Here is a 60,948-nt window from a genome sequence, read left to right as displayed (position 1 = left end):
CCTGAAGAACCTTGTTTTAAGATGAGAGTCATTTATACTTGGCAGCCATTTTCTTCCAATGAAAAAATAAAGTCAATGTGCCATTATCTTGACACTTATAAAAATGTTGACATTTTTATAAGTTATCTTGACATTTATAAAAATGCTTTTTATAAAAAAAGCATTTAGGCCATTGATTCTCACAGTTGGCTGAATATTGGAATCATCTAGATTAAAAAAATACTAATCCCTATACAACATCCCCAAAATTCAGATTTAATTAGTATAAGTTAGGCCCTGGGCATATAGGCTGTTTTAAAACTCCTCGGGTGAGTCTAATGTGCACCAGTTTGAAAACCACTAGCTTAGAGACCTGTTCCATCATCATAGAAGTCACTCTTTAGCTGAATGATTCTATATGCCCTGATTTCAGTGGGTAGTGTTGTTATTTTAAGCATCTGATAGGTGTATCTCCCTTGATTAAAAAATAAATACCTTATGGAAGAGATTATATGTTTTATTTATCATTGTCTTCGCATGTCTGGAACAACGAAAGGCACATAGCAGTTGCTAAATAAATATATTTTGAATGAATATATGATTGCCTTATACTTCTTTTATATCCCCATCTTCTAATAGATTATGAAAACTAGAATTCAAAATATATATATTGAACAAATGAATGACTGAAGCAGTTGGGGATAATATTTAAGGCAAAACTAAATCTGATAAAATATACACATATTTTAAAAACACATACATATATATAAATAGATCAAAAGTGGAAAAAGAATATATAAAAGAGTGCAACATTTGGCAGCTGAGAATTATTTCATTGAGTTTTCAAATATTCTTCACATTCTTATACTTAGAAACAAAGAAGTAATCCCAAACAACTAATTCATTAGCTAATATCTCAGAACTTGCACATTTGCAGATAAATTTTCTTTTAAAAACAGAATTATAGTTTAATCCCTAACACAGCTCAGTTTTCAAAATTCAAGTAAATAAAATTTTAGCACACATCATGATAGCCTTACTGGATAGCTGTGTTAAAAACAAAAAGTATTTGGTATCATCTATTGTTATGTGCTCTCAATTGAGATCTAGTTAGTTTCCTAAGAGTCTCACATTGATAAACAACTATTTTGGCACTTCCTTACATAATGTGTTTATTTAGAAATACCTTATTAATGACAGACTTCTTTTTGAGTAGCTACATTCTCAGATATGGCTTCGTTTATCAAAGTTCCGCAAGTATTACATAATTTTTAATTCAGTTAGTATCTTAGACTACGGAACTTTGGTTTTCTTAAAATCAGCATTGGTTGCTTGATTGTAGGTTTGTCACCAAAAAGTGCTGCTTCACTCTCCATGGTTGGAAATCTTTTCTGATATATCAAAGGATATTCCTTCTGAAACTTAAGAATGAGGTGAGAAATTAGAAGGTATTTAACATTATTTCCCAAGCTGAAGCAGTGTTCAACATTTTATAAGAATTCAGTGTCTTTCTCAAAGAAGTATTATAGAGATTAGTATCCTTTCATTTTATCCTTGCCTTTCCCTCTCTCTTCTCATGTGAATACTATAAGATCTCTTGGATCTCATTAACATTAACATTTTAGGATTCTTTCTCTTCCGATGTTAATTCTCCCCCTAAATTCCAGATCTTCTTTCCCACTGATAAAACCTATGAAGGGCATAGGCATCTAGTATTCATATTTCTTTCAGTGTCTCAGACTTGGAATTAGACGTGCCAAAATCATGTGACTACTGGGCTTTCAGAGCTAAAAATTCTAAAACATAGTGATAAGTCACTCAAAGATACATATCCATACCTTATAATTGCTTTCCCAGGCTAATCCAAACTATAATTATACAAAATACTAGTGAAAAAGGAGAGTATATATTATTATTGTTGGTATTATTTTAAAATTCAGGATAAAGAGCAAAATCAGGTAGGTACTCACATGTTTTAGGTTAATGCACATATACAAGACATCATAATATATAGTCTGTATACCTCAAACTTAAAATCTAAAATATTAAAATAAGAAAGTAGATTCTAAATGTTATTAACAACCAGGAACAGCACATTAGAAAATATTTACATGATTGAGAACTTGCTCATTCTCTTACCTGTTTTAGTTTTTTTCTCTTCTCCTTTAGAGGTAAACTCCTGTTTTTAATAATATTTTCTAGAAGTTCTGCAATTGCAGCTTGAGAGGTAGAAACTTTTTGCTCATCAAACTCCTGAGCACTAATCTGCTTACAGTATGAGTAAGTTGGCAAAGGAGCAAATAGACCATCTCCAGGATTTTCAATCTGTAGTGAACAAAATGATATAACTGTTAATTCTGGTCATGTTCTTATATGATAAAGTATTCTTTTGATGGGATCTAGCACCTATTAATTTACCACCAATCAAACATTCAGCACATTAAAAAAACTATGTATTATGCAGTACAGATGTGTAAGTCAGTAGGTTCTAAACCCCAGCTCCATAATCTACTTGGTTTGTAACATTCAACAATGTATTTAACTTTTCTTGGTCTGTTTCTTCATCATTAAAATGGAAATTACATAAGAAAATGTATAGAAAGGGCTCAGCACACAATAAGCATTAAATAAAGACAGGTATTATAATTATTACCGTTAACTATGGATTTTATTCTTTTAACTATAAAATAACAATCTAAGTGTTATTCTAATTCATCTTAAGACTTTAATGTTCTGATAGTGCAGGTAGTAGATGATCAGCATATTTACTGAAATGAAATATTTTTAGTTTTCATGTATTTTTTTTTTTGAGGCCTAGGGTCATAGGCAGAGCTTCTAACATCTTCTGATAAGAGAAAGAAATTCTAGGAGATAGTTATAATTATAAGCCAGGGCAATATTAGAATGGTATGTATGGGAAAAATATAAACATGTGTTGGGCAGCCAAAGACAGAATACAGTAGATATCTGTTATTTTGGCTGCACAGTATTCCTTCTTTTAATAGTTCCTTCCCATTTTACCCCCTTCTAATAGTCTCCTTCTTTTAATAGTTCCTTCCCATTTTACCCCTCTACCTTCACCTTTTGTGAAGAATAAATTCTCCTTTAATTTGTGTAGAACCAATCAGAGTAAGGCCCTATCTCCGTCCTACTCACTCTTAACAACCTAAATGATGCATATTTAACCTCAACTAGGCTAAGAGTCTACATCTAGAGCTTTTAAACTGGAGATGGAGGAATGGCTCTTTTTCCTTCGAATTGCAAATGTAAGGCTCTAACTCATGAACTTCAATTAGCCACATTCCTCATCATGGGAAGGAGCCATTGTCAAACACAGGATCAACACAGAAATAAGAGATGGAGGGATGGAAAGAGTCATATAGCTATTTGAGTCCCAGATTCTGTCTACATTCCTGACTTTTAGAGGTTGTTTATGGGAGCTGATAAAGTCTCCCTTTTTGATTAAGCTACTTTGAGATGAGTTTGCCACTTGCAACTGACTATTGCAGAGAATTTTAAGACTCACAATACTTACATGTCCCTTTTTTAAGTAGTCAAGATGTTTTTCCACTGCAATCTGTAAGTAAGAGGGTACTTGAAGAATTTCCTGATGATGATCCATTAAGAAAGAAACTAATCTTCCAGCAAGAAGCTCATCAAGATCCACTTCTTCAGCACAGCATAACACACATCGAGAAAAGGTATGTATCATCTAGAAAAATATTAAAAGATGTGAATTTAAAAAGCTAAGGTTGCATACAAACTAGAATATCAGTAATTTCCAGGTAGCATTATGTCAAGTATTGGGAAAAAGTGATAAGCAGCCCTCAGTTTAAAAATGAGGACAATGATTTATACAGTTAGAAATGTAAGAATTTGATTATACATAAATCCTTTTTAAAGTTTTTCCATGGCTGAGCATGGTGGTTCATGCCTGTAATCTAAGCACTTTGGGAGGCTGAGGTGAGAGGCTCACTTGAGGCAAGGAGTTCGAAGCCAGCCTAGGCAACATAGTGAAACCCTATACCTACAAAGAAATAAAAAACTAGCCAGGCATGATGGTGCATGCCTGTGGTTCCAGCTACTTGGGAGAGTGAGGCAGAAGGATTTCTTGAGCCCAGGAATTCCAGGGTGCAATGAGCTGTAATCACACCACTGTACTCCAGCCTGGGTAACAGAGCATCATCCTGTGTAACCAGAAAAAAAAAAAAAAGTATATCCTCAATTTAATTCCCAAGAATTATAAAAGGCTTTGGTTTTTCTACAATTTTGTCACAATTTTATCAGTAAACACCATAGGTTCTATTAATACCACATATATATGTTGCTTAAGCTTAAAGATTGTCAGAGAACAATAACTAATTACATTAAATGAATCCCACAGAAAAACACAAACCAGGAGAATGTGTAACACATAGAACACTTCTATTCATAAGTGGTTGCAAAGCTGATGCCATTTAGCTTTTGAAATGCTGGAAAATAGTTTTTAAAAATGTTTATTCTGTCAGTCTTTAGACAGCAATTTAAAACACACATTTTTCAATTCCATCTTATGGGATCTTCAAATCCTGGGATAAAATTGATTACTCTCACTTATTACTCTCGTTACTCTCACTTATATCTATGCAACCCTCTAAGTGTAACACACACACACACCTCATTCTAAAATACTTAGAAATCAGAATTGTTTTAAATATTTCACACATAGTAGATGATCAGAATATTTATAGAACTGATAGATTTTTAGTTTTATTCCTACACATCAGTCGGGGTTTCCTGTCTCCTTCCATGGCTCAGACCTCAGCCTTTTGCTCTTTCTTCACATTCTTAGCCTTGTAGAGCTCATCTCCTCTCATAGCTTCAAGTACTGTCCCTATGTAAATGACCAAAACAATTTGCATTCTCCCCTGATCTTTCTTCACCTGGCTCATGTTTCCAACTTTCTGTTGGACAAATTTCAATTTCTCTTGGAGGTCCTATGACTTCAAATCTTAAAAGTGCAAAACCAAAATTATCACCTTCCCAGTCATGTCTCTGAAAACATCTTCCTCTGTAAACTTCCTATGCTTTTTAATAGTGCTATAATTACTCAAGAATAATTCTTCTTCTTTATATTAGGTCTGTCATTGTTAAAGAACTATCTTTAATAATGAGTGGAAGAAAGCGTAACTCCGGATTAAATTGAAGTTGCATTTTGAGTAAGTGGTGACTTAAAAAAAAAGAGAGAGATTAAAGATACTATTTCAAGAGTTCATTTCCAATCAATTGTCTGCATATAAATGCCCTTGTCCTCATTTTCACAAGGAGCCTAAGGCTGTTTGGCAATAGTGCTTCCCAACTTCTTGTCCACAATGACCTAGTTTTCCATTACTATATTCTCTGAAACACTGACTTACTGTATTAAGTTCCATTAGTTCTCTGCGTCCACAGTTAGTCTCCTTAAGCTTTCAACAGTACCTACATTTCCTCTTCCTTATCCACCAAACAGAATTGGCACAAGGCAACATAACGTGGTCTGACTTGTCAATCACTATGAAGTGATTCAGGATGAATGAGCAGGCAAAGTCCTTAGTCAAGATTAACACCAGCATGTGAAAGTATAACACAGTGTGCACAAAAGATTAATACACCAAAATTCTGCTGCTAGGAAAGGTTAAAGAGCCTTTCCAACCTAAGAATCTAGCACTTTAAGACTAAGACATCACTTGAGTAGTACTTTTACGTAGTTTGGTTTTGTTATTTTGGTTTATGAATCAGACTTATTCTTTCCATAAGAAATCAACTTACCAGTGATCTCATACCCATTGCATCATGAAGTTTGGGCATATCAACATTTTGACTCATTCGGGAAATCATACGCATTAAAAGTTGAAGCTTTCTACGATTTGGTGGGGGAAGTAACAAACAACATAACTGTAGAGCATCGATGGCAACCCTCTCTAAATGAGGTTGCAGCAAACCTAGAATACAAAAATACCCCCCCAAAAAATCATCAATGACACTAGTTGCTTTCATACTACCAGTATATACAGCTATATAAAGAAGGTAAAATAATATCTTAGTATTTCATTTCTTTTAACTATTTCTAGAAATTACATTCCTCTAAAGCATGGTAAGATTCTCATTATTTTCTTTACAACTTATTTCTAAGTATTAAAATTCTTCACTTATTACAAATAAAGTGACTCAGAATAAATGAAATTGCAAAAAAGAAAATAAGTGCTTTAGGTAAATAGAATAAATCTTGGTTATGTCACAGACAAAAGTCTTTTATAATAATTCCTCTTGGAGGAAAAAAAATTAAGCAACTTCAAGGAAGAAAAGCCAGGTAAGCAAAACACAGAGTTAGTAAACACTAAAAGTTAATATTGCATGCATTGAAAGCAACAGCCTTACTTTGTGTGCCAGTCAACATAGAAGAAGCTGGAAGTAAAGAATTTTCTGAAAGTTCTATTGTACTTTTGCAGAGTCTTTTATTGATTGTGGCACTAGACTCTCCGAGTTCACTTTCCATAGCTGTTTGCACACTTGTGCTGCCTTGTCCAACATTTGGTTTCATGATAATTTCAGCCACTGGTGTATTGATATAACTATTCCTTCTTGTACTACTTCTTAAAAGCAAACTCTGAGACCTACAAAGCTGTTTTGACTTGCATTTCCCATTACACAACTCCTCTTGGTCTTGAACAGTCAAAGTAGAGGTTCTCTTAAAACCAGCACTGAATGGCTTTTGAATATTTTCCTCTGAATGAAGATTCAACAGGAATTCCTGTTTGGGCTTAGACTCTAAAAACAGTTTATTATTTTGTCCTTCTATGTTCGGAAAAGATTGATGAAAGACACTGGATGCCTCTTTACTTGAATTCCCTGACACATCTACAATTCCTTCCAAAGAACAGCACCTTGGTTTGCTGTTAGAGGATAGATCATGCATACTACTTAACCCTATTAAATTATGACAACTTCCTCCCATTATGTCATTAGCACTCACTCTTCTGTTTCTTAAATTAACTAGCTGCATTTTCTTAGCACATCTTTCTTGAAATCCTGGAATGCTTATCTGTAGTCTCTCAGTAGAATCTGATTCTTCTTTGTTTTTTTCTCTATGAAGCAGACTGAGAAGAAGGCACTCAGTTGATTTGAAGGAATTCAAATTGTTTAAGTGAAGGAATTTTGAAGACTGTGGATCATCTTGGATTTTATGTATCCCACTGGATCTATCTGAAACTGTGATGTAGCCACAAACAACTACCAGGAAATGAAACAAAAATTAAGATGCAACTGTATGACAGTGGACAAAAATAAAACAAAAACAATAGTAAAGTTAAAAAATAAAGCATTACTATAGTATATATTGTTAGTATAGTATACACAGTAGTTGTTTAATTCAGAAGCCACTTAAATAGGACACATGCAACATTCGGTTACAAACGTGCAAGACAGATGAGTGGTTTTCCCACTTGTAATATGACTTTAAAAAATTATTTCAACAGCCTACTTAAATGGATTGAGCCAGAATACGTTTAAAAAATCTGTTCTTAGTCTGCAAGTACTAGAAACCTCATAAATATAAGATAATTGTGGTATAATAAAATACATATATTTGATCTTTGTCCTTGGTACCTGGTATGGAGCTCCTAAAATCCTTGAAATTTCCTGAATGATAGAAGTCTTTGGTTACTCATAACAAGCCTATTTCAGCATATCTGAGTTCATGCTAAGGTAACTGAGGGCTGGCCATGGTTCAAATTTTCATCACCAACTACAACCTTGTGGGAGGAGAAAGGGGCTAGAGATTGAGTTCAATTGACAACAGTGGCCAACGATTTGGTCAGTCATGCCTTGGTAATTAAACTTCAATTAAAACTCTAAAACAGGCAGGCTGAGGGAGTTTCTAGGTTGGTGAACACATGGATGTGCTGGGATCACGGCATGACCAGAAAGGGTAGAGAAACTCTGTGCAACCCCCACCCTCATACCTTGTTCTGTGTAACTCTTCCATTTGGCTATTCTTGAGATCTAGCTTTTATAATAAACTAATAGTCATAGTTAGAGTGCTTTTCTGAGTTCTGTGAATCATTGTAGTGAATTATTGAGTTTGGTAGGGGGTTGAGAGAAGTCCCGAATTGGTAGTTGGCTGGGTGGAAGTATGAGTAACCTGGGGACCTTATTTCACTGAGTTTTAAAATAATTTGCAAGTTGCCACCTTCATATTTACCTATGGTTTTAGATTTTCTAAATTATAAGAAATTTGAAAACTTTAACAAAATGAACTAAAATCAGTAAAATCCATACATACCCAGAATGTTTACAAATAATTCGTAATATTCAAAAGTAAGTAGAGGTTCAGGGAGATCTAGAAAATAATCTGCAATTGTTCTGAATACATCTCGTTCAAATCCAACATAAGTTGGATTATTCATATCATTGCTTCTTGGCCCTAAGAAGTAGAAGGCAAGAGAAAAGGTAAAGTATATTTTAATTTAAATACAATTTTTAAACATAGAAAGTATAAAATCTGTATTTCACGAAGGAGCTAGGTTTAACAACAAATTCTGCCACAGTTAAAAAATTTAAAGGGGATATCTCATTCTTCCTCATTATCTTTCCACTAGAAGCAGTCAATTGCTAGTATTTTGTTTTATTTTAACATTTTTATACCTGAAAAATCATACATAAAGGAAAATTTTAATATCATTTTAAAAGCATTAGGGAAGCTTAGTTTAATAAGATTTTATTGTAATTCATTTTGTAAAGGAAAGAATATTTGGACAACACAAATAATTCCTTCAAATTGTCTTTTTGTAAATTTACATTTTCATGAATATATTTTGTCTAACATGACGCATAGCCTTAATGAATTTAAATAATATCTTTACATTGTTGTTTCTTAAGCTTGACACAACTATTGAAATAATCATACCTACTCATTTGTGTTTTCCTCAAAAATAAGATCTGATCTCATTTTATAGATAAGAAAACTGAGGCTGGGAGTACCTTGCCCAAGATGAAAAAGACTCTGGTAGCAAAGTTTGAATTAGAAGTTAGAGCAGTGTAAAATAAGAGCAAGGCTCAGGACTTTTAAAGCTACAACATTTAAAGTGTGGTTCATGGATTACATCACAGAATCATCCAGTGTGCCTATTAAAAATACAAAGTCCTCTATGGAGACCATAATCCATGAAGGTGGGGCCAGAAATTTACTGACCTAGAAATGTTTGCTTCTGGTTCACTAATTGAGTGTTTTCCAAACACTAACCTGAGAACCTTCACTATAATAATCTTCTGGAGGCATATATATATATATTTTTTAAAGATTCCTGACCTACAGAATCTCTGGAGAGTCTCTTTAGTGACTGTGGTATGCATCTAGGTTTTAGAGCCATTATACTATCTTTCAAGTTAAAATGTTTCTCTTCCCAAGTCCAAATAATATTTCTTACTTCTGTTTCCAAACTTTTGTATGGACACACAAATGTGCACACACTGAAAAAGAATTAAAGAAAACAATTCACACATACACACACTCTTAACAACAGAGCAAAGTAGATATTTTTCTAAGGACATAAGAAATAGTATGTGGAATAAAAGATTTGATAATCATTAGAAAGTTCTCTAAGACAGAAGCTACATGTTTATAGGAATTAAAAATATTAAAAATATAGAATTTATAGAGAATCTAGGTTTGAGCTCTAGCTCCTTTGCACTAAAAGAAGATACTCTAAGCTTTGGTTTTCTCTGTTGGGAAAATTGGGATGGTATACTGAATACTAATTCCTACGTCTCACAGAATTACTCTGGGGGATCGACTAACAAAGTAAGTCTTAACTCTGCCTCTGGCTAAATACATTGTTGCTAATTTGGAATCCAGTAAGTTATATAATTGGTATCATTTAGGTATTACATAGACTGAAAAGAGAAGGAAGACAGAATCCCTAAAGACCAGATGTCAGACAAATCCCTGTCAGTATGCCTATCTGAATTCCTAACCATGAGCAAAGGAATGAAAGAGAAGAATAGCTAACTATACTTGGAAAGTAGAAAGACAAATTCAAGTCTTAAGTCCATAAGAAAGATTTTAATCTTAATTTGATAAAATGTTTCTGTAAATGTATTTATTGCTATTTATTCAATGCCATTTTATCATATTGACACCCAGTGGACAACAAAGGAATATAAAGTTACCCTGAACATTAATAAAACCCTATTAGCATTTAGAAAATGCTAACTTTGTATGAACTAGAAAATTATACTTGTAACTAAAACTATTAAAACATAATTTAGCTTTTGATGATTTAGCTTATATCTTTGTACATTTAAAAAATTAACTTTGAAAGCAATTAGGATTTTGTATTCATACTAGGGTTTTATGTTACAAAAATCAATGATCACTGATCACTATGAAAAAGCTCGATCAATTAAATGCTAAAAAAAATTTCTGGATTAGTGACTGATAAGGTTTGGATCTGTCCTCACCCAAATCTCATGCCAAATTGGTAATCCCCAGTGTTGGAGGTGGGGCCTGGTGGGAGGTGATTGAATCATGGGCGTGTATTTCCCCTTTGGTGCTGTTCTTGTGATACTGAGTGAGTTATCACAAGATCTGGTTGTTTAAAAGTGTGTACCACCTCCGCACACAACCTTCCTCCTGCTCCAGCCATGTAAGACATGCCTGCTTCCCCTCCACCTTCTCTGCCATGACTGTAAGTTGTAAGTTTCCTGAGGCCTCCTCGGCCATGTTTCCTATATAGCTTGTGGAACCATGAGCCAATTAAACCTCTTTGCTTTATAAATGACCCAGTCTTAAGTATTTCTTTATAGCAGCACGAGAACAAACTAATACAATGACAGATAATCTTCTTTTTCATAACATAAAGTCACATTAATATAGCTAGTATTCTATGCTTCTACACGATAGAAATCCCGAGGAGTTCAAGCCATTTGAACTCTGAGCCTCACTGAGGCAATTAGTGTGGATTTCACTTAAAAAATCCTTTGAGATCCTCTAGGCTATGACTTTATAATATATGTGAACTAAACCATAAATAATATGCTTGAATTAAAAAATTGCCACCTTTCTAAACAGAAAAAGTTAAGGGCTCCATAATGTAATAAATTCCACTAGATTTTCATTTATATATCAAGAGAAATGATATACTTTAATTTTATCAGGACTTTATTAAATTTCCTTGGTTCTTGTTAAATGCTATCAGTATAACACACACACACACACACACACATACACACACACACACATATATTTAACTTACAATTTGCTAGGCACTTCATGGCAGATAATACCCAGTGAGGGAGGTCATCTACACAAAAAGAAAAACATTACTAAGTAAACCACACATTTTTTATGACAGTATATTTTAAAATATCACACTTAGGTGCAATTATATATATGTATATACACATACACATACATGTTACATTTGTATATGTGTGTATTACCAGGATTAAAAAGTATTATATGTTTAATAAGACACAGGATCAAGTCAGTATTTTAAAATAGAAAAAGTCTGAAAAAATTATAGAGATTCTGAGTTTGATTCATATTACATACAACAATTAAATACTGCCAAATTGAGAATTATTTTGAGGGAGTGTTTAGATATAAACTCCACATTCATTTTTATCTACTATCACTATCTTTTCTTCATCCCTGTTTCTATTCTGCCTACTGCTATGCTATTTGAATATTACTGATTTGGGTGAGACCTATGATTGAAATGAATTGTATCTCATTGTTATGTTGCTTTTATAGTGAAGTTTGCTTAAAATCTTTCAAGTGCCACTAAATAAAATATGTTCCATAGAAATCTAGCATTTTTTTTACACAGAGTTACAAAGAATAGAAATCTTAAATGAGGGAATACACTGTTAACCATATTATTTTAGGTAATGGAAGAAGGGACTGGTCTACAGCCACATACATATGCCACATAGCAAACTCATCAGTTTTAACATTTACTTTTTGCTCCTACAATTAAAAACTCAAAGTTCTTGCCCATAGAAAGAAAACCAAAGTAATATATGTCAGTTAATTCCACAGCCAGAAACTTCTCATAAAAACATTAGCTACAATTTTGAGAGATTTATGGATACCTTTCTCATAATCTAAGTTTTCTAATACATCTATCTAGCTTGAATTATTTCCCTGATGTTTGTATCTAAATCTGAAATCAATCAACTATATAAATATATAAAACAAAAAAGCCGTCCCTTTAGAATCCTCATCTTGAAAGTCTGCGCTTATTTTGTTGTGTTATTACAGTTTTGTATATATGTTTGACTCCTGTTAATGTGTACATAACTACTCATGTAAGCCTCATGAGAGTATGGACCATTTCTATCTTACTTATCATTAATCCTTAGCACAATGTCTGACGTGTTGGAGGCCCTCAACAAAAATGTGCTTAATCAAAACGTTTCTTATATTTGTATACCTTTTGGATGCTTAACTTTGTCATTTTTTAAAATACCATGCATGAATTTATCTTAGCAGATAAAATATTTCTTATACTAGCATGAATAATACTCACTTAAAAATTATTCCACTGTTATTACTAAAGAACTTATGATAGCCCCTCTGATGCTCCATGAAAGTATTCTACTTTCAACATTTGGGTCTCTCTTTACACTACTATAGCTGCAACCTTGTTGGCAAGTTTTTAAAAGTCCAATTATTTTATTAATACCAACCTGATTTGTTTTGTAGTATAACTACTCCATGTTTACTTGTATTGGCCATGTTGTACATTATATATTGGGGAATTACTTGTTTTGGATTTATGACTTCTTCTAGGGATGGCACACCTAAAATGGTTTGCAGGCTAAATAGAAGAAAGAATATTAACTTTTTTTCTTCATAAATAGATAGATTATACATATGAATATGACTAGTAAACAAAGCCATCAGAATATTTTATTTTTCTTAACCAAATTTCTAAGACTTATATTTAATATCCCCTTTCAAATATATTTATCTCAATAATCTTAAAAGGATTCCAATATATATCCCAAACTACGGCCACAATGTTGATTCAAAGAAAAGGTGAATCATACCAAAACATTCAATTTCTACTCTACTAGAGCTATAACAAGAGTATTTATTTAAAAACACATACACAGGTTGCATTCTAACTTTCAGAATTAATCTGTTCTGATTCATTTGCATATTTTGATGAAAATGTCAAATTAATAATCAGAACACTTCAGGAACTTCATTAAAGCTTAATTTATCTTACTAGATCAGAATAACATATCTCCAAACTTCTTCAACATCTTCCTGGCTTAGTTCTCTATTATCAATTGCATTTTCTTGATCTTCATTGATTATTTCATGCTTTATTTTCTCGCCATTTTCCTGAAAAAAGGATTATTTTGGTTTAATCTGTTACGCTCAAATTTTTTAAATATTGAAAGCAACAATAATTCTATTACTATCAGTCCATTGTGGAGCTATAAAGTGTCTCCCAAAGAAATAATGTAACATGGTAATGGAGTTTTTAATTTTGCAGTTGTCCCTACCACCCTCAAATTAATTTAAACCAAAACACACTTAAACTATATAACTGCTGTTTTCAATTATGTTTCACTACCATTTTTATTATTCTTTCTATGGGTTACAAACAATTTTATATATACATATTTAGAATGTAATGTAGGTTAGGAGGTTTCAGTTCTGGCTTTAAATATTAAAGAATCATTTACTTTTAATGATTCTATTATTGAGTACATCATAATTATATTTAAACTAGTAATTAGTAAAAGAATGTGTTACCTGAGATAAATGTAATCCATGCCTTTTAGGAGTTCTACGAGATAAGTTTCGTAATTTAAAAATGCTATCTTTGTCTTTGGAAAAGTTCTCTACGTTGTTTTTTCTCAATTCTAGATGCCTTCGTGGTAGAGTTTTAAGTGGCGAAGTTGCAGGAAATCTGGTTTAAAAACAATAAGCAATTAAATAATGTGAGATTAGAAACAAACTTTTAGAGCCTATTTATTTTAAAATTCACACAAAGAGCCTGATTTATTAATACTACCAAGTAATAAAGATTCTAGACAAATAAATTTTCCCATTAAACCTTTAAAAAAATAGGTTCCTTTTTTCTTTAGTATATTGTATATATTTTAACTTTATTTCTGGATAATTCAGGGTTATTATTAGGGTCAATTCTGGTAGAGGGGTATTGCTTACACACAAAATCGCTCTAGAATGCTACATTTTCTAAATTTCTTTGATGAGTTATCTACTTTGTATATTCCCTCTTTTGTTTGTGTTTGTCCTAATTTCTGGAACTTAGTTTCTGTTGCTTCTTTTGATTCTAATGTTTTGGCCTCCTTTTATTTTAATATAAAATACTTCAAAGATATAATAAAACAATACCCATGTATGTAACTGGCAACCAATGCAATTGTTGACATTTTGCCAGACTTCTCCTTTAATTTTTTTAAACTTTTATTTTAAGTTCAGGGGTACATGTGCAGGTTTCTCACATAGGTAAATTTGTGTTGTGGAGGTTTGTTGTACAGATTATTTCATCACCCAAGTATTAAGTCTAGTACCCATTAGTCATTCTTCCTGAACCTCTCCCTCCTCACACCTTCCATTGTCCAATAGGCCCCAGTGTCTATTGTTCCCCTCTATGTGTCCATGTGTTCTCATCAGTTCGCTCCCACTTGTAAGTGAGAGCATGTGGTATTCAGTTTTCTGTTCCTTTGTTAGTTTGCCTCCACCTCCCTCTATGTTCCTGCAAAGTACATGATCTCAAGTCTTTTTTATGGCTGCATACTATTCCATGGTGTATATGTACACATTTTCTTTATCCAGTATACCACTGAGGGACATTCAGGTTGACTCTTTGTCTTTGCTATTGTGAATAGTGCTGCAATGAACAACATGTACATGTGTCTTCATGACAGAATGATTTATATTCCTTAGGGTATATACCTAGTAATGGGATTGTTAGGTTAAATGGTAGTTCTGGTTTTAGGATTTTAATGAATCACTATACTGTTGTCCACAACTCATATGGAACCAAAAAAAGAGCCCAAATAGCCAAGGCTATCCTAAGAAAAAAGAACAAAGCTGGAGGCATCATGCTACCAGAATTCAAACTATACTACAGGCCTGCAGTAACCAAAACAAAATGGTACTGGTATAAAAACCGACACATAGACTAATGAAACAGAATACAGAGCCCAGAAATAAGGCCATGCACCTACAACCATCTGATCTTCAGCAAAGCTGACAAAAACAAGCAATGGGGGAAATGATTTCCTATTTAACAAATAGTGCTGGGATAACTGGTAAGTTACATGCAGAAGATTGAAATGGGACCGCTTCCTTACACCATATACAAAAATTAACTCAACATGGATTAAAGAGTTAAGTGTAAAACCCAAAACTATAAAAAACCTGGAAGAAAACCTAGGCAATATCATTCTGGACATTAGAATGGGCAAAGATTTCATGATGAAGATGCTAAAAGCAATTGCAACAAAAGCAAAAATTGACAAATGGGATGTAGTTAGATGAAAGAGCTACACAGCAAAGAAAATTATCAATGGAGTCAGTCAACAAACAACCTACGGAATGGGAGAAAATTTTTGCGAACTATGAATCTGACAAAGGTCTAGTATCCAGCATTTACAAGGAACTTAAATTTAAAAGCAACTCCATTAAAAAGGGGGCAAAGGACATGAACTGACACTTTTCAAAAGAAGACATATATGCGGCCAACAAGCATATGAAAAAAGTTCAATATTACTGATTGGAGAAATGTAAATCAAAACCATAATGAGATACCATCTCACACCAGTCAGAATGGACACTATTAAAAAATAAAAAAATAACAGGTGCTGGCAAGGTTGCAGAGAAAATGGAATGTTTATACACTGTTGGTGGGAGTGTAAATAACTCCTTTTTTTAAAAAAATGAAATTCTTTGCTCATTCATATTTCCTTCTTCCTAAGGGAGAGTAAAATATACACTTACAGTTTCATAAAATAAACCTATAGTTGTATTTCTTTTCCATGCTTTTGTACTTTCAACAAATGTATATAAACAATATGTGGTTTGGTGTTTTTTCACTTTATCATATCTTTTACTATATATCAATTTTTTTTTCTTCTCCGAGTTTCACTCTGTCACCCAGGATGGAGTGCAGTGGTGTGATCACGGCTGACTACAGTCTCAACCTCCCGGGCTCGGCCTCCCAAGTAGATGAGACCACAGGCACATGCCACCACGCCTGGCTAATTAATTTTTTTTTTTTTTTTTTTGTAGAGACAGGGTCTCCCTATGTTATCCAGACTGGTCTTGAACTCCTGGGTTCAAGTGATCCTCCTGTCTTGGCCTCCAAAAGTGCTGGGATTACAGGTGTGAGCCACCCTGCCTGGCCCCATACATCAAATTTATTCAAAAAGTTTGTAGTGACCTCAAAAGTTTGAAGACCTCAGAAGTTTGACCTTGGTCTTCAAAATTCTCTTAGACTTTTACCAAATGAATTTTAGAATCTGCTTATCAAGTTCCACAAAGAAACTATATTGAAGTTTTGAATGAAAATGCACTGAATTTCTATTTCAATTTGGGAGGAATTGACTTGTATATACATGTACTAAGTATTTTCATTCATGAACAGGGTATCTTTCTCCATTTATTCTATTTAATACAATTTAATACTTTTCTCCAATAAGGTCTTACACATTTTTGGTAAACTTTATTTTTACATACTTTATAGTTTTGTTACCATTGTAAAAGACTAGGAGAGGCCGGGCACGGTGGCTCATGCCTGTAATCCCAGCACTTTGGAAGGTCAAGGTGGGTGGATCCCTTGAGCTCAGGAGTTTGAGACCAGCCTGGGCAACATAGTGAAACCCCGTGTCCACAAAAAATACAAAAATTAGCTGGGCGTGGTAGTGTGTGCCTGTAGTCCCCACTACTTTGGAGGCTGAGGTGGGAGGACAGCTTGAGCCCAGGAGGCAGAAAAGACTAGTGGCAGAGAGACTAGTTGAGGATTTATGTAGAAATCCAGGTAAAACAAAAGCAAAACAAATAAAGAGAAATCCAGGTAAGAATTATAGCCTAACAAAAAGAAGATTCATCTTGGAGAGAGATGTGTACAGATCAGAGAACTACTTAGGGAGCACAATAGACTAAATCATATTTAAAGGAGAAGAAAGGGAAAGAATCAAGGCAACTATAGTGAAGGCAATGCCATTTATTCAGATAGGAAACCTAAGACGACAAAATTTAGCTTAGAGGGTGATAGTCATTTTTCTATACGGTATATTTGAAGTGCCTTTCCAGGAGGCAGATGAAAACAAAACGGGCCGAAAGCTCAGGAAAGATATTTCAGGAGAGGCCTGAAAGTCTTAAAAAAAGTAGGTGAAGACATGGCATGACATTGCCTAGGGAGAAGGTCAAGTAAGGACAAGGGCAGGAACTTGAAGATGGGCAACTTAAAGGACGAGCAGCAGTAAAGGAGCCCACAAAGATAACTGGGGAGTAGTTAAGAGAGGAAAGATTTGTAGAGTGCTATACAAAATGGATTATTCATATGATTGTTATTGTAGTTTACTTGTATGACATAAATCATTTTTGGTACATAGGAAACAATAAATCCTTAGACATTTAATTTGAAAAGTACCTAATGTTGTAGAAAAAAAAAGCATGGACATTAGATTCCACAGGCCTAGTTTAATGGCTATATAACAAAGAACCATAGGTCATAAGAGAAAAAGCAATTATGCTGACCTGTGGGAGTCAGAAAAGCTCTACAGAAGAGGCTATAAAGGAGCTGAGATTAAAAGAAATGTATAAGTTTACTAGCCTGACAAATGTGTACAGTGTCTCACAGTGGAAAAACATTTCAGGCAGACAGAACAAGATTTGTTGAAGCATGGTCTCAGTTTCCCCATCTGTTAAAAGGGGTTAATACCTACCCTGCTTGGCTACTATAGCAATTAAGTGAGAACACATATGTAAATCATCAAACAGAGTTTCTGTTATATCTTAACTGCTTAATAAATATTCTCTTTAACCTGTGGTATATTTCTTCTGTTATCATTGTTATTTTTTGAGACAGAGTCTTGCTCTGTCCCCCAAGCTGGAGTGCAGTGGCACAATCTCAGCTCACTGCAACCTCCACCTCCCAGGCTCAAGCAGTTCTCGTGCCTCCGTCTCAGGTGTGTGCTACTACACCCAACTCCTTTTTTGTATTTTTAGTAGAGACGAGGTTTCACCATGTTAGCCAGGCTGCTCTCAAACTCCTAGCCTCAAGTTGATCTGCCCACCTCAGCCTCCCAAAGTGCTGGGATTACAGGCATGAGCCACTTTACCTGGCCCTGTTATTTGTCTGTTGTTATGTAAGATTTGCTATTATCCTATTACATGTATTCTTAAATTAAATTATATGTTTGAAGAGAAGGATCTGTGAACTTATAATCCAGAAACTATGCAACTAAAGGTCAGTAATATGTCCTTAAAATGTTATAAAGTGTTCAGAATATGCGGAAGTGATAATATCTCACTATTTCCCTTCCAATTCCCTACTTTATTATATATGCTATCTAACACTTAAAAACTTTAAATTTTGTAGCAATTAACTTTCACATTACAATTTTTCTAAATGATTTTAGTTGAACTAACAGCATTAATAGTTTTCCAAACAAATATAACTTCTTTGAAGAAGCTGCTGTTATAGTAAAAGTATAATATAAGTAGAGATAAAACTTTACAGTAATTCAGTTTTACAGTTACATATCTGTTCATTACCTGAAGAGCTGGTTGTTATCATCAACATTTTCTGATCCCCACCTCCCTTTGATATCTTCAATTACATGATTCTTAAGAAATTTCCTCAACAGTTGGATAGTCTGTTGCCTTGTAACTTCAGGACCAAAATTGCTATTATTTCTTAATAGGTCATAAAGCCAATCCACTGCTTCTCCTGCTGTGAAACAATTGCCATATTTTTTAAAGTGTTGTCTGTGTTTTCTCAGAGGCATTCCTGCTCGAAAAGATGTGGTAACTTCATTCCACTGTAAAAAGAAGGAAAATATTTTTAAAAAATTGAAGAAAAATTAAATCTCATATTGATTTGAAGTACATTAGGTAAAGACAATTCTTTAATTCACATCTGATTACATCATAAAAATTCTTGAAGAATCATTCATCTTATTTGTGCCATATAAAATTTTATATCTGGCCGGGCACGGTGGTTCACGCCTGTAATCCCAGCACCTTGGGAGGCCGAGGTGGGTGGATCACCAGAGGTCGGGAGTTCGATACCAGCCTGACTAATATGGAGAAACTCCATCTCTACTAAAAATACAAAATTAGCTGGGCATAGTGGCGCATGCCTATAATCTCAGCTACTCGGGAGGCTGAGTCAGGAGAAACACTTGAACCTGGGAGGCGGAGGTTGCAGTGAGCTGAGACTGCGCCATTGCACTCTAGCCTTGGCAACAAAAGCAAAATTCAGTCTCAAAAAAAAAAAATTTATATCTTACACTGCTTTCTTTTTATTAATTCTAGTGCTGTAGTAATATTTTTATGTAATAGCTTTTTTATTAGAAGAACTTCATTGGCTGATCTAAGATCCTTATTTAAGATCCTGAGCTTATTTAAGAAACCTAGAAATAAGGAAGAACTACAATCAATAGAGAAAACATTCATCCCTGTTTTTTACCTCAATTAATATTAATGTTGGTAGCACTGTGCTTCACATTCATTATTTCACTTTAATTACCCCAATTCTATGAATAGGTACTATTAATTTCTCATTTTTCACATAAGGAAAATAAAGTAGAGAGATTAATAAAATGACCAAGGTCACACAGCTAAGTGATGAACTTAGGCATTCAAACCCAGGTGTGATTGACTCTAGAAACTGATACTGAGCTGCTCACTCTGTACTGGCCTGAGGACACAGTAATAAAACTGACAGAAAGGGTCTCTGTACTAAGGGAGATTACAGAATGGCTTTCCTGAGATGCAGTACAGGGTAGTGGTTTTAAGAACAGGCTCTGGAGTTAGACTAGTAGGGCTGGTTTCCCAGCTCTAGCTCTACCACTATTGTTTATGACTTTTGGGGCCTATCTTCAATCTCTATGCCTCAATCTCCTTAACCACAAAACAGGGACAAAAGGACCTAACGAATGGGCTTATTGGAATGATAAAATGATGTAATATATGTGAAGTACTAGTAAGCATTCAGTGCATGTTTTCTTTTTCAGCGTGCTTATACTACTTTCATCTAATGGGTTTTAAATAATGTGGCAGGACTACCTGATTGAGGTTCCTTCCTGTCCTAAATTCTATCCTTCATATTGGTAAATATAGCCAATCCATGTAAGATCGCCATACCGGGAAGATCGGAATTCTAGCTCTGCCACTTGCTGTTGATGTGACTTTAGAAGGCATTTAACGTCTGTGAGCCTCAGTGTGCACACTGGTAAAGTAGGGCTAATAATACATGCTCGCCTGAAGGGCATTCCTAAGAGGAAAATGCTTGTTATTCTGCAGATCACAAGACACTTTCAAAAACAGCATCCTCCTGGGAAACCCCTTAAGGCGAGCATGTATTAGTAACCTTTACCAATGTGGAAACAGGCTCGCAGAAGGTAGGGGACTCACCTAACGTCACATAACCAGCACCACAGTAACCTATAGAACCGAAGACCCAACTGCACAAAACGCGTTAGGAGTGCTGTACGTGCAAATTCAGGGACCACCAGCAGTGGTTACTGCTGGGTACTCAGAAATACCGTTTTGAAACAGGCAGCTGTTATGCTAGTGCTATTCGGCCGGTACATCCTGCGTTAAATTCTATGGGTTCAATAAACAAAACTGCCACATTCGGGCTTGCCCCCTACCTAACCCTACAAAGCTTTGGACCTCATTCCCAACTATTCCCTAGTTCTGAGGCGGGTAGAAAATCAGGCGAGGTGCGCGGCCAAATCGGAATATTCTAAGACGCCCCCAGGGGACGCCGGCCACACCAGGCACAGGAGTCGCTCCTCATAGCGAGTCTGGTGCGGCCTACGCGCGGCGCTTCCTTTCGGATCTGAGGCCCAGACCCTCAAAATAGAGGGAGCGGTGAGTCTGGCAAGGGTCGCATACCCGCTACTTCTCCTCGCCAGCCTTTTCACTGAACCTAGGGATCCTGGGACTCATCCCTCCGACCGAGGTAAAACTGCGAACGGTCGAGGTAAAACTGCGAACAATGGTGATTGCCGTCAGCCCGCTGACCGGTCCCGTCTATCCGAGCTGTCTTACCAGCTTGGTGGCCCGATAAGGCCCGGGAGGCACACCCCGACTCTCCATAGGTCTGTCAGCGCCCGGTGGCGTCCATGGCGGCGAAGGCGACACTCAGGCCCATCGGCCGGGGCAGTGGCGAGTCTCGGCACAACCGTTGGCCCCGCCGCCGATTTGAATAGCATAGAGGGCTGCGCGGATTGGCCGCGTCGCGCAGTAGCCGTGACGCCAGTGGCCGTGACGCCAGAGCCAGCCTCGGGAAGGAGTCGGCGAGGGCCGAGGAGGCTCGGCTGCGTCCTCGGGCTCCGGTAGCTGTTGCGGGCTGGGGTGGGCTGGGCTGGCCTGGGACCGCCTCTGTGGGACAGTCTCGGGTTTCCCGGGCGCTGTTTCTCCCTCCTGCCGTCTACGGCGAGGCGGAGTCACAGAGTCCTGTTTTCATGCTCAGAGGGAATGAGCTGTTTAGTTCCAAACGGAATTATTTGGAGTCCAGCCTTTGGTTTAAGGGAATTTGAAATTTGAAAAGACAAGAAAATACGGTTTTTCTGCCTGGCCCTACAGGATCTTCAGCAGTTAGCTTAGAAGGCAGAGCAACCTGACGGATATATGTTGCAGTTTCTCTCTCTGCTGTCTATCCTCTCTCTCAGCAGGGGCCATGATTCTCTGAAGTGCTAAAATGTAGGTTCAGAACCCCCTAATTGTGCAGTAAAATGGATCATTCAGAACCCCCCAGTTGGGTAATAAAATGGATTATAGGTAGACTTTCTTAAGTACATACAATGTGGGCTTGGGAAAGGTTGTGTACAACTTGTCAAATTGCTTCCCTTAAACTCTACCACTGTATAAGAATCTTGGTTATGTTTGGATCGTGATTACACACTTAAAATTTCACTGGGATCTTAGAAAATAAATCTTCAACAGAAGTCAATTTTCAAATGACAAAAACTACATTCCGAGAGTTGAAGAGACTTAGTCTTAGGTCTCCTTGGCAAAGCACAGACTTCATGCTTTTAATAAATACCCTGTCACCAGTCTGAAACTATTTGATGCTAAGAATCCCTTAGTACAGTGGGAGATTGCTTGAGTGATTTGAAGCTGTGGAAGAATTCACTTGGAAATTAAATAGCAGTTTAAGAGGATAGGATGCAGTAAAAAGGAGATAAAGGAAAATGTTCAGGGAGTGGTAGTGTAGGTCTGTGGAGTTTTCCTTAATTTGGGTTATTTAGGCAGAAACACATCTATTTTCTACCAGGACCAGTGGGTAGGAATTTTCAAAACACACTTGGTAAACAGGAACAATCTACTCAATTTTCCACTTATGTTAAGGAAAAGTAAAATGATTGATGTTACAAAATAATGTTAATTGTTTCTTACCTGGCTTTATGATACATTGTCCCAGGATTTTCCTTCTTCTTTTCTTTTTCCTTTTAGAAGGAAATGGAGATGAGACTGTGGAAGCCAAAATTTGTTTTTGCCCAGCTCCCCAAGTTGAAAATCATCTCACATACGGCCTTTGATATAAGTAGCCACAGCTTAATAGTACCTTAATAATCCACTGTGGCTGCGGATTCACTCTGCACCATCCACTTTCACATTTATAGTGTCTTTAGATTATAAAATATTCAAAAGTTAGGTTTTTGTTAAATGTGAGTGGTCTGAGTTTCTTTAAGGTAACTTTGCATACCTTTGCTCTTAACAATTATTCATTGATTGCATAGTTTAAATCTTGGAAGTCATTTTATTTCCTCTCATTACCAATTCTGTGAGAGTCACTTTATCATCCTTTTCCTAATTCTCCTGCATTAGAATTTCTCAGAGTGGGTTACAAACTACATGTTTTAGAATTTCCTGCAATACCTGTTAAAATGCTGATTCCTGGGATTCCCCAAATCCTGATTAGGGGTGTATGTGTGTATGTGTGTGTGTGTGTGTGTGTGTGTGTGTCATGGGAGGGAAAGTACAGGGTAAATGTGTAGGGTTGGAGGAGCCTGGATCTCTGAAGACTGTGCAGCTGAGATGCTGTAATGCCCATAAACTGACTGGCTGTGGACTTATATATGAAAGAAATATGAGCCTCTGTTAATTTACTCTTCTAGCAGAACCTAACCTAATCTACTCATTGTGATACAATGAGTATCACAAAAGAAAATGAGCTCTCTTCTTTTGTCTGCCACCATGTGAGATGTGCCTTTCACCTTCTGCTGTGATCGTAAGGTGTCCCAAGCCACACAGAACTTAATTCAGGTAGCTGTAGAGATAATGGTGGATGGGAGGCAGGACTAGATTGCAGCTCCCACTTGGATGGAAAGAGCAGAGTGTGGAGGCTTGCATTGTGAACTTTAGCTCCAGAATGACTGCAGGAATAAATCAGGAAATCTGAGAGAATTGATAGACCATCTGAAGGAGGCAGATTGCTCCTGCAGGACCCGGAAGACACCCCAAATACTGTGCTGGCTGGTATCCATGACTCAGAGACCCACAGACAGTTCACATCACACGACTCTGTGCAGACAATCCCCAGTACCAGCCCAGAGCCTGGTAGACTTGCTGGGTGGCTAGATCCAGAGGAGATAACAGTCATTACATCTCGGCTTTCAGGAAGCCACATCCCTAGGAAAAGGGGGAAAGCACTACATCAAGGGAACACTCCATGGGCCAAAAGAATCTGAACCACAGCCTTGAGCCCTAGGCCTTCCCTATGACAGAGCCTACCCAAATGAGAAGGAATCAGAAAACCAACTCTGGTAATATGACAAAACAAGGTTCTTTAACACCCCCCCCAAAATCACACTAGCTCACCAGCAATGGATCCAAAACAAGAAGAAATCCCTGATTTACCTGAAAAAGAATTCAGAAGGTTTGTTATTAAGCTAATCAGGGCGATCCAGAGAAAGGCCAAGCACAATTTAAGGAAATCCAAAAAATGATACAAGAAATGAGGGGAGAAATTTTCAATGAAATAGATAGCATAATTAAAAAACAATAAAAACTTCAGGAAACGATGGACACACTTATAGAATGCAAAATGCTCTGGAAAGTCTCAGCAATAGAATTGAACAAGCAGATGAAAGAACTTCAGAGCTCAAAGACAAGGTTTTTGAATTAACCCAATCCAACTAAGACAAAAAAAAAAAAGGAATAAGAAAGTATGAACAAAGCCTCCAAGAAGTCTGGGATTATGTTAAATAACCAAATCTAAGAATAATTGGCATTTCTGAGGAAGAAGAGAAATCTAAAAGTTTGGAAAACATATTTGGGGGAATAATCAAGGGAAACTTCCCTGGCCTTGCTAGAGACCTAGACATCCAAATACAAGAAACTCAAAGAACACCTGGGAAATTCATCACAAAAAGATCATCACCTAGTCACATTATCATCAGATTATCTAAAGTTAAGATGAAAGAAAGAATCTTAAGAGCTGTGAGACAAAAGACCAGGTAACCTGTGAAGAAAAACTTATCAGATCAACAGCAGATTTCTCAGCAGAAACCCTATAAGCTAGAAGGGATTGGGGCCTTATATTCGGCCTCCTCAAACAAAACAATTATCAGCCAAGAATTTTGTATCCAGTGAAACTAAGCTTCATAAATGAAGGAAAGATACAGTGTTTTTCAGACAATCAAATGCTGAGAGAATTTGTCACTACCAATCCAGCACTATAAGAACTGCTAAAAAGACCTCTAAACCTTGAAACAAATCCTGGCAACACATCAAAACAGAACCTGTTTAAAGCATAAATCTCACAGGACCTATAAAACAAAAATACAATTAAAAAATAAAAACAAAAAACTAAGGTATACAGGCAGTGAATAGCATGATGAATGGAATGGAACCTCACATCTCAATACTAACGTCGAATGTAAATGGCCTAAATGCTCCACTGGAAAAATACGGAATTGCAGAATGGATAAGAATTCACCAACCAACTACTTGCTGCCTTCAAGAGACTAACCTAACACATAAGGACTCACATAAACTTAAGGTAAAGGGGTGGAAAAAGTCATTCCATGCAAATGGACACAAAACATGAGCAGGAGTAGCTATTCTTATATCAGTCAAAATAAACTTTAAAGCAACAGCAGTTAAAAAAGATGAAGAGGGACATTATGTAATGATAAAAGGCCTGTCCAACAGGAAAATATCAGAATCCTAAATATATATGCACCTAACGCTGGAGCCCCCAAATTTATAAAACAATTACTGCTAGACCTAAGAAATGAGATAGAAAGCAACACAATAATAGTGGGGGACTTCAATACTCCTCTGACAGCACTAGACACATTATCAAGACAGAAAGTCAACAAAGAAACAATGGATTTAAACTATACCCTGGGACAAATGGACTTAACAAAAGGCATTCTACCCAACAACTGCAGAATATACATTCTATTCATCAGTGTATGGAACTTTCTTCAAGATAGACCATATGATAGGCTACAAAATGAGCCTCAATAAATTTAAGAAAATTAAAATTATATAAAGCACTCTCTCAGACCACAGTGGAATGAAACTGGAAATCAACTCCAAAAGGAACCTTCAAAACCATGGAAATACATGGAAATTAAATAAACTGCTCCTGCATCTTTTATTGGGTCAACAATAAAATCAAGATGAAAATTAAAAATTTATTTGAACTGAACAGTAATAGTGACACAACCTGTCAAAACCTCTGAGATACAGAAAAGGCAGTGCTAAGAGGAAAATTTATATTCCTAAACACCTACATTAAAAAGTCTGAAAGAGCACAAACAGACAATCTAAGGTGACACCTCAAGGAACTATGGAAATAAGAACAAACCAAACCCAAACCCAGCAGACAAAGGAAATAAGCAAGATCAGATCAGAACTAAATGAAATTGAAACAAAAAAATAAAGAAGATAAATGAAATAAAAGCTGATTCTTTGAAAAGATAAATAAAATTGATAGACCATTAGCAAGACTAACCAAGAAAAGAAGAGAGAAAATTCAAATAAGCTCAAATAGAGGAGATGGATAAATTCCCAGAATGATACAATCCTCCTAGCTTAAATCAGGAAGAATTAGATACCCTGAACAGACCAGTAATAAGCAGTGAGATTGAAATGGTAATTAAAAAATTACCAACAGAAAAACCCCAGGACTAGAATTCACAGCAGAATTCTACCAGACATTCAAAGAAGAATTGGTACCAATCCCATTGACAGTATTCCACACGATAGAGGAAGAGGGAATCATCCCAAATTCTATGAATCTAGTATCACCCTAATACCAAAACCAGGAAATGATGTAACCAAAAAGAAAACTACAGATCAGTATCCCTGACAAACATAGATGCAAAAATCCTTAACAAAATGCTAGCTAACTGAATCCAATAGCATATCAAAAAGATGATTCTCCATGATCAAGTGGGTTTCATGCCAGGGATACAGGGATGTTTTAACACACACAAGTCAATAAATATGATACACCACATAAACAGAATTAAAAACAAAAATCACATGATCATCTCAATGGATGCAGAAAAAGCATTTGACAAAATCCAGCATCGCTTTATGATTAAACTGTCAGTAAAATCAGCATACAAGGGACATACCTCAATATAATAAAAGTCATCTATGACAAACCCATAGCCAACATAATACTGAATGGGGAAAAGTTGAAAGCATTCCCTCTGAGAACTGGAACAAGACAAGGATGCCCACTCTCACCACTTCTCTTCAACATAGTACTGGAAGCCCTAGCCAGAGCAATCAGACAAGAGAAAGAAATAAAGGACATCCAAATCAGCAAAGAGGAAGTCAAACTGCCACTTTTTGCTGATGATATGATTGTTTACCTAGAAAATCCTAAAGACTCTTCCAGAAAGCTCATAGAAATGATAAAATAATTCAGCAAAGTTTCTGGATACAAAATTAATGTTCACAGATCAGTAGCTCTTCTATACACCAACAGTGACCAAGCTGAGAATCAAATGAAGAGCTCAACCATTTTTACAGTAGCTGCACAAAATAAAAACAAATAATAACAACAAAAAACTTAGAAATACATCTCACCAAGGAGAAGAAAGATCTCTACAAGGAAAATGACAAAACATAGCTGAAAGAAATCATGGATGACACAAACAAATGGAAACACATCCCATGCTCATGGATGGGTAGAATCAGTATGGTAAAATTGACCATACTGCCAAAAGCAATCTACAAATTCAATGAAATTCCCATAAAAACACCACCATTGTTCTTCACAGAACTAGAAAAAGGAATCCTAACATTCATATGGAACCAAAGAACATTCCACATATCCAAAGTAAGACTAAGCAAAAAGAATAAATCTGAAGGCATCACATTACCTGATTTCAAACTATGCTGTAAAGCCATAGTCACCAAAACAGCATGGTACTGGTATAAAAATAGTCACAGAGACCAATGGAGCAGAATAGAGAATGCAGAAATAAGCCCAAATACTTACAGCCAACTGATTTTTGACAAAGCAAAAAAAACATAAAGTAGGGAAAGAACACCCTATTCAACAAATGGTGCTGGGATAATTGGCAAGCCACATGTAGGAGAATGAAACTGAATCCTCATCTCTCACCTTATACAAAAATCAACTCAAGATGGATCAAGTACTTAAACCTAAGACTTGAAACTATAAACATTTTAAAAGATAACATTGGAAAACCTTTCTATACATTAGCTTAGGCAAGGATTTCATGACCAAGAACCCAAAAGCAAACTCAATAAAAACAAAGATAAATAGCTGGCACTTAATTAAACTAAAGAGCTTTTGCATAGCAAAAGGAACAGTCAGCAGAGTAAATAGACAACCCACAGAGTAGGAGAAAATCTTCACAATTTATACATGTGACAAAGGACTAATATCCAGAATCTACAGTGAACTCAAACAAATTGGCAAGAAAAAAAATAAACAATCTCATCGAAAAATGGGCTAAGGACATGAATAAACAATTCTCAAAACAAGATATACAAATGGCCAACAAACATGAAAAAATGCTCGACATCACTAATGATCAGGGAAATGCAAATCAAAACCAGAATGTGATACTACCTTTCCCCTGCAAGAATGGCCATAATAAAAAAATAAAAAAAAATAGATGTTGGTGTGGATGTGAAGAATAGGGAACACTTCTACACTGCTGGTGGGAAGGTAAACTAGTACAATCACTATGGAAAACAGTGTGGAGATTCCCTAAAGAACTAAAATTAGAACTACTATTTGATTTTGTAATCCCACTACTGGATATCTACTCAGAGGAAAAGAAGTAATTATATGAAAAAGATACTTGCACACACATGTTTATAGCAGCACAACTTGAAATTGCAAACATGTGGAACCAACCTAAATGCCCATCAATCAACAAGTAGGTAAAGAAATTGTGGCATACATATATGATGGAATACTACTCAGCCATAAAAAGGAATGAATCAATGGCATTTGCAACGACCTGGATGAAATTGGAGACTTATTCTAAGTTAAGTAACTCAGGAATGGAAAACCAAACATTGTATATTCTCATTCATAAGTGGGAGCTAATCTATGAGAATGCAAAGGCATAAAAATGACACAATGGACTTTGGAGACTCAGGGGAAAGGCTGGGAAGGGAGTGAGGGATTAAAGACTACAAATAGGGTGCAGTGCACACTGCTCAGGTGATGAGTGCACCAAAATCTCACAAATCACCACTAAAGAACTTACTCATATACAAACACCACCTGTTCTCCAACAACCTATGAAAATAAAAAAATTTTTAAAGAAGAAAATGAATTGCATGTACTCTGTATTATATATAGTGCGACAAATTTTTTCCACCTAGACAGAAATTACCTATTCTAGTAGGCTTTCCTCATTCTGCCCATGGAATTCATATATTCCCACTAGAAAATAAGTTCCATGGCCAAGACGTTATCCAGTTTGATTACTGCTCTATCTCCAGCCCCTAAACAGCACATAGTAGGAATTTAATAAATATTTGGTGAATGGATGAATTTTTTCTTATCACAAAAAGGAAAGTTTATATATAGGGAATATAATCTAATTGTCTTTCCTTTCTAGGTAACCTTTAATAAAATATTCCTGAAAGTCTGTAAAATTTATTTATCCTTGAATTTAGCCATTGCACCATGCTATGTCTGGTTATGAGTCTTATTTCATGAATTTTGTCTAATATTTGGTCTGGTCTGAAATTTTTTTTTTATTTTTTTATTTTAAATTGCTCCTGCCTCTTGTCCTCCCTGCTTCTGAAACTATTATTAATTATTTGATCATCTGGATCTATCTTATTTTTCTGACGTCCTTCCTTCTATAATTTTCCTTTTATTTTTTTTTCTTCAAATTCTGAGAGAATTCTTCCAGCTGAGCTTCCATTTAATTTTCTTTTATGCTCAGTTTTTCATTCATCTCCAGGAAGACTTTTCTATTCTCTCATTATTATTTATTTCTGTATTGCCTACTCTTGATTTAGGCTTGGGAATACGAATTATGAATAAGACTTTAATTATTTTTCCCTTTTGTCTTAAATTAGCTCACAGTAAAATGCTCAGAATGACCCTCTTCTTTGAACTGCTGATTATTTTATTGTTTGCATTGCTTTTAATTTAAATTTATGTTTTCTTATACAAGGCTTTCTTTTTTAATTTAACATCAGTAACTGAAATAAGCCTCAGTGAAGATCAGTTATGTCCATGTATTTCCCAGATAATGACTTTTTATTTTTCAACCATCATTCCCCAAATCCTGCATACTCAAGTATTCAGACAGCTGGTGTAGTTTAGGATTAGAAGTACAGTTGACATGTATTGTCTTGTCTGGCAATCAGCTCTCATTTCCTTTGGGAAAAGTATACCTCCTCATTTGGGAAAATACTTCTCTAGCTTTTTATTTATTTATTTATTTTTTTTTTGAGACAGAGTCTTGCTCTGTCATTCAGGCTATAGTGCAGTGGTACGATCTTGGCTCACTACAACCTCCACCTCCCAGGTTCAAGTGATTCTCCTGTCTCAGCCTCCTGAGTAGCTGGGACTACAGGTGCGTGGCACCATGCCTGGCTAATTTTTGTATTTTTAGTAGAGACGGGGTTCACTACTAAAAATTTGGCCAGGCTGGTCTCAAACTCCTGACCTCAAGTGATCCTTCCACCTATGGCCTCCCAAAGTGCTGGGATTGCAGGTGTGAGCCACTGTGCCTGGCCCTTTCTAGCTCTAAAATGTATTCTGAGAGAACTTTTCTTTCTTGTCTCAGGGATCTAGGAGTGAACACTTGCTCCAACTGAGTCACAGTTCTGCTCACCCAATTCCAATGAGGTGGTCACATGACCCAAGCTGAGGCAGTAAGATTTTGAAAAACTGGATTAAGAGGGAAAAGCCTTCTCTTTCTGGTGACTAAGATGAGAGGCTATGAGCCAGGAGCCAATGTGGTTATAGTTACACCTGAATGGAGACTCTCTAGTCAGGTGAAATGCACTGATGACCAAAGAGAAGCAGAAAGGAGAGCTAGAGAGTGCTAATTTTAGTCTTTCCTTGGTTCACTTAGACTCCTGAAATTTTATTAAGTGGGACAATAACAATTTTTTATTAAACAAGTCAGTTTGTTTAGATTTCTGTCATTTACCCTCCAAAGGTCTCCAGTAAAATACACGTTTTCAAGAATGCTAATGACAATGACTTTTCCCAAGGGCATGGATGCCACTGAGCTCCTAGGTAAGGTTCTATATCATTCCAGTATATTACAACACTCTGTATAGATGTCAGAGCAACTATATAATTGTATTTGGGAGATTTTTCAGGATTGCTGATATAGTTTGGATATTTGCCCTTTCCCAAATCTCATGTTTAATTGTAATTCCTAATGCTGGAGGTGGGTCCTGGTGGGATGTGTTTGGATCATGGGAGCAGATTCCTCATGAATGGCTTAGGCCATCCTCTTTGGTAATAAGTGAGCTCTCTCTCTGAGTTCACAGGAGATCTCGTCATTTAAAAGTGTATGGAACTGCCCACTCTCTCTCTCACTTGCTCCTGCTCTGGACATATGACATGCCTGCTCCCCCCTTAGCTTTCTACCATGCTTGTAAACTTCCTGAGGCCTCATCAGAAGCCAAGCAGATGCCCGGTTCCATGTTTCCTATAATGCCTGCAAAATCATGAGCCAATTTAAACTCTTTTCTTTATAAATTACCCAGTCTCAGGTATTTCTTTATAGTAATGCAAGAATGGCCTAATACAATTGCTCACAATAAAGTGCTCTCTTCCTGAGAAATGTAGATGTTTGACAGCTAAGTGATCTTGAGACCTTTGAGTATTTGTGAGGAGTTTTACCTTCAGAGACCACTGATATCCCACCTAGTTCAAAGTAGATGGAAGTCCCTAAGTTCTCCAAAGATTCTGGTAAAGACTGTAGTATCAAATGGACCATCCATATCTACTGAGAAAAACTGGGAGGACAGTGACAGGTACTTGTAGTCATGTTGCCATATCCCATATAATTCTGTGCTGTATTTGTATGTAATAGAATGATTTACAGGAAAAAAAAAATCATTTGGGTGTAAACCAAAAGACAGCCGAGACAGATTTCAATCACTTTCAAAGTTTATTTTGCCAAGGTTGAGGACATGCCCATGAGACAGGTCTGTACTTTCTTCACAGGTAATTTTGAAGGTTTCAGGGGAAAAGCAGGCTGGAGGGGAAAGAGGGAGGGTATGGTCACATTACTGAACTCATATGTTGCAAGAGAAAATGAACAGGTAGGGGAATAGTCAATTATGTATTCACCTCAAGGTCAGTATATTGGCACTTTACATAAGATAAGGTGAACATAGTAACTTCCTGTGAAGACTTTTTTTTCTTTTTTTGAGACAAAGTCTCGCTCTTGTCACCCAGGCTGGAGTACAATGGTGCGATCTCGGCTCACTGCAACCTCCACCTCCCGGGTTCAAGTGATTTTCCTGCCTCAGCCTCCCGAGCAGCTGGGATTACAGGTGCCTGCCACCATGCCCGGCTAATTTTTGTGTATTTAGTAGAGACGGGGTTTCACCATGTTGGCGAGGCTGGTCTCAAACTCCTGACTTCAGGTGATCCACCCGCCTCCACTTCCCAAAGTGCTGGGATTACAGGCATGAGCCACCGCTCCCGGCCTCCTATGAAGATTTTTAACCTCTTATCAGTAGACATTTGCTTAGGAACAAAAGGAAAGGCAGCTTCTTGCATGATTCAGCTTTCAGGTAATTTTTTTCCTTTTGGCATAGTGAGTTGGGCTCCCAGGTTTTTTTTCTTTTGAAATTCTCTCCCCTTTTCTTTTTAAAATCTTCAGAGAAAACATTTTAGAAGAAAATGAGTCTGTGGTCTTGAGTTTTGTCTCATCTGTCATGGCTAGGATGGTTTATTCCTAGAAAGGTCTCATGTTGTTAGAAAAGCTCGTTATTAACAGGTTGTGCAGTCTCATGTCCTACAAAGAAGAAAAATAGTGGGAGGAAGAGAGAACTAAAACTACAAATGAACAAAAAAAGGGAGAGCAATCCTGGAAAACCCATAAAGGCCATATTATTCTAAAGTCCATACATCAGTAGGAAGGTATGAAATGGTATATTATATATAAAATATATATACACACACATATATCTATATATACACACACATATATGTAAGTGTGTGTGTGCACATATATATATGTTGCTGTTATTTTCTTCTGAAGTTTAAGTTGTCTAGTTCCAGTTTTCTCAGTTTAATGTTTAGTGATTTCAAATCAGGAAAAATGACAAAAAAAGGAAAAGAAAGAAGGAAAAAATGTAAGACATTATTTTGGGAACTTGCAGCCAGGAAAAACTTTAGAAGTCTGTCCAATTTATAGAAGATAATAAAAATGTGAAAACATTAGGCAAGGCCGGAACCTAGTAATAGGTGTACTAGAGTTTATTTTGAAACATGATTTTTCTTTTTCTAATTCCCCAACTTTATTAGAGACAAAATCATAGTAGGACCATTTTATTGCCAAATAAGTTTTAGTCTTATACTTGGCCTGATTATTTGCATCAAGTACAACAAGAATAAATTATTTGCCACATAGGCTCTTTTTAAATTGGCTTTGATGGAAGTTTGTTCCATAAGGAATCTCATATTAGATTTTTCAAAGCATTGAGCCCAGTCACAGATTTATCTGTGCTTGCAAATACTTGTATGAGTTGGGTAAATTGCTCTTCTTTCAATGTGACAAGATAACTTGAGGTTCCTGAGCCTGTTGGAAAGTGACATTCTTTGCTTACCACAGGTCAGGAACACTGTGCAGGGACTGTGTAGACAAGGTATGAGGCTAGTTTTCTCAAGCGGCTTCTATTCACTCTATAAGGTACCTTTGATTATTTAAAGCAGTCTGTTTATATTTGAAAATATGCCATTCCAGTCAAAGCCTTGGTAAAATAACCAGTGTCTCCAATTGGGTCCTGTACTAAAGAAAACAGATCCTTATTGCACTTATGCAAAAAACTATATTGCCATAAGTTAAGAATATTCACAAATAGTTTCCAAATTCTGGAGAAATCAGGTAGAGAGAAAGAAATATGCTCCAAATTTTTCTTACAGGAGTATACTTTACTCACTTGCTAAAAGCTGTAAATAGCTCAAAAGAAAACAAAAGTTTTCTTGATTCTGAAAAACAAAATGAAAAGGATCAGCAACATTTTAAGCAAAAAAAAATCATTAAAAGATTATTTCATCCTTTTATTAGTTTAGTCCATGTCAGGAATCCTTTGGAATATATTAGCTTTCTATGAGAGTCCTGGAAATTGTTTTATCTGTTTTGTTTTTTCTACTTCAATGGCCCAATTTTCAAAGTTATCAGAGAGTCCAAGAGTCCTATAGCTGATTATAAACTGCCTTTTGAAGAGGATTAAAGCAAGACAACAATTGTCTTTGGATGATAAAATCTTAGAACAGCCACAGTTAAAGACACAATTGACAAGAAAATCTGGTCACCTCTGTGGTATACAGCAATTTAACATAACAATTATAATTATTACTGACAATATATACTGAGACATATCAGAATGTAGAAATTTTATATGATTTTGTAATGCATACTAATAACATTTATATGATTATAAGTTAAAGAAAGAAAGTTAAACGTCATTTTATATTTGACAATGCTTCCTATATGAATTTAATGTATCAAATAAGCTGAATATGTCTCTTTTGGTCTTTGGGGGACCTAATATCTCAAAGGGTTAATTAGGTCAAGAAAACATAATTTAAAATTTGATTATGGAAAGTTTGTCAAATATCAAAATTTAAAACACTTGATATTACAAAATAGAATTCCAGGTCACTATAAGTCATTTATTTACCCAAAATGACAACTCAAAATTTTAAAAACGCAAAAAACCTTTACTCATTGATAGAGGAGACTTAATTTCCCAAACAATAAGCCCTAACAAAGACAGCATGAGGCCAATTAAAGCTGTCTCTCAAATCTTATAAACATCTATAAAATTTTAAGAATCTTGACCATAAGACATAATTTCCATCAAACATTTTTGTAACCATTTATAAGTTTTTTAAAAGGCAGTTTAATGCTCCAAGAAAACCTTGTTAATCTGACACAGAGGCCCTGATGCTGGTCTTGTATCAGTTTGCCTTCAACATTAACATTTAATTTATAAAGAAACTGAATTAATTTTATCTCTCAAAATTGGCCCTTATGATTTTATGTGCCCACCTCTTCCATAATAGTCTGTAGGCCTAGAAGGGTGGAATACTTTTAATTCTTGGCCCTGTGTCTCATGAACACAGTTTGTTTTGTTTATCATCTTTCCCCAAGTCTGAAGATGATGCTTTAACTACTGCCCTTGTTTAAGATTTAGCAGGACTTGATGTCCTTTTTAGACCCAAGAATCAAAGCCCTGTAACTTAATAGCATAAGGACTTTAAAAGAATTACAGAAATACTGCATGTTCTCCCTTATAAGTGGTAGCTAAATGATGAGAACTCAGTGACACAAAGAAGGGAATAACAGACACTGGGGCCTACTTGAGGGTGAAGGGTGGGAGGAGGGAGAGGATTAGAAAATATAACTATTGGGTATGAGGCTTAGTACCTGGGTGATTAAATAAACTGTACAACAAACCACTGTGACACAAATTTATACCAAACTTGCACATGTACCCCTGAACCTAAAACAAAGTTAAAAGAAAAAGAAATTACCACAGCCACCCCAACCTTCAGCAATCACAAATTTGATTAGTCAGCAACCATCAATATCCAGGCAAGACACTCCACTGGCAAAAAGATTGTGACTCACTGAAGTCTCAGATAACTTCCAGCATTTTTATTAATAAAGCATTGTTAAATTTTAAATTAGGGTTAAAAAATAAATAAAAGTAATATGGAAAGTCACATGGATGTAATAAACTTAATTTAAAAGTTTTTAAAAACCTCAGTTTTCCTAAGCAAATCAATAATAAACTTAATAATAATTAGATAGTAATAATTTTGATAAAATGTAAAATCTGTTAGTCCAGGTACCAAAAGGCAAAAAAACAAAAACAAACAATCCCCTCCAAAAAAAACCTTCTGCACTGTGATTTCTTTCCCCTATGGGAAGTCCACTTAGATAACCTACAAGTGGAAACTAAAGAAAATGGTATTTGAATTAGTTAGGCATAGGAAGAATGTATTCTGGATCATAAGTGAAAAGTTTTAGTTTAATAGAACAATTTAAAGCCAATGCACAGGATGTTATATTGGAAGAAAACATTTGCTTTAGACATTTGAGATAAAACATTTTTAGCATCAGGCTACAACAATAGTTAGGACCTGAGGAAAACGTTATAGGAGCTGATTAAAAAGTTGAGAGTTATTATCTCAGCCCTTTTCAAAAAGGAAAGAAAGCTCAAAACAGCAAGATGCAATAAAAGTTGAACTTCTAGGTTAAAAATAAATTAAAATTTCTTCTAATTATTTTTTGTTTTGTTGTTTGAGATAGGGTCTCACTCTGTTGCCTGGGCTGTGGTGCAGTGATGTGATCATGGCTCACTGCAGCCTTGATCTCCTGGGCTCTAGAGATCTTCCCACCTCAGCCTTCAGAGTAGCTGGGACTGCAGGTGCATGCCACCATGCGGATAACTTTTTCTTTTTCTTTTTTTTTTTTTGTAGAGATGGGTTTCACTGTGTTGCCCAGGCTGGTCTTGAGCCCCTGGGCTCAAGTGATCTCCCATCTTGGCCTCTCACAGTGCTGGGATTACAGGTGTGAGCCACCATGTCCAGCCCTCTTGTAATTTTATTAAGAGATAATACCTTAAGAAAATTTTGTAGTTCTAACTGATTATTTAGTGTATTAGTGTATTTTAAATATCAAAGCCCAATCTCTAGAAAGACTATTATAACTAATTTTCTTTTAATTATAGCCAACTTGATCACATAAAGTTTTTTTTCCATAAAGCCTCTTTTTACAAATTTTATTGACTTACACAAACCATTTATGACTTGCTTAGGTTTTTCATTTTATCCTTAACATCCTATTCATTTTATTTTAGGACAAAAGTTTACCATATACGATGTTTTTTTCATATAAAATTATTCCCCCTTCAATTTTTCTTACCCAAAGTAGCCCTTTATAAGATTCTTTATATGTATCTTATTTACTCATACCTTTTGCCCTGTTTTATAAATAACCTTTACATAACCTTGAATAAGACAAAAATCATTTTCCTTTAAGGACACTTTTTTTGAGAAAAATGTTTTCTTATAATTTTTTAGATGGGAAATAACCCAGACATTTAATTAATATCTATTATTTAATTTAATATAACTTTAGATTCTAAATTATTTGACATGTCTACTTATAAGCATTTATTCCATTATATTTACCTAATTAGTTAATTTTTAAAATAGTTTACCTACATTACTTATGAAAACTGTGATAGTTATTATTTAAAGATGGGAATAATTAAGCTTAAGAGAATAATTGATAATATACAGACAGATAATGCAAACTCTATGAGAAACTGAGAATACAGTAGAAGTGGAGAGACTGGCCTTTAAAGGAGCAGGAAATACTTCCTTTTTTGTATTAAGGAGGCAGTGATAGGCCTTTTCTATTGTAATAGAGAGAGTGTGGGAATGGAAAATGTGTCAGAAAAACTGTCTTGTGTCTCAACTCCTACCTATATTATATAATTTATTGAAGAAATTACTCTTTGGCACAGAGTTTCAATTATTCATTCATTTGACAAGTATATATTGAACTCCCCAAAGTAGAAGTTACTTTGGCAAAATAATATAATATTTCTCTCTAGGAAATTACAACCTACTTCGGAAATGGTCATGCAAACAAGCACTGAACAGGAATTATTTAACTGTGATAACGGAGGTGTGTTCAAAGTGCTATGGGAACACAGTAAAAAGAAGGACCCATACCTGTTCAGGAGAGACTAGAAAGACTTCATGGAAATGTTTAATGAAAACTAGAAGGAGAAGCAGAAATTTATATTTGGGCTGGTTAAGGATAGCTATGATAATAAAAATTGCAATGCAATGATGATAAATGATGAGTCTAAGAAACCTCACTCATATATGGGACAACACAGAAAATTACTTTTCACTTTTCTCCCTGTGGTTTATATGAATGCTTTCACATAATTCCATATTATTTTCTTAGAAGTAGAATTAATATTTTATTCTCATTCATAATCAGAAGGCAGCTTGATCTCCATAGTTCACCCTTCCTATAAATAAAACATTACAAGTTTTAAGCAGCTAATGGCTGGTTATGTTTTCAGAAAACATGATTAGGGTTGGGTGCAGTGGCTCACACCACAAAGTATTACCACAAAGTAATTCCAGCACTTTGGGAGGCCAAGACAGGCAGATTGCTTGAGCCCAGGAGTTTGAGACTAGTCTGGGCAACATGGAGAAACCCCATTGCTCCAAAAAATACAAAAAATCAGCCAGGTGTGGTGGCACATGCCTGTAGTTCCAGTTACCTGGGAGGATGAGATGGGAGTATCACCTGAGCCCAGGAGGTGGAGGCTGCAGTGAGCCATAGTTGCACCAGTGTACTTCAGCCTGGGTGAGAGTGAGACCCTGTCTAAAAAGAAAAAGAAATAGAAAACATAACTAGGTTAATTTATTAATAGTGACTTCAAGCTTTTTCTTATTAGAAAATTTACACACCTTTTGTCCTTTAAAAAAAAAACTCAAAGGTTGGCATGCATTTAACTTCACACTCTGAAGCAACTTCCTGACAGTCTTCCATGTCTACTTCAAGCAACATCATCTTGGAATACTTTGCAGAGAGGGAATGAAAGGCTCGATTATTTTGTAAAGCTTGCAACACGTGGCTGAGAAATCAGCTACTATATGTTTGTCTCCTGGATTGTCCAAGGCCTCCTGAAAAGCATACTTGTTCTCAATATGCTTCACCATTTTGACTGTTGGGGTCTGACTAGCAACTTTAAGAATAGATAGAAATGAATCCAAAGCACCAGGCTGAGCTTTTCGCATATTAGATCTTTGGTGGACTGTCTTTGGAGTTCCCTGTAGTAGCGTATCAATGTACTCACTTAAGCTTGACTACTTTTAACTCATACCCCATTTAGAAGTCTTCAGAAATAGGGAATTCAAACTGGTTTTAAAAGATGAATACCAATATCTTAGACTTTCCAAATGCAAATACTGCATACTAGAGTTTATTCTTTGTGAAAAGACTGTTTAAGCATCCTAACTATATATCCATATATCTACTTCTATATATCATACACGTATATATTTGAAATTCAGATTAAAATAATACTTAAGTATGTATGAGGTATAGTAGTTAATCAGAATTTTCTGTTTAATCAAAATACTATTCGTTTCAACATAATTGTTGAAAATCCTCCTAAAATAAATCACTTCCTTTGATGTCCTGTTGATGCTTAATATGTGTATTAAAAATTATGTGAAAAAGTTTTTAATTAAGCACTTCTGAGTTTTGTTTTGCTTGGGTTTTACTATACTTGAATATTATTATTTTTAGCTTCCCTTGGATTTCTTCTCTCTGAATAATTCTAATTTGTGTGTGTGTGTTTAGTGCATGATAATAAAAGCAATGCCATTTTGTAAATTATATTCCATGGTTAATACAGAGTTTTAGTTTTTCCATTACAATCATTCACATGCAGTAGTTTCCTCTTACATCTTCCTTCATTCTGTCTGCTTTTTGCTTTTCTTTCTTTATCTTTTGTCTTTTCTGCAGAGAGATGGAAGTAAGGGATGTGACTGTAGGAAATTCTAGTCTTCATATCATATGTAATTTTATAGTCTTCTACTTTTCTTTAAACTCTAATGCCAACTTTTTATTCTCTTTTAACTTTGCTTAGTCAGAGCTTATCTGCAGGGAGCAAATTTCATTAATGAATTTCAGTTAATATACATGAAAAATGCTAATTTAATATACAACCATCAAATGTCTGGATTTGCCCTTGTTTAATGTAATTTTTATGTTTTTCAATAAGATTGATTTATTGAAATCAATTGATGTTTAGCTGTATGATTATACAGGTCTAAGACACAGATATGAATATATGCATTATGTTTATGTTCATTCATAAAGCAGAAAAATTATTTGGCTGGCTGCTTTGTAACTATATTGTATACATGGGAAATCTGACAAACTCAGGGTATGAAAATGACTGGTAGAAGGAGATTTGTAGAGGAGGAGGTAGTTTGTGAATTTTGTGTTGAGGAAAGACTGCCGTGAAATCTGGAAATGACCCTGTGTCTAGAAGAAAATTCATAAAACAAGGAACATTCTCTCCTGCTGTAGCGGACATTTATTGATTGATCACTCAGCATCCATCTCCCTTATAATACCCAGATTTTTCTTAGGTCTTTCATCTCTTTTATATACTTCCTATGAGTTTAGGGAGATAGTCACACAGCAGCCATATCTGGGGTAGGCCTAGATTACTTAAGATAATAAGAACATTTAGTTCCCCTGGGTAGTCAGTGTTGGTTGGACTTAAGGCAACAAGTATGTTGAAACCGTCATATTTAATGCAAGTCTTTCCAGCTCCTACAGAAAAGTTTTGGAGTCAGGCAGGCACACAGCTGAGGATGGCTGGCAACTATAAGACATCTGGCAGATATTCTAAATACAGAGGAAAAATATCCCCAAATCTAATCCTTACGAAGTTGGATATTAAAGGTGGGAAAGTGTTCTAGAATCACAGTAATACCTGGATAGAAAGTCATCCTGCATTTTTCAACTGCAAGAATCATTAGTAACATATGTTCATGAAGCTTCATCTATGAGGTGTAAGGACTTTCACATAAAACTAGCCTTCTCTTTAACTTTAAATCTTCCCCATTGTGCAGGCTGTTGAATTAAAAGCTATTAGTTCCTTACAGGAACTTTCTGTGGGTATTATATTAGAAATTCAGTCAAATTTTAAGAATTATTTCCAGGGGAAAATGAATTCCCAGTTCTAGCCACAAATGATTCATAAATGAATATTTAAAGTACAATCCATTCATAAGTTTAGAATTTACTGTAACTATGAAAGGCTTTGTAGTGTGCTAGAACGAGCACTGCTCTAGGAAGGAGTCAAGGAATATTGATTCTAATCTTGGCTCTGCCATTAATCAAATATGAGACCTTGGAAAATCCCTCCCCTGGTTCTTAATTTTCTCATTTGTAAAATGAAGAAGTTGAAGTAGATGTCTAAGATTCTTCCAGTTCCAGGAATTTATAATAAATTTACCAAATTTCAGAACACACATTTATTCAACAGTGACTTTAAAATACTAAGTTTTAAAAATATGTTTTGAAAATTATCCTAAGATCTAGATTTGATTTTGTTCTGCTGGATCATTAAACATTATTCATAAAAGTAATTTTACCTTTGGGCATTTAATTTAACACATTAGTTAAGATCATTCTAATAATGGTACCAAGGTACAACTAAATAGGAGAAGTACTAGAGGTCATATTAAATGCATTTTTTAAACTAATCTAAATTTATTTTAAATATGTTCATTTATTTTCAAATTGTTATGATGCATTGATTAAAGAGAACTTTTGCTTCGTACAGACACACATGCACATGCCATGCACACACACATATATAATGTTTCTTACACTGTCATTCTTTCAGCCTACTTTATACTAGGTACTATGCTAGGATCCAGGGACATGAAACTTGCAGTTATTGGCTTCAAGGAGCTTATGGTCTGTTGAATGAAATAATCATGTAAACTGACAGTTGCATGGTCAGTTAACCTATGAAATATCTGCACACACTAATAATCAGAGAAATTCTAATTAAATAGTATATTCCAGTTTTTGCACATTACAAGATTTATAATATGTAAGGCAGAATGTGGCAAAGGGGACACTGTTTTGTAATGATTATAAATCCTACTCCTTCTTTTCCCCATTATCCTGTTTAATTTTTCTTCTTAGATACTATCAGCTTCAACATATTATATGTATATTTTATAAAATCTGTTTTCACCCACTGGAATGAAAAGCTCCATCCGAGAAAGGATTTAAGTAAAAAGAAAAAAAAAAACACTGGATAAACACACACTCATCTGGGGGAGGCAAAGGTACATGAAGTAAATGTTTACTCCATGTAAAATTTGTATTCGTTGTTTCTTTAAGACGTATTTTATTCTCTTGTTTGAAATTTTTATATTGAGCACATATTTCTTTATTAATTAAATATGAAGGCAAATGAACAGATAGTGTATCTTTTTAAGCTCCATGGCCACTGTAATAAACTATGTGGAATGCTTAGGAACGTCATGAAACTTAACTTTGGGGGAAGTTATGTCAGGAGGAAACACCTGAGCTAATCTTGATGAATGAATTTAATTAGCCAGGTGGAGAAAGAAAGGAAGGAGGTCAATCTCATGAGAAGAAGCAACTTATACAAGAGTCATAGAGGCATGTAAGTATAGAATATACAGAGAATTGCAGGTAATTTGCATAAGTAGAATATATAGTACAAGGAAAAAGAGAGTGATATGAAGCTGTAATGGTAAGCATGGGTCAGAGTCTGATAATGTATTTGCTGTATTAAGAATTTCACTTTACGCCACTTCAAATCTATTCCTGATAATTCTTGCTTCTGACTTTAAAGATCACTTTCCTGTAGGCAGCCACATTATAATTGTAGTTCCCACATCTACTTTTGTTTCCTTATAGTTTATCCTGCATAAAACAGCCAGTTACCTTTTCACCATATAGTTCCCTCTTCAGTTGTATTTACCAAAATGTATTATATCTACATACATTAAAAATGCATGAGAGAATGTTACAATTTTTGCTTTAAGAGGTCAAACACACTTTAAACAACTACAGAAGACAAGAAGACTTTGTTATATTTACTGAGATACTTAACATTTCTGTTGTTCTTCCTTCATTCTCGATGCTACAGGCATCTTTTGGGTATTGTTTTCCTTCTGTCTGAAGAAGTTCCTTTAACAATTCTTTTAGAACAGATCTGCTGGCAACACATTTTTAGTTTATTATCCATCTGAGAATATTTTATCTTAATTCCTAAAAGACATTTTCTCTGAATATGGAATTCTGGGTTGAAATTATTTTCTTTCAGCACTTTATAAATGTTGTTTCACTTCCTTCTGGCCTCAATGAGACAGCTGCAGTCATTAGAATAAATGTTTCCCTATAAGTAATACATCATTTTTCTTTGGCTTTTTTCATGATACTTTCTTTGTCTCTAGTTTTCAGCCGTTGGAATAGGATGGCTCTGGGCATGATTTTTTTGTTGTTGTTATTTTTTGTTTGGGTTTGCTGAATTTTTTGAATCTGTAGCTTAATGTCTTTTCTTCACATTTGGGTTATTTTCAGCCCTTATTTCTTCAAGGTTTTTAAAATTAACGTATTCTTTCTTGTCTCTGTGACTAAAATAACAGAATATTAGTTCTTTCATTATTACACCACATGTTCCTGAGGTTTCTCAATCATTTTCCCCCTGCTTTTCAGATCATATACCATAGTTCCCCCTTATTCTCAGGGGTTACGTTCCAAGACCCCTCATGGATATTTGAAAGGCAGATAGTATCAAACCCTGTATAGACTATGTACACATTTCCTTTTCCTTCTTTACAATTTCACAAATAGAACATTCATTCTTACTGTAATCTTAGTAATCTCGGCATATGATTTATTTCATTTCTTTATTAAATTGAAAACTTTCACCTTATTAAATAAAGTTTAGCCTAAAGCTGCATCCTTATGTATTCTAAGTTCAGCCTAAAGGGTTCTCTGTACATCGTGAACTATAACAAGTGGAGATGTAACAGACCATAGCCTATAATTGTGCCAATCACCGAGTTTTGGCCAATCAAATATAGCCAGCTATTCAAACCATGTTCAAATAAGGCAAACACCTAACAGTAACTGATCCAGCTGTTTCTGCACCTCACTTCCGATTTCTGTAGGTTACTTTCCTTTTTCTGTTCATAAATCTTCTTCCACCACATGGCTATGCTGAAGTCTCTGAGCATACCCTGGCTTGGGATGCTTTCCAATTTGTAAAGCATTCATTGCTCAATTAAACTCTTTCAAATTTAATTCGACTGAAGTTTTTCTTTTATCAACCTTTTCACTTAAAAGAAGCACCTGATGGCTTCTCTTTTGCATATACGAATTGCCAGCATTACTACTTGTACCTTGGCGACAATAGTAAATAAATAAGGGTTACTTGAATACTAGCTCTGCTATACCACAACAGTTGATGTGACAACAAATACGGCCACTAAGAGACTAATGGACACGTAGAATACACAGTGTGGATATACTTTGATAAAGGGATGATTTCATGTCCTGATTGGGACAAAGTGGGATGGTGTGAGATTTCATCATGCTACTCAGAACCACACATGTTTTAAAAGTTGTGTGTGGTTTCTTCCGGAATTTCTATTTAATATTTCAGATTGCAGTTGACCATGGGTAAGCAAAACCTTGCATAAGGGGGGACGATGATAATTTCTATTGTTCTATCTTCATTAGGTTTTTTTTTTTTTGGTCCTCTTTATTCTGCTACTGAGCCCATCTGGTAAGATTTAAAATTTGTTTTTGTATCTTTTAGTTCTAAAATATCCATCTGGTTCTTCTCTATATTTTCTATAATCATTCCTCCCTATCTGCAGAGGATTGGTTAAGACCCCCTTGTGGATACCAAAATCTGTGCATACTCGAGTTCCAGTCAGCCCTGTGGGACCCTCAGATACAAAAAGATGGCCTTTGTATGCTCAAGTTTCACATTCCATGAATATTGTACTTTCAATTCATGTTTGATTGTGGATATGGAAACTGCCAATACAGAGGGCTGACTGTATTTATTGAAAAATATCCACTGTGTGGACTCATGCAGTTCAATCTTTTGTTGTTCAAATATCAACTGTATTTTATTTCAAGATTTCAAGATTTTGTATCTGCACTCTTTCCTGTACTTTCTTGTTTCTTGGGGCTCCCCTCATTAGTCTTCTTACTATATCTTTATTACTCCACTCTGACACGCACTTCTTGTGACTCTCTCCACATCTGGTACAAAGCAACAAGATAATAAGAGTGTGTTAGTACATGTTCTCACTGTTATAAAGAACTGCCTGAGACTGGGTAATTTATAAAGAAAAGAGGTTTAATTGATTCACAGTTCTGCATGGCTGGGGAGGCCTCAGGAAACTTACAATTCTGGTAGAAGGGGAAGCAGGCATGTCCTACAGGGTGGCAGGTGAGAGAGAAGACCAAAGGAGGAACTTCCAAACACATGTAAAATCATCAGATCTCTTGAGAACTCACTGACTGTCATGAGAACAGCATGGGGGAAACCACCCCCGTGATCCAATCACCTCCCTCCCTTGACCTGTGGCATTACAGGTCCCTCCCTAGACACGTGGGGATTACAATTCAATATGAAATTTGGATGGGGACACAGGGCCAAACCATTTCAAAGAGGGTGGGGAAAAATTACCTTACTTCCTTTAATTACAGCTCCTGTGACTGGAAATGAAAGTTTTCCTCCCTTAGAGTTTTCAGCCCTTGTACCTCCCATTGCTACCTCAGCCATGGTCTTTGAGCCACTGTTGGATTGCTTGGGGGCAGGGACATGAGAGAATGGAGAACAAGAAAGAAAAATGGAGTTCCTGCATTCTCTGAGTGTTGGGACATTGCTTTTCCACTCCTTGAGCTTCTTAAGCCAGAACTGGAAGAATTCTCCTGGCACGTTATCTGTTTACAATCAAATTCTATTTCCAGATTTCCTGCTGAATTGAGTCCAGGACAGGAGACGCTAGAGTAAAATAAAAGTTAAAACTCACTGCCCTTTCAGTGGTACTTTGATATCTGATTTTCTTCCCAGTCTCCTTGCCACTTACTTTTCAGAGTTCTCAAACAGCTGCTGGATGCATTCTGTTCAGGTTTTATACCTGTGTTAGGTACAATAGTGAATTACTAATAAATAGTTGCTTCATTATTGAGTGAGAGGATATCATAACTTATCAAATTAAGAATTTTTAAATGAATTTTTTGCCAATAATTTTTTATGAGGGAAAATTGAATTTCTCTCTTGTAAAATTCCTTTTCTAGATATTAAGTTAATTGTTCTTTGTTATCCTGAAAGAAATAATCTTCTTCACATTGCTGTTTAGTTCTCATAGTATTTGCTGCAGGCTCAGTATGTAATTGATTTTTTAAATATTTTTACATTTTTCTACGTTCTTACTTGTAGATCTTTGTGTTTGAATAATTCAAAATTTAAAAAAAGCTTCAGTGTTTCTGCAGAAATAATAAAACTGTTACACTATGTAGCAAAAATAATAACCACAGTACAAAAATACCCTATCACTCAAATCATCCCAACCATTTTAGTAGTGTTTGTTCTTTAAAAAATTTAAATATAATATATAACATTTTGTGTGTTACTATACTTGCTTCCTTTTTCCTTAAAATTAATAGGTTCATTTTTATACTTGAAAATAAATTTAAAAATAAAATTATTCACAATGAATTCTTGGATAATCAGACACAAGGACTAAAAATCTTTTTTAGTCTTATATTAAGAGAAGTTATTTATAACTGAAAAACTACTATTCAAGGCATATGTTAACTATTAAAAAATAGAGGGGAGAAATAAAGTGTTCATATGTACCAAAGAATGATCAAAATGCTAACTTATTTATAGGTTGTCTCTTCATAAAACATGGTTATGGTACAGTTACAAGCAATTGCAATGGGGTTGTATTGCAGTTGGCACTTTAAAGCTCATGAACTTTTAATGTAATTCTATCTTCACTGCACACTGGAGAATTTAGTCTTATTGGGTTTCAGTTATTAGAAGTAATTCTAAATATAGGAAACATAGTATCATGGACACTATAAAATGAACTGCTAGACTCTGACAATCAGGCTTGGATAGAAATGGGTCTAGCATATTTGCCTTTCTCTCTCACCATAATGAAAATGTATTTAGGTTGGATGTCTACTTCCTAGAAGCCTAAGCTTCTAATAGGCATACATTTCCTAGGGGCCATAACATCAATCCTCTTTAAGATTCTTTAGGAGTGCTTATCAAGAAATGACAAATTTCTTAAAAGAAATCTAGTTTAAAAACTAGATATTTTTGACTCTTTCGTAAGTCATCACTCCTATCTAAGTGCTCTTTCATTACTTCCATAAATATTTGTTGACTGCCTAATATGTTCTGGTAACTTTGTTAGATCTGGGTCTATATTAGTCAGGAAAATACAGTTTCACTCCAAGTTACAGTCTAGCAGGAAATACAAGCCAATAAAATAAGGTTTAATTGTTGCTCTGATAAGAGAGGTATGCAATTTGTGGAGCTATATTGGAGGGACATTTAGCTCAAAGAAGGCCAAGGATAATACTCAACACCAAGTATGAGTCAACCATGTGAAGAGGTGTTAGAAATGCTTTTTGCCTTGTGAGAAACTCTGTATAAGGGCCTCCCCTGAGACTTGTAGCCTGTAAATCATGATGCTTTATGGTCCCACTTCAAGGTTATTTTGTCTCTTCTAAAGAGTGAGTGCCCAGCAAAATTTATACTTTTTCTCTACTTTAAATAATGCTGAGGTTCTAATTAATACACAATTCTGATCAGATACAAATGAATAAAAACAGTGATCAATCATAAAGAAACGTTAATGTTCTCATGCATCACTGTCAACTACTAATAAATAATTTTATATGTATATTGTCTCCTAGGCCAATCATATTACAATTCTTCTTGATGGCATCTGTTAACAGCTTACCTTCACTGTTGTCTTGTCTGACAGCAGATCCATTTATATATTTGCTTGTCTTACCATTTTATTTCCAAGTTCCTTCCACATTTCTTATTCTTTAGGGATCATTCTGCCCTTGTGAAATATAAATACCATCTCTGTTAAATTCATTACTCATTTTATCCTCACTTTTCCAGACAAATCACCATGGCTTTGAAGTGTAGAATATATTATTTTAATTCCTCTGCTAGCTTGCTCTCAGATAACTTTTGTTTTCTTTTCCTTCTCTTGTCATTGGAAGTTACATTTCTGAGTGCATGCCTTCAAGTTAATTTCTGAATATTCTTCTATAGCATAGTAAGAGAAAAATAATCTTGTTTGGCTGGCCAATGTTGATGAATGGAGTGTAGACCAGCCTATAGAGTCCAAAGCCTTCAAGAAAGAAAGAGCAAGAATGAAAGGTGGTGGTGTAAGTAAATATTTTTGTAATCATGGACAAAAGGATTTGGGATCATGATAATTTACTTCAGGTTATTTGCAGGTGAACTTCAGACTTCTGTGAGTGACAGCACATGGGGTCCTAGATGCTCTGATGGAGAACCTGGGTGTTACAAAATGTATGAGTAGGTGGGCTTCTATTAAGTGGAGTACTTAAAGAAGAACTACTCAAGTTGCCCAGGTTGTGCTTGAATGGACACAGTCTCAAGAATGCAGTGAGCTCAAGTGTTAATATATGCCCATTGGACTGTAGTTTCCATGAAAGGCCATATTGTGTCTATCAATAAATGCTGTAGAATAAGTGAAGAAATATGACATAAACTACAATACTCTGCTTTTTCACAAAAGGCAACCTTAACTGTCACTTTAGAGAGAGTGAGATTGTACTATCATACAAAAGACAATAAAGATTGTACCTCTATAGGTTCTTTGTGTGTATTTGTGGTTGAGTGGGTAGTTTAGGGGCAATTTTGGAGAGATAAATACATTGGATAGCATTTGACTCCTATATACATGGAATATTTTACAGAACATTATAATCTAAGGAGACTTGTCAACTTTAAAATCAAGAGGTCATAAGGAATCATAAAGAGCTAAATTTACATTGCATTTATTACCGTGAAACCATCTATTACTAATAGAAAGCAGTAAGTAAGAATACTCTATAATTAATGGTCTAAAACTGAAAATGATGGACTAGCTTTTTCACTGAAAGCAATTTGTATTCTGTTACTCAATTACTCAGTTGCCTAATTTTAAGATTTTATTATGTCTTTAAATCATGATTAATATAGGAAATATGATGCTTTTCTACTTCCTAACCACTGCTTATCCAAGCATCCACAATCTTTTATAATACTGTTTTGTACTACCGTATTTATTTTAAAATGAAAAGTATTGGATTTTTTATTATAGTGACAGAATCTTACTGTGGTAGTTGAATAAAGCAACAGTTACTTAGGTCAAAGAATTAGAATATTAATATACATTGATATTGAGATGTACATATTTTTGAAAAATTTAATGACAGCAATACTAAAGAATAAGAAATAATTTTTACAATCATAAGTTCAATGTTGTAGAAAATTCATGTTGAAAATTGCTTAAAATTTTTATTATGAGGTTTTTAGGAACATTTTCTTGTTGATAATATAAAATATAGCAAACAGAACTCAGAGATTCAGAATTTCCAAGGATCGCATACCTGACTTAATGCAATTCAATTCAAAAGACATATGCAGACATATAGCTCTAAGAAATATGCTGTGATCTGGTAGTTGTCTGTAAAGAATGTACACTTTAACAAAAAAGGTGGGATAACTTCAATACAATGCTATGTTTGGTGCTTTGATAATGGCATGCACAGCATTCACATAAGAGGAAACTTAACATTAGCTGGATGGAACATGATATTTTTCTAGGACTAGCTTCCTGGCTTATAAAAGAGCACAGTTTAGGGCTCTTCACTATATACTCTCTAAAATCCAGAATAATAGTGAGGAATAACTGGTGTACCCTGGGAGACAAGAGTGCTTACCCTGGAAGTTTGGGTGGTTTGGAAGGCATTGGCAGATGCCTTCATGCCACAGAAGTAACTCCAGAATAGGGCACCATGATTATAATTGAGGGACTGCAATGCTAACCAACCCCATGGTGACATGGTGATTTAGCATCTCTGTAATGTTCTTGTTGAGGTAGGACCCTCAGATAGGTACTTTTGTGGAGACAGTGAATCCCTCCTCTTCACCTTCCTTCCCATTACTCCAGTCTCCCAAAGACAAGGAAAAGTGAATCTGGTACAATGAAGCAGAGAGAATAGAGAACCTGAGAAAAAATAGAGATGATATATTAATCAACTAAGAATTACGTTATGACATGTGTATACCCAGTTTTACCTGTGTCAAATGCGGAGGAACTCCCTAGATGCCAGGGAGATGAGTTTTGGAGAAACGGTGAGGAGAGGAGCTCCTCTTACAGCAGCAGCAGAAGAAGGCATGCTGGTATTGGGCTCTCTAATCCAGCAAGGTTTACCTCACTGGCCTGGGGGTAGCAAACAAACTGTCTATCTATGTGATAGGCACAAGTACTGGACTTGTGTTGAAAGGGTGTACCATGGCCTAGTTCCAATCAGGTATCAGGTAAAGTTGGAGAGAGTAACCTGGGCTTCTCAGGACCAAAATGAAGACTAAAAAAAAAAAATCTTTTTTTAAAGGGGCCTTGTCTCAGGCATGGATTTTCCTAAAACTGGGAGGTTTGGTTCTCTATAAACTCCAACTTCCTGGAAATAATACTTTCTATATCCTAGAATAATAGTATAAGGCATCCTGAAAAATGTGACTCTGAAGGCATTGACTGATTGTTGCTGGTGGTGAAAGTAGGTGTTGTGGAATATTCTAGGTGTATAATATTTAATCAAGTTATTGGAGAGGTCAAAAAATTACACAAGGGCACAGGTTTAGTTTGGGTTGGTGCTAATGGGCAAGTGGAAGTTCACATTGATATTTATCTTACAATATTTTTGACTTTTGTACCATCAACTTGAATGAAAATTATTATAATTAGAAATAAGCACATGATAATATAAAACATGCAAAAAGTACAGAAGAACTCTAGGGAAAGGAGATTGCTGATGAAGCTAGAATTAAGGAAAATTTCTTATAGAAGGTTAATCCTTTCTGGAGGGTTATAATAGATGCAGATTGACGTCTATGTTTTAATTTGTATTGAGCAGCTCATTTAACCTTGTCAAACGCTTTTCACCTTGAGCATCTCACTTTATCTAGACAAAATTTCAATAGCAGTTACCATAATAATTGGAGTAATAAAAAAACTAAGCCATAAAGAAGTTAAATATCATCTAAGGATACATTTGATTAGCTGGATATTTGAGACTTGAGGCCAAATCCCCAGTGTTCTGGTCCATAGGATGTCTTCTCTTTCCTATTTTATCCCTGATAATATAAGTAATATTGGATAGTTCTAATAATTTTGCTATTAATTTAAAAGCACAAATTAGTTAAGCTATTACAGTAATTACACAAAACCCAATTATGACCAAATCCCAAGTTAGGGAAAAATGAATTCTTATCAAAGATCAGGTCAACTTGGTCCTTGGTCAGATAAAGTATACTAAGCAAATGTTTTCCTTTTTTTTTTTTTTTTTTAAGACAGAGTCTCACTCTGTCGCCCAGGCTGCAGTGGTGCAGTGGTGTGAACTCGGCTCACGGCAATCTTGGCTTCCTGAGTTCAAGCGATTCTCTTGCCTCAGCGTCCTGAGTAGCTGGCACCACAGGTGCAAGACACCATGCCCGGCTAATTTTTGTGTTTTTAATAAAGATGGGGGTTTCACCATGTGGCCAGTCTGGTCTTGAACTCCTGACCTCAAGTGATCCACCTGTCTCGGCCTCCCAAAGTGCTAGGATTACAGAAGTGAGCCACCACGCCCGGCCTGCAAGTGGCTTTTCTTAAGGCAATGCAGTATCAGCTTTTTAAAGTTCTCCTCATGAAACTCGATATAGACAATTTGTTTTGTTGATCAGCAGCCAGATCTAAGTGATGTGTTGAGATGTTTTCCCTATCCTTTTGCCATGATGTGTCTGGAAATAGAAATGGATGTGAAGCTGTGGTCCTGGGCTCTCATTTCCAAGGCCAGGAAGTGTTAGAGAGGGGTTAGGTTATTAGTGATTCACTCTAGGTGTTTCTCAAAAGCAAGGAGGGAGCTTTGCCCACCCCTAATTCTTCCACATGTGGTTATTGCCTATCATAAGTTACTACTTCTAGGCTAATTAAAAATGGCTTGTGTGCCAAGCAAAATTACTGTCACATTTCACACTTTATTCTCCTTCTGGTTTGTTTTCTTTAGGATTTCAAAATTAGAAATCCCTTCTTGAATTACAGTCTTTTCTTCTTTCTCCCCATATCCTCCCACACTTTTGCTTCTTTTGAGTTTGTACTTCATCTTTGGCTCCAGGTATTTTAATTACTAGATAACAGGTATTATAATTTTAGAAAATAGAGATAAAAGATACAGTTTCAGCCATCAAGGAGCTCACAGTCTAGCATGACGGGCAAGAAAGGAATCAGAAAATGACAATACTGTGTGGCAAAAGTTATGTTAGAAATTATTGCTGGTTCCATGTCTCTTTTTAGTAGTGTGATCTTGGTTAACCATATAAAACACAAGCAGAGATTTGAGACTAAGTAGAAAAAGCCCCAGTGTATTACTTTTCTATTGCTACATAACAAATTACCCCAGAATTCAGTGGCCTAAAAAACCGTTTATTAGTTGGCATTTTCTATGGGCCAGGAATTTGGACCTGGATTAGCTGGGTCCTTTGACTAACAATGCTTTCATCAACCTGGAGGCTGTAGTCATCACAAGGTTTGTCTGGGTTGGATCTGCTCCCAGGCACACTCAGGTAGTTGTTGGCAAGATTCAGTTCCTTGCGAGTTCTTGGACCGAAGGCCTTAATTCTTTGCTGCTATTGTTTGGAGGCTGCCTTCAGCTTTTATCAGGTGTGCCTCTCTGTAGGACAGCCCACAACAGGGCAGCTGGCTTCATCCAGGTAAGCAAGTATAAGTATGCAAGAGAGAGTGCAAGCAAGCAAGGAGTCATAGTTTTATAACCTAATCCCAGAAGTGTCATCCATCACATTTGCCATATTCTATTTGTTAGAAGCAAGTCACTAGGTTCAGCCTATACTCAAAAACTAAGACATCACCCAAGGGAATAAATAATAGGAGGTAAGGATCACTGGGGGCCATTTTGGAAGCTGCCTATCGCACTCAGAGTAAAAAAATCTATCAAAATATCCTTAAACTTTTTCTAAAAGAAGATAAGAATATATTTTTCAGGCCTAAAAGTAGCTTATAGTTAATTATTGAATTGACAAATTATCTCATTTCTCCTAAGGTGCAGAATGTACCAGACTGCATGCAGCCAAAAGGGTTAAACAAAACTGAAGCATGAAGAGGTGCAAAGCACCTGGCATTTATTAGGTCTATATACAAGAAACTGTGTTGGCTGCCTCCATACACTTTGTTTCAGTTAACCTTCAAAAAATGTTGCATGAAATAGGGAGGCAGCCTATCTTAGTAGCAGGGCTGTTTCACAGAGCTGTACAGGTTGTACCCTGAAGAACAACAAAGCCATCTCTGACAGTGTGAGCAATACATCTTGGATTGTCCTCTTAGTGGCCCATGATTCCTTAGGTCTGGAATCAGTACTTTGTTAGTAGTGCTGTGACCTTCGCAAGTTGCTTAACATCTCTAAGCCTTAGTTTCCTCATTTCTAGGATAAGGAAGTCATAATATTAATGAACTCTCAGGACTGCTATGAGGATAAAATGAGATCATCATCATCATCATCATCATCATCATCATCACTTACTCAATGCTTACTACAATCCTGGCACTCCTCTAAGTGTTACAAATATATTAACTCTAACAATAACTCCAGAAGGAAGGTATTTTTATGATCTCATTTTTACCAATGAGGAAAATAAGACATAGAAAGTTGAACAATCTGTATATGGTCACAGAGATAGGAAGTGGTCTGACTCCAAAGTCTGACTTTTTAATCTCACTATACTATTTCTCATCATTGTGGAGTCAATGCTGTAGTACAATATCTGACAATTAGTACATATTAAATATTAGCTTTTAATTCTATACCCATTTTACTAATAGGAAAACAAAGAATTATAAGTGGTTAATAACTTACCTAAAGAGTAATCCTGACCTTAAATGAGCGACCCAAGATTTTAAACCACATATGGCTGGATTCAAAGCACATGGCATTCTTAGTTTTGCTTTATTTTATTCAGAATGATTATGCCAATCATGATGTGATCTTTGTCTAAAGGTAAACAGCTCTACGTGACTCGCCCCTCAGGGCATTGCTACATTGTAGTGCAATGCAAACACTGAAGTTTATAAGAACGATTCAAGACCATCAAGAAAAAGATAAATTTTATATAATATACTTTCTGTAAGAAGGACTGAAAGTGTATGACATATTTTAGATTTCCTTCAAATTCATTAAAATAAAGTCAGTTCACTCATATAGTGGGTAAGCTTCAGCTACCTGAAAAATTGATCGATGTTGAGCACCTTATTCCTGGGCGACGTCAGTGAAATGAAGTGTGGCTATATAAAATAAGAGGGATAGTGAATGCAATAGCTTTGGATATTTAGTTACAAAATGAACCACAACAGTCTTAGTTCAGTTTCTGCATCCAACTGTAAACAGAGAATGTTCTGTAACCCATGAAAATAATCATGTTTAAAGAATGTGATCTACAAAATGTGTTCAATTTTTAAAAAGGCATATATACCCATCTAAATATACCTTTTTCATATAGTTACATACATCTGATGAAATTATCAATTATGCACTTTTCTTTATGCAGCTGTTATCAAATAATAGAAAATAGAGCTGTTAAATGAAGTGTTATTTTGTAAACAAAACAAGCATTTTACCTGTGAAAACATATGAACGACCAGCAAAGGAATGTGATACTATAAATTCATTATTTTCAGCCTAAATTGGGCTCTCAACACTAGGTGAGGTAAAAAAGAAGTCTTTAATGTCTCTGTAATGATCATACTAGCCTCATCTTACAAAATATCTAAATTAACCTCTCTTGATTTTCCACCCATCTTCCTGGCTTCTCTGCTTTAAGTGTTTTTTGGAATTTGTCTTTCTTTTTACTTTATTCATGTCCTGATGATAATATTTAGTTTCATACTCTTGAAAATGTTCAGGTGCTTTGTTGGCATGCACACTGCAGTGCAGACGCTGCTGCCACTGGCCCAATGGAAAGCTTTGGCTGGCACCTCCCATTGGAGTGTTTTTGTCAGCAGACCAGGAATACCTCAGCCCCTCCACTGCAGCAGGTGCTTAACCTTGAGGGGTCAAAGAACAAAGCACTGGGCCTAATACCAGTTCCCTAGGGCTAGAGCATGCAGCCCAGGAGCGCTGAGGTGAGTCTTGAGCCCCTAAAAAATCTATCAGAAACAAAGCCAGTCAACTGAAGTTAGCTTATACCACAGTCAAATCCTCAAGAGCCTTAAATAATATAAAAGCAAAAAACCCCACCCAAAGGGCAGCAACTTCAAAGATTAAGGGAACATGAGGCTACACAGATGAGAAAGAACCAGCACAAGAACTCTGGCAACTCAAAAAGCCAGAGTATCTTCTTACTTCCAGGTGATTGCACTAGTTCCTTGGCTATGGCTCTTAACCAGGCTGGGATGGCTGAAATGACAGACATAGAATTCAGGATTTGGATAGAAACAATGATCATCAAGATTAAGGAGAAAGTCAAAACCCAATTTAAGGAATCTAGGGAAACTGGTAAAATGATACAAGAGCTGAAATACAAAATAGCCATTTTAAGAAAGAACCAAACTGATCTGATGGAGCTGAAAAACTCACTGTACAAATTTCAGAATACAATCACAAATATTAATAGCAGTATAGACCAAAGTGAGAAAAGAATCTGAGAGCTCAAACACTGGTTCTTCAAATCAACTCAGTCAGATAAAAATAAAGAAAAAAGAGTAAAAAGAATCAACAAAACCACTGAGAAAGATGGAATTATGTAAAGAGACTAAATGTGTGACTTATTGGTGTCCCTCAAAGAGAGTAACAGAAAGAAAATTTCCTCAACTTTTCCAGAGAATTTGACAAATTTAGGAAATGTAGAGAATCCTTGTGAGATACTATACAAGACAACCATCCCCAAGACACATTGTCATCAGATTCTCCAAGGTCAATGTGAAAGAAAAAATAATAGAGGCAGCTAAAGAGATGGGGCAGGTCACCTGCAAGGAAACCCCATCAGGCTAACAATGGACCTATCAGCAGAAACTCTATAAGCCAGAGGAGACTGAGGGCCTATATTCAGCATTCTTAAAAAAATAAATTCTAACCAAGAATTTTGTATTCAGCCAAATTAAGCCTTATAAGCAAAAGAGAAATAAACTTTCTTTTTAGACAAGCAAATGCTAAGACAATTTGTTACCACCAGACCAGCCTTACAAGAGGTCCTTAAGCGAGTGCTAAACATGGAAATGAAAGACTGTTGCTGGCCATCACAAAAGCACACTTAAATACATAGACTGTTGACACTATAAAGCAACTATACAATCAAGTCTGCATAACAACCAGCTAACAACATGATAACAGGACCGAATCCACACATATCAATATTAGCCTTGAATGTAAATGAGCTAAATATCCCAATTAAAAGGCACAGAGTAGCAAGCTAGATAAAGAAGCAAGACCCAATTGTATGCTGTCTTCAAGAGACCCATCTCACATGCAATGACGCCCACAGGCTCAAAGTAAAGAGATGGAGCTAATTTCAGACAAACAGACTTTAAATCAACAACAATCAAGAAAGACAAAGAAGGTTATTACATAATGATAAAGGGTTTAATTCAACAAGAAGACTTAGTTATTCTAAATATATATGCGCCAGACACTGAAGCATCCAGATTCATTTAAAAAAGTTATTAGATGCCTATGAAGAGACTTAGAGACTTAGATAATCACAGAATAAGTGTGGGAGACTTCAACACCTCACGGACAGAACTAGATAGATCATTATGACAGAAGACTAACAAAGATATTCAGGACCTGAATTCAACACTTGACCACATGGATCTAACAGATATCTACAGAACACTCCACAGAACAACCATAGAATATACATCCTTCTCATTTGCACATGGCACATACTCTAAAACTGGTCACACAGTCACCCATAAAATAATTCTCAACAAATTAAAAAAATCCAAAATCATAACAACCACATTCTTGGACCACAGTGCAATAAAAAGAGAAGTCAATACCGAGAATATCTCTCAAAATCATACAATTACATTGAAATTAACCTACCCTTGGATGACTTTTGGGTAAACAGTTAAATGAAGGCAGAAATCAAGACATTATTTGAAACTAATGAAAACAAAGATACAACATATAAGAATCTCTGGGATGGGCCAGGTGTGGTGGTTCATGCCTGTAATCCCAGCACTTTGGGAGGCCAAGGTGGGCAGATCACTTGAGGCCAGGAGTTTGAGACTAGCCAGGGCAACATGGTGAAAGTCTATCTCTACTAAAAATACAAAAATTAACTGAGTGTGGTGGCGCATGCCTGTAATCCCAGCTACTTGAGAGGCTGGGGCATGAGAATTTCTTGAACACGGGAGGCAAAGATTGCAGTGAGCTGAGATCACACCACTGCATTTCAGTCTAGGTGACTGAGCATGACTCTGTCTACAAAAATAAGAAAAGAAAAAAAAATCCCTGGGACTCAGCTAAAACAGTGTTAACAGAAAAGTTAAGAGCAATCCCAAACTAACAACCTAACACCACACCTAGAGAAACTAGAAAAACAAGACAAATCAACCTCAAAGCTAGCTAGAAGAAAAGAAATAACAAACATCAGAGCTAAATTGAAAAAAGATCTAAATAAACACTATTAGAAATGACAAAAGGGACATTACTGTCAAACCCCACAGAAATAAGAAAAAAAAACAAACCCTCAGTTACTGTTACAAACACCACTTTGCACACAAACTAGAAAACTTAAAAGAAATGAATAAGTCCCTGGAAACATACAGCCTCCAAAGATTGAACCAGGAGGAAATTGACAGCCCGAACAGACCAATAACAAGTTCTGAAATTGTATCAGTAATGAAAAGCATACCGACACAAAAAGCCCTGAACCAGACAGAGTCACAGCTGAATTCTACCAGATGTATAAAGAAGAGCTGGTGCCAATCCTACTAAAAATATTCCAAAAAATTGAGGAGGAAGGACTCTTTCCTAACTCATTCTATGAGCTCAGCATTATTCTGATACCAAAACCTGGCAAAGACACAACAACTACAACAAAAGAAAACTTGGGGCCAATATATTTGATGAACATAAGTACAAAAATCCTCAATAAAATACTAGCAAATAAAATCCAGCAGCATATCAAAAAGATAATCCACTGTGATCAAGTAGGCTTTATTCCTGGGATGCAAAGTTGCTTTAATATACAAAAATCAATAAATGTGATTCACCACATAAACAGAAAGAAAAATCAAAATCACATGATTATCTCAAAGATGAAGAAAAAGGCTTTCTATAAAATTCTACATCCCTTCATGTTAAAAACTCTCAGCAAACTAGGCATTGAAGGAATATACCTCAAAATAATAAGAACCATCTATGACAAAATCACAGCCAATATCATATTGAATGGGCAAAAGCTGGAAGCATTTATCTTAGAACCAGAAAAGACAAGGATGCCCATTCTCACCACTCCTATTCAGCATAGTACTGGAAGTCCTAGACAGAACAATCAGGCAGAGAAATAAATAAAATTATCCAAATAAGAAAAAAGGAAGTTAAATTATCTTTGTTCATCAATGACATAATTGTATACTTAGTAAACCTAAAGACCCTCCAAAAGACTCCTATTCTTGACAAACAACTTTAGTAAAGTTTCAGGATACAAAAATCAGTAGCATTCCTTTACACCAACAATATGCAAGCTGAGAGCCAAATCAAGAATGCAATCCCATTCACAATAGCCACAAAAAATAAAGTACCCAGGAATACAGCTAACTAATGAAGTGAAAGATTTCTACAATGAGAATTATAAAATACTGCCAAAAGAAATCAGAGACCACACACAAAAAATGGAAAAACATTTCATGCTCATGGATAGGTAGAATAAATATTGTTAAAATGGTCACACTGCACTAAGCAATTTATAGATTTCATGCTATTTCTAGCAAACTACTAATGACATTTTACACAGAATTAGAAAGAACTATTCTGAAATTCATACGGAACCAAAAAAATCCTGAATAGCCAATGCAATCCTAAGCAAAAAGAATAAAGCCAGAGGTACCACACTACCTGACTTCAAGCTACACTACAAGGCTACAGTAACCAAGACAGCATGGTACGTGTACAAAAACAAACACAGACCATTGCAACAGGTTAAAGAACCCAGAAATAAAGCCACATACCTACAACCATCTGATTTTCAACAAAGTCAACAAAAACAAGTAATGGAGAAAGGACTTTCTATTCAGTAAATGGTGCTGTGCTAACTGGCTAGTCATATGCAGATTATAGAAACTGGACCCCTTCCTTCATTATATGCAAAAATCAACTCAAGATAGATTAAAGACTTAAATGTAAATTCAAAAACCATAAAAAACCCTGGAAGAAAACCTAGGAAATATCATTCTGGACATAAACATTGGCAAAAATTTCATGATGCAAATGACAAAAGCAATTGCAACAAAAACAAAAATTGACAAGTGCACCTAATTAAATGAAAGAACTTCTGCACAGCAAAAGAAACTATCAAGAGTGAACAGATAACCTACAGACTGGTACAAAATATTTTCAAACTATGTATTCAACAAAGTTCTAATGTCCAGAATCTATAAGAAACTTAAACAAATCAACAAGCAAAAAAATAAGCAACCGCATTACAAAATGGGCAAGGGATGTGAACAGATACTTTCCAAAAGAATACATACACATGGCCAGCAAGCATATGAAAAAATGCTCAACATTACTAATCATTGGAAAAATGCTAATAAAAACCACAATGAGATACCATCTCAGACCAGTCAGATTAAAAAGTAAAAAAAAATAACAGATACTGGCAAGGTTGTGGAGAAAAGGGAATGCTTATACACTGCTGGTGGGAATATAAGCTAGTTCTGCCATGGTGGAATGCAGTTTGGAAATTTCTCAAAGAACTTAACAATTGACCCAGCAATCCCTTATTATACCTAAAGGAAATACCTTATTATACCTAAAGGTAAATCATTCTACCATAAAGACACAAGCATGTGTATGTTCATTACAGCACTATTTACAGTAGCAAAGACATGGATTCAACCTAAATATACAACAATAATGGACTGGATAAAGAAAATTTGGTACATAAAATCATAGAATACTACACATTCATAAAAAAGAATGAGATCATGTCTTTTGCAGAAACATGGGTGGAGCCAGAGACCATTATCCTGAGCGAATTAATGCAGGAACAGAAAACAAAATACTACATGTTCTTGCTTATAAGTAGGAGCTAAACATTAAGTATACAATCTAACAAAGCAACTAAGAAGGGAACAATAGGCACTGGGGCCTACATGAGGGTGGAGAGTGGGAGGAGAGTAAGTATTGAAAAACTACTTGTCCAGTAGTATGCTTAGTAGCTGGGTGATGAAATAATCTGTATACCACATCCCTGCGACACACAATTTACCTATATAACAAACCCACACATGTACCTCCTGAACCTAAAATAGAAGTTGGAAGAAAAAATAAAATAAAATGAATAAATTTCTCATGTCCTCTACTTCTCTTCCCTAAAACAAACCCAGTTAAGAAAAAAAAAAAAGAAATTGTTAAGAAGGTAGTTTAATAAATTGGATTGAGCATGTGGCCATTGTAGTCAGAACTATTTTAGATACCTGTTCTGTTAGGCAGTGAAGCAGGGTCCTTAAATTCTTTAAATTTTCACTTTCCTTCTAAGTAAAATGGGCCCAAAGTGGTTGGTTTTTTCAGACCCACCTCATAAGATTGTGCGAAAGATTAAATTATATAATTCATATAAAACTCTCAGTAAAGTATCAGTCAAGTAGTAAGAGATTAATAAATGTTAACTGTTATGGTTAATAATATTATATTTTGCTAATAGCATTATTTATCAATGTTATATTTTGAAGAGCTGAGAGCTTCCAAGTCTGTAACTTCAGTTCAGGTCCCTTTTTTGGGGTCCAGGCCTGCTTCTATCTTTCAAAACAATGCATCTGCTTATCTCTATTTCTGTGACTGTTAGCTTTGCTCATGACTTGGCCTAAACTCTGGAAAAAGCAATGCCATTCACTCTGCCTAGTGGAATCATGAATGGGCTCTTTAATATTCCAGGTT

The 60,948-nt window shown here is 35.6% G+C and overlaps 1 protein-coding gene and 1 pseudogene across 2 annotated transcripts; both read right to left on the bottom strand.

Annotated features, from left to right (window-relative positions):
* Positions 1-478: 478 nt before the first annotated feature.
* On the bottom strand, positions 479-21,584 carry DEPDC1 (DEP domain containing 1). Of its 2 annotated transcripts, XM_002810711.6 has the most exons (12): positions 21,272-21,569; positions 18,767-19,032; positions 13,769-13,925; positions 13,233-13,351; positions 12,688-12,818; positions 11,250-11,297; positions 8,279-8,419; positions 6,376-7,227; positions 5,767-5,939; positions 3,515-3,691; positions 2,119-2,304; positions 479-1,400 (listed from the first exon to the last, which is right to left on the bottom strand). In XM_002810711.6, exons 1-12 carry the CDS (start codon positions 21,317-21,319, stop codon positions 1,260-1,262), a joined length of 2,439 nt encoding a protein of 812 aa, XP_002810757.3. In that variant the 5' UTR covers positions 21,320-21,569; the 3' UTR covers positions 479-1,259. The 2 variants fall into 2 exon arrangements, with proteins under 2 accessions (XP_002810757.3, XP_009247403.3); XM_009249128.4 differs by lacking the exon at positions 6,376-7,227 and having other exon boundaries at positions 21,272-21,584.
* A 16,761-nt stretch (positions 21,585-38,345) lies between these two features.
* LOC112132617 (thioredoxin-like) lies at positions 38,346-38,654 on the bottom strand (annotated as a pseudogene).
* Positions 38,655-60,948: the final 22,294 nt, after the last annotated feature.

This window comes from Pongo abelii, chromosome 1 (genome assembly GCF_028885655.2).
Source record: "Pongo abelii isolate AG06213 chromosome 1, NHGRI_mPonAbe1-v2.0_pri, whole genome shotgun sequence".
In the NCBI taxonomy this organism is placed as follows: Eukaryota; Metazoa; Chordata; class Mammalia; order Primates; family Hominidae; genus Pongo; species Pongo abelii.
Note: the sequence above shows the minus strand (reverse complement) of the source record. Positions and strands in the feature narration are given on the sequence as shown.

Coding starts and splice junctions, on each gene's coding strand:
- DEPDC1 (XM_002810711.6), bottom strand. CDS start 21,319: ATGGAGAGTCGGGGTGTGCCTCCCGGGCCTTATCGGGCCACCAAGCTG. Junction 13,352..13,768: donor ATGGATTACATTTATCTCAG/GTAACACATTCT, acceptor TCCTTTTTTCAG/GAAAATGGCGAGAAAATAAA. Junction 2,305..3,514: donor ACTACTTAAAAAAGGGACAT/GTAAGTATTGTG, acceptor TGTTCACTACAG/ATTGAAAATCCTGGAGATGG.